General features: G+C 43.8%; 2 protein-coding genes and 1 long non-coding RNA gene across 3 annotated transcripts; 2 read left to right on the top strand and 1 right to left on the bottom strand.

Annotated features, from left to right (window-relative positions):
* Window positions 1–28,056: 28,056 nt before the first annotated feature.
* Window positions 28,057–39,088, top strand: LOC311235653 (uncharacterized protein; the record flags this gene model as incomplete). The annotated part of the gene is made up of 4 exons (XM_084323118.1): window positions 28,057–28,161; window positions 28,499–28,570; window positions 37,045–37,255; window positions 39,081–39,088. The coding sequence occupies exons 1-4, from the start codon at window positions 28,138–28,140 to the stop codon at window positions 39,086–39,088; spliced, it is 315 nt and encodes a 104-aa protein (XP_084179244.1). The 5' UTR covers window positions 28,057–28,137.
* A 2,906-nt stretch (window positions 39,089–41,994) lies between these two features.
* Window positions 41,995–67,892, top strand: LOC311235093 (urea transporter 2-like). The gene is given in 11 exon segments (XM_084322439.1): window positions 41,995–42,012; window positions 46,153–46,363; window positions 54,861–55,050; window positions 55,569–55,697; window positions 57,951–58,143; window positions 58,702–58,729; window positions 58,732–58,782; window positions 58,785–58,847; window positions 61,689–61,823; window positions 65,529–65,578; window positions 65,681–67,892. Coding segments are annotated over 10 exon segments (1,335 nt in total). The 5' UTR covers window positions 41,995–42,012; window positions 46,153–46,176; the 3' UTR covers window positions 65,990–67,892.
* On the bottom strand, window positions 42,472–43,493 carry LOC311235850. The gene is made up of 4 exons (XR_014620171.1): window positions 43,375–43,493; window positions 43,141–43,259; window positions 42,809–43,021; window positions 42,472–42,703 (listed from the first exon to the last, which is right to left on the bottom strand). It is a non-coding gene; the product is annotated as an uncharacterized lncRNA (long non-coding RNA).
* Window positions 67,893–72,089: the final 4,197 nt, after the last annotated feature.

The following is a 72,089-nucleotide window of genomic DNA, read 5'->3' as shown; positions in this document are numbered from 1 at the left end:
TTACATTTTTTTTTAGCATCACACGAGCCTACCCGAGTATACCCGAGCGCAGCCGGCGATCAGATGTGGAAAAAAGCGCCCCCTATCGTCTCCCAGATGACATAAGGGATTTTGGAATGGACTCAATGAAAATGGATGGGGAAAAAAATCCTGTACTCCACATTTTCCAGTCCACTGATGCACCCGGGGTTATCACAGTTCATTCTGGAGCCTCTGAGACCCACGGAATCATGTACTGCACTGTACACACGTTGGACCCATACACTTATCGATTTTTTCGAATGGTGATCAGGAATTGGAATATACCAGTTGGATACAGTCTGATGTCAGGTAAGGAATCTATGTTATCAGTGTTAGGATAATCAGACAAATTTTGATGAAGATATAGGCTGTTTTGTGAAATGGGCTCTTTCGGTTTTACTGTAAAAGTCCAAGAGGAAATGAACACAGCGATTATCCGTGCGCGGCTCGAATGTGCTTGCGTGCACGTATAATATTGATCATCTAGCGTTTATTTGAAAACGATTCATAAATAGGCCAACAAATATCAACGTTCTGGAATATTCCAGTAAAAGACGATTATCATAGAATGGTCTAGAATGAACTGTTTTTTACCTCAAAACGGGTGCTTTTCAAAATGCTCTCAAACGGAAATTAAGCGATAAAAAACCAATCTGCCTTGACAGCACTGACTGGAAAAGGATTCTTTGATAAGCGACGGGCAGATTAGACACATAGCCATAATTTAAAACATAGATTAGGCGATATTAAGCGTAACATTGGCGCCGATGGTGGCATTGAAGCGCTACCTCTGGCGCCACCTCGTGGCACTCAAAGTGTTAACATGTATTTACCACCTTCCTTTGCACGAGGCCACAGATGGGTTTTATGTAACACAAGGACAATGAATGAATGAATGAATGAGTGAATGAATGAATGAATGAATGAATGAAAACTTTATTTAACAGATTGCAGAATGGGTACAATACAGTACGGCTCAATACACACAATTGTTAAGGGGATGCAGACCAGAGAAAGACTTTCATCTTGTTTACATCAGGGTCCCCCATTTTCAATTCATCATAACATGACATACAGATAGACAGTACTGCTACATCTATATATGACATACAGAGATATAGACAGTACTGCTACATCCAGACATTTATGACATACCAGATCTACAAATATACATTACTGTTTAAGAGTACAACGCCTGTCATATAGACCTATAGCGTTGGAAACTCTGATTAATAAGAGGAGAGGAGAGGAGAGGAGAGGGAGAGGAGAGGAGAGGAGAGGAGGAGGAGGAGGAGAGGAGAGAGGAGAGGGAGAGGAGAGGGAGAGGAGAGGAGGGGGAGAGGAGAGGGAAAGGAGAGGAGAGGAGGAGGAGGAGGGGAGAGGAGAGGGAGAGGAGAGGAGGAGAGGAGGGGGAGAGGAGTAGGAGGAGAGGAGGAGGAGGAGGAGGGAGGGGGCCACGGCGGACCAAAATAAATCGCTCGTTACCCACAGAAAGGCAGAACGCATACCAACGCACGCAGTAAAATACAGCCAATTAAATCATAATCAACACAGACACGCTCCACACAACTACTAAATATTAAAAAAAAAAATGTCACTCACCATTGATGACGTTACTTCTTTTTTTTTTTGATCCACTTTTTCTCCCATTTTTCTATATTTTCTCCCATCCCAATTTCGTATCATCCAATTCAACCCTCCCCTGTCACGAACGCTGTTTCTTGCCTCCCACAAGCCGGCTGCAATGTGGACTAAGTCATACATAGCACAAGTCCCCTCCGGTACTTGAGGTAACAGCAGTCGCATCTTTTCACCTGCGCAGCTCGATCTCTCAGTGGCGAGGAGTAACGCGTGGGAGGCTCACGCTGCCCCCGACACTTCCTGATTCTACTGCGCAGGCGCACCAACCGACCTGTAGGAGTCGCTGTCCACAACGCCCGATCCCCACCCATCAGTTTCCCATCCCCTAATACGGCCAATGTGTATTAGTATGAACGACCAGCTAAACTGAAAGCAATGTGGAGCGCTGGGCTCGAACAGGCGAGCCCAGCGTCTCCGCATTCGTGGCGAGCGCCTTGCCCACTAGGCCACGTAGCCGCCCTATGACGTTACTTACAGGGTACTACATGGTACTACATGGTACTACATGGTACTACATGGCACTACAGGGTTCTACATGGCTCTACGTGGCACTACAGGGTACCACAGGGCACTACAGGGTAATACATGACACTTCAGGGTACTACAGGGTACTACAGGGTACTACATGGCACTACATGGCACTACAGGGTACTATAGGGTACTACATTGCACTACGGGGTACTACATGGTACAACATGGCACTACAGGGTACTACATGTCTGCTCCTTTGCAGCACCACAAACATGGGAACTCTCTAACTCTCCCCCCCCCCCCCCCCCCCCCCCCCCTTCTCTCTGAGTGCCCGTCTCCTGGCGCTGACTAAGGTGATGGATGCCTCGGGGTCTTGGCCAAGATTGTAGTGACTGCTCTACATGCACCTCCGAGGCCTTGGATCAGTTATTCACCGCCGTCTGTCCGTGGTCCTGTCAACTGATAAACAGTATTAACAGACTGTTAACAGATTAACAGTCAATGCGGTTTCATTGCTGGGTTAAGTACTTCCATTTCTATTCACATAATACGCCTACTTCATATATCTACTCCATTCACATATATGCCTACCACTTGTATCTATTGCTATGTCCGCCTACTACAATCTCATGAGCTGTCTAACGCCTGTCCCGTCTCCCTGTCTCCCTATTGACTTGCTGTCCTGGAGTGTTGACCGGAGTGTTGGACGTCCCGTGACGAAGGCCGGGAGGTTGCGACCCCCTCTGCGTGCCCCCCTGTCTCCGGAGGTCTCGTAGTGGTGACCGGAGTGCCGGATGTCCCGCGATGATGTCGGGGAGTTCGTGACCCTCTCTGCGCCGCCCCCTATCTCCCTGTCTCCGGCTGTCCCTGAGCAACGACCGGAGTGTTAAATGTCCCTTGACTAAGACGGGGAGGACGTGACCCTCTTTGCGCCGCCCCTGTGCCTCAAATAGATTGCTATCAGCTCTATCTTTAATCTTTCAAAATGTTCAGTTGCTATCGCTATTAGCTCTATCTTTAATTTTTCAAAATGTACAGTTGCTATTGCATGCACTCATCTGTGTTCCACTACACACATGAGTGCATGCTTACCAACTGTCCGTCTGCAACACTACTATCACCAACATCTAAGAAGGGAGATCCCCCCTTGAATGGCCCTTCTAAGGTTTCTCTCCTCCACACTGCCTGTGGAGCTTTTTTCCCTATTGTTAGGTTTTAGTGAGTTTTTCCTTACCTTCGCGTGGGGTATGTCTGGGAGTGCTTGCATTCTTTCATTTATTTGCATCCATCTAAAAATGTTTGCACCTTATGGTGTTCTTGTTCTGTTCTTGACTTATTGTTATGTTTTCTTCTTGACTTGTTTAAAGAAGATCTGTACGGCCCATGGGGACATTAACGTGTGTTGTCGGGCCCTATAAATAAATTTGATTTGATTTGATTTGATTTACTTCTTAGGAGGAAATAGTGTCCCTGTCGCTCCTTGTAAATGAAATCCATCCTTCGCTCTTTTCTGATGAAACGTTCAATGACCTCCTCTGCAGTTGCAAATCCAGCAATGCAACAAACAGCAGTCTTTTGTGATCTAATCGATCCTTCATTTGCGTGAGGATGCTGTCGAAATCCACTAAACATTGTTCTGTTGATGTGTGACACACGTTCCATTTTCGGGACTCCGACTCCGACAGGTGGTCACTCAGACAGTCAGTCACCCAAGCGATTCACCCAAATAAAGTTTTCATTCATTCATTCATTTGCTGTCTAGTTATAACACAAACAGCTCACCATGAACCATGACCAGCTTAATTATGTTAGTTAGCATCCAAGCTAGCGTGATAACGTTAGTAGTTATTAGCATCTAAGCTAGAAACTGCTAGGCTGCCTGCTTACAGTACCTGCAATAATGTTGTCATCCTCCTGGACAGATAGACTTGTTAAATCATAATATCCACAGGTGTGTTGTGCTGGTCCTCAGTAAATGTCCCGCCGGCGAAAAATAAGTTGCTATTAAAGTGCTAAATGTTAGATACACTAATATAGAGGTTTCGAACGTTGCCGCTCTGTTAATAAAATGTTCAATCAATCAATCAATCAATCCCGTGAGGGGAGAAAGAGCTGTGTAGCTACAGAGCTGCAGAGTAGGAACCATTCTCTGATTGGAACTTAAGGCTGTCAATCATTGTGTAGCTGCAGAGCAGCAGAGTGGGCAAAATACTCTGATTGGATGTAAAGGCTGTCAATCATTCAATCCCCCATTCAATGGCAAGAGTTTAAATGCACGGACCGTGCTTAGATGACGTTAATAGCCTATTTTGATTGGCTATTATTTATTATTTATTTAATCCTGGGTCAACCTGTGCAGTTATTCTGCACGAATATTTACTGCAGTCATTACTGCAGTGCAGGCCTGCTCAGAGCTGGCAATTTTGGCAATTTTTGAAGAAAGAAAAAAATTCACTGGCATTTTTTTACAGAGGAAAACATTTATAATAATAATAAAAAAAAAAAAAAACAATAAAAAAAAAAAAAAAACAATAATAATAATAATAATAATAATAATAATAATAATAATAATAATAATAATAATAATAATAATAATAATAATAATAATAATAATAATAATAATAATAATAATAATAATAATAATAATAATAATAATAATAATAATAATAATAATAATAATAATAATAAAAAATATATATATATAAATGTACATTAATAATAATTATGAATTATGAGTGAATTTGTGTTTCACGTGTTGTCATAGAGAAACCTCCACTGCTGCATACCTTTTTTGCAAACCAAAATACTATACTTTATCCTTATAGCACATGCATAAGCCTGGTCTCTTTTGAAATATAACATTCTGAAGTTTCAGATACAATAAAGAAAGATCACTTTTAGTGCTAAAGAAATAGAGTAACATAAGTCTGAACTTGAGTTGTATAAAAACTCTTACTCACTTACTAAGCTATGCCGTGTATTTTGGCGCACTTCTCACATATCGGAATGTAACTCGAGAACCGCTGAACGGATTTTGTCGCCTGAAACGGCAATCGACTTATATATATTGTATAAAAAAATGCGCACACCCGAGCCGCTAGAGATCGCCAAAGTAGCGTGTCACGCCGGTGGGAAAATCATCCTCAAGAGGGCCCACACGTGGGCTGAAAAAAAGTCGCTAAGTAAGCAATCAACACTGCGAATTAAACCTTCTGTAAATGGTAAATGGCTGCATTTATATAGCGCTTTTATCCAAAGCACTTTACAATTTGTTCCTCACATTTTACCCATTCACTCACACATTCACACACAGATGGCAGAGGCAATCATTTAAGGTGCCCACCTGCACATCGGGAGCAATTAGGGGTTAAGTGTCTTGCTCAGGGACACTTCTACAAGCTGCCTGGGAGGAGTGGGAATCAAACCGGGAACCTCCGGATTACCAGATGACTGCTCTACCTCCTGAGCCACAGTTCTGTATATTTGTTGAGACAATGCAAGTATAAATACAGAACTTCTGCTCCCAACTACGGCCAACATTTCCCTAAAAACATACAAAAGCGTAAACAATTTGAAAACCCTTTAATTTCTGCATCAAACGCCTCCTAAAACAACATCTGAAAGGTAAAGAAAGATTTGCTAACCTTTTTCTATAGTAGTAATGTTTTTGTAGAATGCTAATAAGAGGTTCCTCTTGGCCGCTCTCAGGTTCTGTCTTTCTTCTCTCACTGCATCTGACAGCCATGGTCTTGGTGGGGAACGGCTGGCAGGCTTCTTGGCGAGGGGACAGAGCTTGTCGAAGGAGGTTGAGAGGGCTGAAAGGAGGGTGGAGGGTAATAAATGGCCGTTAACACTTTCCGTGCCGGCCTCCGTTTCCTATTTACCCCCTTGTGTTACACTCCCAGACCTGCCCAAGGCTGGGAGAGTCAACACCACAGTGACAGTAGAAACAATAGGAGTTACTGGCCCATTGATGGTGGTGTCATGGCGCCATCTGGTGCTCACCTGCAGATTATGCAGTCAGTGAAGATCCTCTCTGATTGCATTAAGAATATGCTGTTGTTACAATTAGTCTATTTGTAACAAGTGTTATCTGTTTAGGTTGTTCTTTGTGTTGGTATTCTTATCCTGTGTTTTGTATTGCCTAGTTCCTCTTCCTGTTGTTTTGCTTATTGTTTTGTTCTAAGTGCCTGTCTCTCCCCAGCTGTTTTTGATTGTTAATTAGTTTCAGTATTTATTGCTTGTTGGTTGGTTGGGTTATTGTGGCGTCATTGTCTCTGCGTTGTCCCCGTGTCGTGCTCGTGTTCCCTGGTGTTTGTCAAGTGAGTTCATGCCTGTCTACTCCTGTCGTTTTCTTGTTTTCACTCATGGTTTGTTAGTGACCAGTGCCAGTGCCTTTCGTTTGTTTTGTATTATGTTTTGATTCAGTAAAGATCCCTTCATTCAAGTATCACCCTTCGTCTCTGTCTCGGTTCTCTCACCCTTGTCTGCAAACTGTGTTCTCCTCACCTTCATCGTCACTCCCGATCGTAACACCCTTGAATGCCGCCACCCACTTCAATGATAGAGCTCTCATATTTGCGAACGCATAAACTACATCTTAAATTATGGCTATGTGTCTAATGTGGCCGTCACTTATCAATGACTTGTTTGCAGTCAACATTGTCGAAACGGATTGTTTTTTAATCGGTTCATTTCCGTCTTATACCATTTTGAAAAACGCTAGTTTCTTGAAACTTCCAGAAGATTTCAGAAGATTCTGTGATAAACGCCCTTTACTGTAATACACAAAACACGTTGTCATTTTTCTGGCTATTTATGAATCGTTTTCAAATAAACGCTAGATTATCGATAGTATATGTATACTTATGCACGCTATAGAAGCGGGCTGAAAAATGTATTCTCTTATTTCCTGATCGCACGCACACACACACACACACACACACACACACACACACACACACACACACACACACACACACACACACACATACACACACATACACACATATGGCACACGCTGATATATAGGTGAAAATAGCTCTGATTATCCCAATACTGGTAAAAATAGATTCCTTACCTCAGATCAGATGTTCTCCAAAAGGATTATTCCAATTCCTGATCGCCATTCCAAATATCGATCGCGTTTATTGATCCAACGCTGGGTGCTCGAACACATTATTCCACGCTGTTCTGCGGGACCACAAAGACTGCAATCGGCTCGGGTTACTTGCCTGAGAAGTAAAATGTGGATTCCGGACTATTTTTTTTCCCATGCGTTTCATTCAATCCATTCCAAAGGGGTGCAGTACCATCCGGGAGACGATATGGGGCGGTATTTTCCCAATGGAGCTCAGAGAGAGTTTGCAGTGGTAACGTGAGGCTAGATTGATGAAATATGAATGGAAATCGCTAATAAAAAAAATAACGATTAAAAAACGGCATATCTCGTTCCTGGCACTCAACGGTTGGCATGAAATAACGAGATATCTCATCCGTGGCACTCAAAGTGTTAATGCCGAAACCAGTCCGGTCTCCTCTCCTGTGATGCATGACGTCACGCCCATTGGGGCCTCAGAACACAACGCAGAGCAGAACGGTTGTTAGACAAGACCAACAGACTACCCATTGTAATGGTCTACCCATTACACTTCCAAACTGGCGTGGACGGCCTGAAGTTGGTATCAAGGAGGATATCGAAGTAGGGATAGGTAGAAAGCACATGGTGAGGGGGATAGGGGTAGATGTAGGAGGTAGGTTCTCAGATGAAGAGGGGAGGAAGAAAGGGAAAAGATTATAGGCAAGGTAGATTACTATAGATATAATTTAAAAAGTACAGGCAAAGATTAATTAATTGGATAAATAATGGTATACTTCGCACTCTGTTGGGTGATTTCTTAGGTCAGGTCTTTCCTCCGAGAACTCCCGCAAGAGAACTCTCTTGTCTTTGTTTGTCTTTGTTCATGTCCTCTCCTGCACTTATATCCTTAGCTTTAAATATTAATGTCAGACACACTTGCGGCCAGGCTTTGGCTTTGGCAGTAGTAGTGTTTTTGGAGAATGCCAATATGAGGTTCCTGGGTGCGATCCAGGAGGGGAGCCCGGGGAGCTATAGCTCCCCTAGATCAGACATCAGCTCCCCTGCAAACTTGATTTGCGATTTTTTGGGGGGTCTCTAAATTACTATTATATATTATTCACTGACAGTGAAGCTGACAGAGCAGCAGGAGGCGGGAATCGGATCATCTACAGGCGCGCCGCGCAATTACACCTGCGGCTGGTGCTGCTCCGGTGGCCGTGGGGACTATTATTAGTTAAATATAAATCATTGTTTTGAGATTCACGTCACTCACAGTGGTGACTGTGGTGGGCGTCAGCGTCACTGCAGGCAGCCAATGTATCGATTCGTCGCAGCCAATGTAAATGCAGCAAGCAAATAAATGTAGCCTATTAGGGTCTTCAAATATGATATGAAATATGGGCGCGTTTCCTAGTGGTCGAAGCAAGCTCAGTGACTCGTCAGTCGAGAAAATAATGCTTGGGACCAGGAGTATTTCATATTGTTAGTAAGTCAGGAGTCTGAGAGATAATCATCTCTATCTAACTAAATAGATATATTTTTTTATCATGGAATGTGCTGTGGAAGCCCCGTCCAGACGGCCGGACGGTAAGTGAGTTGTCCTGAGCACTCCTCGCTGAGAGGCGCGCTGCTCTTTCTAAGGATGTGTCTTTATTAAAACACACGGAGCAGCGATAATCCATGAAAGACGCCGGGTGTCAACAGAGCAAACTGAGCAAAAGTAACATAAGTGCACAGCGAGTGGCTCAGCTCTGACCAGCTCCTTCCCACACGAACAGATTTCTGAAGCCTCGACAACAAGATAAGGGAACAGAGAATGAATAAGTAGTCACAAACCCAACATTCCAATCAATTAGCAGTGACAGCAAATTGACAGCACAGTGACAGCAACCAGTGGAGAGTACCAATCAGTGACACAACAGGAATATGGGCGTGACAACCAAAATGCAAATACCAACCACCAGGTGAAAACATTCCAGACTGACAGCCGGGTTCCCGGGAGAGGGAACCCAGAACGTTACAGTACCTCCCCCCAACGAAAGGCACCAGACGTTCACCTAGGGGCCTAGGGATGCAGCCGCCGGAAATCATCGATCAGGCTGGGGTCTAAAATATCCCTTTGAGGCACCCAAGAACGCTCTTCTACCCCGTACCCCTCCCAATCCACCAAGAACTGAAACCTCCTACCTCTCCGCCTACATCTCAGGATCCTCCGCACCGTATAGACAGGCTGACCATCAATAATGCGAGGCGGAGGAACCGCGGGGAGTGGCGGGGACAAGGGCGATGAGAGGAATGGCTTCAACAGGGACACATGAAACGTCGGATGAACCCTCATAGAGGTCGGGAGCCACAGCCTGTAAGCCACAGGGTTCACCTGACGCACCACTTTAAAGGGGCCTATGAAGCGAGGAGCCAGCTTCCTGGACTCCAACCGGAGAGGGAGATCACGGGTATAAAGCCAAACCCGCTGCCCAGGACGGAAAACCGGAGCCGGACGACGCTTACGGTTAGCCTGCCGCTGAGCCTTAACAGAAGCCTTCTGCAGCGCCGTCCGCACCCTGTTCCACGTCCTGCGACAGCGAGCCACATGTGCCTGGGCCGATGGCACCTCAGCCTCCTGCTCCTGTTCGGGAAAAAGAGGAGGTTGAAAACCATATTGACACTGAAAGGGAGACATACCAGTAGAGGAGGAGAGAAGGGTATTATGCGCATACTCAGCCCAGGCCAACCTCCTACTCCACGTCGCCGGACAACCGGTGATGTAGCACCTCAGGACACCCTCCAGATCCTGGTTGACGCGCTCCGTCTGCCCATTCGACTGCGGATGGAACCCAGACGACAGGCTGACGGAGGCGCTGAGGCCGGCGGCGAACGCCTTCCAAAACCTGGAGGCGAACTGAGGGCCCCGGTCGGACACAATATCCACTGGAAGCCCGTGGACCCGAAAGACGTGCTGCACCACCAGGTCAGCCGTCTCCCGAGCCGAGGGGAGCTTGGGAAGGGGAATGAAATGCGCCGCCTTGGAGAATCGGTCCACTACCACCAAGATGGCAGTGAACCCATCCGACAGAGGAAGGCCAGAAATAAAATCCAGGGATATGTGCGACCAGGGACGTTTGGGAATAGGAAGCGGCTGAAGAAGACCCGCTGCATTGGCCCGACACGTCCCCCCCCATCCCATGAGGGAGGCGTCGGTGAAGACCGTGACGTGTGACAGCCTGCTGCCCATGGGGACCCCACTGGTGAGTACTGGCATGGGAACCTTCAGCCGCTTCCACTTGTCTCTCACCGGGTCCATTTCCATACTGGAAAAAACCACCTCTGTATTCTCCTCATGAAGAGGAGGCCAAGAGGGACCACAGAGTGAGTAGATGCCATCATACCGAGCAGGCGCATCACGGACAGCGCCGTAACCGTCCTAGGACGGAACCTCCCGAGCGCGCTGAGAACATTCACTTGCCGCCGCTCTGAGAGGGATGCCTATATAGACCTTGAGCTTAGAAATAAGCCCAAGTACTCTACCCGTTGACTGGGAAGAGGAGTACTCTACTTCCAGTCTACAGCAAAACCCAGGCTGGTGAGGAATTCCACCACCTGCCTGGTATGAGACCTGGCGATCTTCCCTGACCGGCCGAGGACCAGAACGTCGTCTAGGGTAGAATAAAATCCGTATCCCCCGACGACGCAGAGGCCCCAGCGAGTAGCCGAACGGCAGCCTCTGGTACTCGTACGCTAAGCCCTGCAAAGGAAGCGTAGGTATGTCCTAGGATGGAAGATCGGGATGCGAATACGCATCCTACAGGTCTATGGAGGTGAACCAGTCCCCCACCTGACAGCGCCTAACAGGTGGGTGACGGTCAACATTCTGAACCTTCCATGGGACAGGTCCAGTATGGGTCTGACACCCCCCCCCCCCCTCCCCGATTTCTCGGGCACCAGAGAATATCGGGAGGAACGCCGCTCACTGCGTCCTCTCATGGGACCACAACGATGGCCTGCTTCGCCGCCAGAGAACAAATCTCCTCGGCCAGGGCTGTCACTGCCGCGGACTCTGATAATAGAGTCTGTACCAAACCCAAAAACGGAGGGCGGGGGTGTGTAAATTGTAACACAAGCGCCGCCCTCAGCATTCTCTCCATCCACACCGACATATGGCTACCACTGCAGCCATACGTGGTAAAATTCCAATATGCCCCCGCCGCCAACTGCTGCTGGTCCGCTAGGAACCATAGACAGGTGGCCCGGTCCCTCCCACTGTGCGTTGTCAACCCTGGTCTTGCCAACCACGCGAGCAGGGTGTCTCGTGGACCTAGGATATCGCACCCTGACTCTACCAACGAGGCAATCGCATCCAAGGGGGGACCCCGACAGAAAGGGCCGGTCTGATACGGAGAGAGCGGCCATCACACTTGGTGACATAAGCTCCCCCACTGAGCATCTTCCCGGCATGGACTGCTGAGGATAGCCTGCTCTGCAGCTGGACATGCAAGGCGTGTGGCCCCCACACTGCCCGATAGGCGACGGCGAAGTTTTTTTAGGGCGTGCTCATCTAATGTAGCTGATCCCTCGGCCGCCGAGGCTGTCGGCCTTGTGATCACCTGTTTTCTTTGTGTCCAGGGTATCTCAGGCGGGGGAAACATGGCTGCTGGCCGGGGGCCTCGCCGCAGCCGCTGGCGAGGCCGTGCTCTCACCTCTGGCTGCGCGGTGTGGGGCAGTGTGGAGCCCAGGTCAAATACCGCCCACGCCTCCGTGGACAGACCAAGGTCCACCCGCGGAGGGGGGAGTCCTGAGGAGGAGACCCCTCAAGGGGAGATTGCTCCAACCAAAAAAGCCTGTGAACAACCGTTGACAGCATCCTAGCCCTCCCTGCGGTTATAGCTTGTGGCTAGGTCAAAAGCTGAATAACCTCAAAACCTTGCGCAATGTTTTGACGCCCTAAGGCCCCACCACCCGACACCATTTTTGACAAAAAATAATAAAAAATAAATAAATTGAGCAATGTTGCCAGTCGCTGCTAATTCTGTACCGCGGCGGTATAGGCTTCATCAGCCCACCAGCCACCTGCCGGGCCGACTCGCCTCATGGCGTCGGCCGGGCGGGACACCGTTCCACAATGTCAGGGCAAAGGACTGATGCCACCTGCTTCACTAAGCACGGAACACCAGTGGTGGCTGCAGACCAAAGTCTCCTACTAGTGAAGCACTGCCTCACTAGTAGGCATGCAACAACCTCCACTGCGGTGTGCACCAATGAAGGGATCAATTAATGAATGAACGAAAACTCTATTAACATATTGCAGAATGGGCTAGCCCAATACACACAATTGTTAAGGGGATGCAGACCAGAGAAAACGTTACTCCTGTCCACACCAGGGACCCCCATTTTCAATTCATAGATTCACAAAAAGCACACCTGCCCTGAGCCTCAGCCCTATGCAGTCCTCAAAAACTAAAACTGACAGTTTTTGGGGCAACTGTTAAGAGGTTAATAATAATAATTAAAAAAGGAAAAAGAAAAACTGAATTTCATCTTAGTCCCAGTTGATAAATAATTACTAAATTAAGACACAGCACATAGGCCCCGTAGCAATTCTCCATAACTCTGCAGGAGACACATAGATACATTCCTCTACACAACACATCCCTCCCCCCTCACTCTTGCTCTCTCACTCCACACACACACACATTGACATTGACTTCACGCTGGACACTGCCACATCTGGCAAAAGCTCCAGACCAGATCCACCATTTGCATCCACTTAAGTCCATTAGAACCTTTGGTGATGGATCTCACCAGATTAGCCCAGATCAAATAATTCAACTCATTGTCACAAAATGCCACAAGTCACTAATATACGACTAGCCAAGGGATTATAAAAACCCCGGTCAGGTACTGGTCAAATACCACACTCTCCATCAATCACAGATCGTTATCAATAAAGACACACAGACACTGTGATATTTAAACATGGTCCCCAAAATGAATGGAAGCGAATGAGGAGCCTGACACCTGGGAGGAATGGGGGTGTTGCAGCGTTGGGGATGTTTAAAAAATATAATTTAATATATAATATAATATAATAATTTGTGCTTCACCTAAAAATTTGGTCAGCAGCCTCCACTGCCATCCACCCATGTAAATGGTAAACAAGCCCCTGTTAAACCCCCAACATTAGACACCAATTGACCGTCAGCATGAATGGTTAAGAGGAGGGAAGACAGTAAAGACAGCCCTCGGAACAAGGGGAACGGCGCCCCAACATTGTAGCGTTAGCATTAGCTGCGCGCTAGGATACTCGGAAAACATCCAAAAGAGAGTCATGTTTTCCCAAATATCCCGCCCCCCACGCCAATACATCACTCGGTCGTCTCACGAGACAACAAGCAGTATTACCCATGCTAGTATCAAGGCAGAGGCCCTACCTGTGCACGACTTAGCTCGACTGCTAACCGTCGCGCGACGTCCCTCAGTCCGCTGTCACGAGACGAGGAAACCGTTGCGCTGTTAGGATGTGCCAAGAAGGTTCCGGGGGCTGGTGAACTTCTGGCGAATACCCAACATTGTGTAATTTCTCCCTACGTTTTCATAACAACTAGTTCACGGAGTGCACTGCTACTTCCGTGTTGGAAACGAAATGAGGAAGGTGGAGCGTGACCATTTCCGGCGTCATATAGGGAGACGCATGGGAGTGGCTTGGTCACATGCAAGTGGGTGCATTTGTTTGTTTCGTGTGCACAATATGTGCAAGGAGATAAGAGGTGTTCTCATTGGCAGAGCGAGACGCAATAGCCAAGTATGCTATATAACAGGGGTGGTACTACCTGCCCCTTGGCACAAATTACCCCACTCTTCCCTATGTTTTGTAGTTGTGTAATTGTTAGTTTAAATCACAAAAATTTGTACCTATGGAGGGCTGGGTTGGTGGCAATTTTGTGGGAATCATTCCAATTAATGAATGTTTGGGTGTACTGTGTAACTAGATAGGAGGGGATGCCAATTGGCAAGTTGTTTTGTGTACTTTGGGTTGGATCTGGTCCATTGTGATCAAGTAACAATTGTTTGGTTAAATGAAATTCAAACATAATTGATTTGGTCTGTTTAAATTTAAAGTAAAATGTATTTGGAAGGTTGGTCAACTAATTTGGTTAAATTGAAATTCAAACTAATTTATTTGGTCTGTTTAAATTTAAATTAAAATGTATTTGGAAGGTTGGTAAATTAATTTGGTTAAATTGAAATTCAAACTAATTGATTTGGCCTGTAAAATAGCCTAAAACATATAAAATGTGTTTGGAAGGAAAAATAATCATATACTGAAAATACTACAATTGAAGGAAATGTATTTGATTATTTGGCATGCACTTGTTATTTGTGGAGTGGCACACTTTTGTGTTTTTTTTTAAAAGGTTTTCAACCTACTTTCGATGATGCTACTTTCGATGATGCTACTTTTGATGATGCTAGCTTCAATGATGCTACCTTCAACAACATGATTTCAATGACAACATGTTTGGAATGATGATGTGTTGGAAGAAATGAAAAGTCATTAAAACCTGCAAATTGGAGTTGAGTTGTCCCAGCGTCCTCTGTTGGGGTTCAAGCTGTTTTTCAAGTTTGGGCAGCACTGGTACCAAGAAAAAACCACATAACTTGACAGGTATACACATACTACGCCCACAATCTAATATATATATATATATATTTTTTAACAAGTCGATTATTAATTTGAATATAGAATATTTATTGACAACCCTAACAGTTACTGCATCACCCCTGAGTGGAACATGGAAAGCCAAATAAATAAACTTAAACTTTCCCCCGTACCGAACCGTGACTTCAAAACCGAGGTACGTACCGAACTGTGGTTTTTGTGTACGGTTACTGTCAGAGTGGGTACATTTAGACAGCATGGTGGTGTTATAGGATGTAGAACCCAAACGCAGACAGGTGGAGGATAGACAGGAGGCAGGTGTTGGTTCTCAAAAAATGGACTGTTCATTTATTGTTTGAGGGCAAAAGGCATAAACGCCGATAGCGACGCACAAGGAAAACGGAAGTCTCCAAAATAGGGAAAACAAAGGGAAGACAACAACACAGTCTTCAAAACACGTTATCGCATAAACGCATTAACTGAACTATACAGTAAAACAGGAAAAGCAAAGAGAAGACACACTGTCTCCAAAAACGAGGCACAAAAGAAAAAAAAGGTCAGACGACGGTGCTACATAAGCACATAACGAAAGGTTATCCTATAACCTAGTTATATGAATACTGGCTGAGCGTCTCGCTCTTTGCCATTATGAGATATATCTTATCTCCTAGCACCTACTGTGCTCACGAACAAAGAATTGCACTCACATGCACGTGACCAGGCCACGCCCCTGCATCCTGCTATAAGACGCCGGACATGGTCACACTCTACCCTCCTCGGAAAAAGTTTCCAAAACTGAAAACCCAACCAAGGGACCTCAGGGCGCTAAGAGCGAGACGCTCAGCCAGTATTCATATAACTAGGTTATAGGATAACCTTTCGTTATATTATCATACTGGCCATCGCGTCTCGTTCTTTGCCATTATGAGATATGGGACAGAGCAGACGCGTGGCCCGACAAGTGTACCCCCTGAGGGCCCGTAAGCCCCAACCAGGGAGGAGGGGAGTCCCGTCCACCCGCCCGTCCTAACGAAGGGGAGGAGTTAGTCAACTCCACCAAAGTGCGAAAAAAGGGGGAACCAGAGACCCCTGAAAACGCACAGCACAGGCGGGACCACGTGTGACACAGCACCCCGTGGCACACACCCACACACCCCTGCTAGCCCACCAAATGGCGGGACGCAGGAGAGGTCCCAGACCTCAGAACCGCCTGGGAGACAGAACCCCCAGTCATGTCCATGATGTAAAACTTAACGAAGGGACCCAGGGAGGACCAGGAGGCCGCAGCACAGATGTCCTCCACGAGGCCCCCCCTAACAGGGCAGCAGCCCGAGGGGGGACCTGTCCAGCCAACGTGCAACAAAAGGTAATGGCCCCACACAACCAATGTGACAGGTGCTGCTTGGAAAGCGCCTCACCCGCGCAAGGGCCACCGTAACAAACAAACAGTTGAACGGAAGCCCTGAGAGCCAGAGTCCTGAGGTAACCCCCAGTGCACGGACAGGACACGACAGGTGAAGGCCCGCCTCCAACCCACTAGCGCGAGGAGGCGGACGAACGCCTGAACCACAATATCCCTGGAGCGAAAGAGCTCCGGATATTCTTCGGCACAAAGACTGGATTAGGCCTCAGAGTCGCACCGCTATCGGCCGAATAGACAGGCACTCAGGCCGCACCGAGAGAGCACACAGCTCATCCACATGTTTAGCGGAGGTGATGGCCAAAAAGAACGCGGGCTTCAAAGACAGCAGATCCAATGGCGCCTCCTCATGAGGCTCAAACGGTGCCTCCGACAACCGGCCCAGGACCAGTTGGAGGCCTGGGCCGAGCCGAGCACCAAGCAGGAATGTTCCACGAGAGGGTGGCTGAACAATGTTCCGCCCCCACACTCGACCATACGCCACTCCCCAGCGTAAGCCGCGGTAGAGGACGGAGCGTGCACGTACGGGATAGCGTTAACCACAGAATAGTCAAGACGCATCCCCTCCAGATTCAGCAGTCAGCAGCCAAGCCTAGAGGCTGCCCCAGAACAGGAGGCAGAACAGAGTTCCGCGTGCCTGAGAGAGGGCCCGCGGTGACCACGGAACAGGCCACAGCGGGGCCACCAAGAGCTGAATCAGGGCCGGAGACCACACAGCTGAGCCCCGGCCAGCTTGGACCAGGACCAAGTCCCGCGCTCCAGACGTACCCGCCCCAACAGCTGAGCTATCAGGGGGGGGGGATGCATACAGAATCCCGGACGGCCACGGAATCGGTCCCAGACCTGCCCGACTATGTCTGGATGTAGTCCCCACTCGTCAGGGTGAGGACCGCCCCGCGACATCACACCTGCACCCACATTCTCCCTGCCGGGGATGTGGAGAGCCCTCAGACAGAGCAGATGGAGAACGCCCATAGCCAGAGCCCGACCACCGCCCGGTGCAGACGGGGGGCGCACTCCTCCCTGTCTGACAACATACGACGCTGACGTCGTGTTGTCCGTCCTGACCAAAACATGCTTGCCGACCACAAGGTGGTCGAGCCGTTTGAGGACCAGAAGGACTGCCTTCAATTCCAACACATTGAATGTAGCGCAGACCGGGCAGCATGGCCTTGCCAGCTGCAGGGCTACGGTGTTTAGGAACCCACCCTATCGGGCAGTGTGGGGACCTCACGCCTTGCATGTCCAGCTGTAGAACAGTTCCTCAGCAATCCATGCCGGGGAGGTGTTCAGTGGGGGAGCTTTTGTCACCCAGTGTGATGTCAGCTTCCCCCGTATCAAACCGGCCCTTTCTGTCGGGGTCCCCCCTTGGGTGCGATTGCCTCGTTGGTAGTGTCAGGGTGCGATATCCCAGCTCATACTGGACCTGTCCCATGGAAGGTTGAGAATGTTGACCATCTCCCACCTGTTAGACGCTGTCAGGTGGGGGACTGGTTCACCTCCATAGACCTGTAGGATGCGTATTCGCTGTCAGGGCAGCTAACAGGGCAGCAGCCCGAGGGGGGACCTGTCCAGCCAACGTGCAACAAAAGGTAATGGCCCCACACAACCAATGTGACAGGTGCTGCTTGGAAAGCGCCTCACCCGCGCAAGGGCCACCGTAACAAACAAACAGTTGAACGGAAGCCCTGAGAGCCAGAGTCCTGAGGTAACCCCCAGTGCACGGACAGGACACGACAGGTGAAGGCCCGCCTCCAACCCACTAGCGTGAGGAGGCGGACGAACGCCTGAACCACAATATCCCTGGAGCGAAAGAGCTCCGGATATTCTTCGGCACAAAGACTGGATTAGGCCTCAGAGTCGCACCGCTATCGGCCGAATAGACAGGCACTCAGGCCGCACCGAGAGAGCACACAGCTCATCCACATGTTTAGCGGAGGTGATGGCCAAAAAGAACACGGGCTTCAAAGACAGCAGATCCAATGGCGCCTCCTCATGAGGCTCAAACGGTGCCTCCGACAACCGGCCCAGGACCAGTTGGAGCCCTGGGCCGAGCCGAGCACCAAGCAGGAATGTTCCACGAGAGGGTGGCTGAACAATGTTCCGCCCCCACACTCGACCATACGCCACTCCCCAGCGTAAGCCGCGGTAGAGGACGGAGCGTGCACGTACCGGATAGCGTTAACCACAGAATAGTCAAGACGCATCCCCTCCAGATTCAGCAGTCAGCAGCCAAGCCTAGAGGCTGCCCCAGAACAGGAGGCAGAACAGAGTTCCGCGTGCCTGAGAGAGGGCCCGCGGTGACCACGGAACAGGCCACAGCGGGGCCACCAAGAGCTGAATCAGGGCCGGAGACCACACAGCTGAGCCCCGGCCAGCTTGGACCAGGACCAAGTCCCGCGCTCCAGACGTACCCGCCCCAACAGCTGAGCTATCAGGGGGGGGGGATGCATACAGAATCCCGGACGGCCACGGAATCGGTCCCAGACCTGCCCGACTATGTCTGGATGTAGTCCCCACTCGTCAGGGTGAGGACCGCCCCGCGACATCACACCTGCACCCACATTCTCCCTGCCGGGGATGTGGAGAGCCCTCAGACAGAGCAGATGGAGAACGCCCATAGCCAGAGCCCGACCACCGCCCGGTGCAGACGGGGGGCGCACTCCTCCCTGTCTAACAACATACGACGCTGACGTCGTGTTGTCCGTCCTGACCAAAACATGCTTGCCGACCACAAGGTGGTCGAGCCGTTTGAGGACCAGAAGGACTGCCTTCAATTCCAACACATTGAATGTAGCGCAGACCGGGCAGCATGGCCTTGCCAGCTGCCCCCTACTGCGTTGGCCCGACACGTCCCCCCCCATCCCATGAGGGAGGCGTTGGTGAAGACCGTGACGTGTGACAGCCTGCTGTCCACGGGGACCCCGCAGGTGAAGGCACCAGACCCTCCCCAGAAGATGAGGTCCCCCAGTACTGACATGGGAATCTTCAGCCACTTCCACATGTCTCACACCGGGTCCATTTCCATACTGGGAAAAAACCACCTCTGTATTCTCCTCATGGAGAGGAGACCAAGAGGGACCCCAGCTGCAGGCGCATCACGGACAGCGCCGTAACCGTCCTAGGACGGAACCTCCCGAGCGCGCCGAGAACCAACCACTAGGCGCCGCTCCGAGAGGGATGCCCATATAGACCTTGAGCTTAGAAAAAGCCCAAGTACTCCACCCGTTGACTGGGAAGAGGAGAACTCTACTTCCAGTCTACAGCAAAACCCAGGCAGGTGAGACACCACCTGCCTGGTATGAGACCTGGCGATCTACCCTGACGGGCCAAGGACCAGAACGTCGTCCAGGGCAGAATACAATTCATAACCCCCAACGACGCAGAGGCCCCAGCGCGGTCTCCACGCACTTGGTGAAGATGCGGGGAGCCAGAGAGTAGCCGAACGGCAGCCTCTGGAACCTGTACGCTAAGCCCTGCAAAGGAAGCGTAGGTAAGCCCTAGGATGGAAGATCAGGATGCGAATACGCATCCTACAGGTCTATGGAGGTGAACCAGTCCCCCACCTGACAGCGTCTAACAGGTGGGAGATGGTCAACATTCTCAACCTTCCATGGGACAGGTCCAGTATGAGCTGGGATATCGCACCCTGACACTACCAACGAGGCAATCGCACCCAAGGGGGGACCCCGACAGAAAGGGCCGGTTTGATACGGGGGAAGCTGACATCACACTGGGTGACAAAAGCTCCCCCACTGAACACCTCCCCGGCATGGATTGCTGAGGAACTGTTCTACAGCTGGACATGCAAGGCGTGAGGTCCCCACACTGCCCGATAGGGTGGGTTCCTAAACACCGTAGCCCTGCAGTGATATTACTACCACCCAAATCACGCGCGCCTGACTGACCACCGCCGGTCTTCCGGCCGTGGGAGGCACTAACGTGATACCCGGCCTGGCGAGGGCGGGCTGGGGGAACTCGCGCTGCGACCCCCTGGGCCTCGAGTTCCCCCGCTGACAACCTTCGTCGTTGACAGACACAACACCAGGCTCACCAAACACAGACGCAGAACGTGTGGCGTGGGAGCCGCTTGACAGCACAGCATTCTCACGGACAGACCCAGGCCTAGCCCGCAACTGGGTGTCAGCCCCTGTCCCCATGAGAAGCGAAACGTGGGGCCGCCCGTGCTTCACTGAAGGCACACGGCCCGCAGCCAAAGGGAACAAATCAGAGCCTGTATCCCACTGGTGTTGGGGGGGGAGTGACCGGAGAGCGAGCTAGACACAGCTAGACGGCAACGTTTTTTTAGGGCATGTTCATCTAATGTAGCCGACCCCTCGGCCGCCAAGGCTGTCGGCCTTGTGATCACCTGTTGTCTTTGTGTCCAGGGTACCTCAGGCGGGGAAAACATGGCCGCTGGTTGGGGGCCTCGCCACAGCCGCTGGCGAGGCCGCGCCCTCACCTCTGGTGCGCGGTGTGAGGGTGTGGGGCCTAGGTCAAATACCGCCTGCGCTCCTGCGGAAAGACCAAAAGTCCCTCTGCGGAGAGGGGAGCCCTGAGGAGGGAAAAACGTTCTCTCCTCCTCAAGGGGAGACTGATCCAACCAAAGATGTCTGTAAACAAGCATTGACAGCATCCTAGCCCTCCCTGCGGTTACAGCTTGCGGCTAGGTCAAAAGCTGATAACCTCAAAACCTTGCGCGATGTTTCGACATCGGCTGGCAATTCGAACAATGTTGCTAGTCGCTGCTAATTCTAGAATCTGACAAATGCAGTCCAATAAAACAAAGTGATTGAAGGCGGTTTTGCAGGTTGTGTGAGGCACCAGACCTATAAACACATTTATGAGTTGTGGAACTCTTTGCCTCCACATATTTTGGAATTTTCTTTTCTGAAATTCAAAAGAGCACTGAAATCTCATCTCCTAGATCACCAATACTTCCCATATGGACTTCCTTTACAAACTGTGGTCTGATGGCTTGTTGTATTTTGTTATTGCATTTTCGTTTTATTATATATTCTTCCTGTCATTAATTGTTTTCTCTACCAGAAATCGTATGGCATGGGTGCCTGCTTCGGTGTCTATGTAGGCCTGCTTGTGTGTGTTTGGGGGGGGATTTTATATTTTATCTTGATATAATGTAATTTTGCTTCCTGGTGAATGCCACATGCAAGCCCCTTGAGGGTTTTTAGGCAATTCTCCTACACATCCCTTGTGGATTATATTGTATTATATATGTAATTGTTTTTATATGTGTAAATAAACAAACAAACAAACAAGGATTCCCAATAGACTATGAATTGACTATGTAAATGTGGTCTTTAAAAAAGGAAGAGTGATGTTATCATTTCGCAACCCGGGGCCTCACAGGGTTCTGTATCGTATGGCTCTCGCTCGGCGTCACTCTCTGCACTGTCCTCGCACACGTGCACGCGCACTGAATAAAGACCACAATGTACCTTTAATCCCAATATTTGTCTGACCACACCCCTATCAGCTTACCCATATAAGCAGGGGTGGGGCCACCCACTCGCCTCCTTTCTCGCTTTCACCACAAGGAAGTGCCTCAGCAGATCCCCACTTGAAGTGATGTGATGGTAGGAGAAGAGTTGGAAAACAAGGATACGTTGACATCATATCTTTATTTTCTCTCTCACTATTTTCGAGAAAATACGGCGATATTGTCTTCGTACTGGAGTGTCTGGAAGATGATGATCATTCTAAAAATCCTCCACCGGTTTTCGTATTGGGAGTTCGCGCCGCTACATGCTTTTCCAACTGCAGTCCTTGCTGTGTGCTGGTTGCGGTAAAGACACAGCTGGGCTGTAGGACGCGCCGCTGTTGTGAGGAGCGGTGGGTTCCAGGTTTGGTGAGTTATGTTTTGCTGGCAAGCTCCACTTGTCTGTTAGTGCTATGGGGGCTAGTTGACAATGTTTATGAAAACCGGCCCCAGACTAGGGTCCTTTGTTCAGCCTCTTAGGCGACAGAAGACCTTGGTCTGAAGCCCATTATAGTTTAACTAGTGGGCCACGACCATTAACACTGGTGATCCCTGTGTTTTCTGGACGAGTGGATGTTTTCTCTGTCACCGTGAGCCCCATCTTTCATATCCAAATGAGAGTATTCCTCACGAGGAAATATGGGCATAGATGTTCGGTAGCGGAAGATCTGTGTTCAAGTCAGCTACAGGCCATTTGGGTATTGTGCTGGCTCCGTCGGGTGTTGGTAAAATCACCGTTGTAAAACTGTGTTAACATCTTGTTTCTCCTATCACACCTCTCACACCTATCACACCTCTCACACCTATCACACCTCTCACACCTCTCACACCTATCACACCTCTCACACCGATCCCACCTATCACACCTATCACACCTATCACACCTCTCACACCTATCACACCTCTCACACCTATCACTCCTCTCACACCTATCACACCTCTCACACCTATCACACCTCTCACACCTATCACACCTATCACACCTCTCACACCTATCACACCTATCACACCTCTCACACTGATCCCACCTATCACACCTATCACACCTATCACACCTCTCACACCTCTCACACCTATCACACCTCTCACACCTATCACACCTATCACACCTATCACACCTATCACACCTCTCACACCTCTCACACCTCTCACACCTATCACACCTCTCACACCTATCACACCTATCACACCTCTCACACCTATCACACCTCTCACACCTCTCACACCTCTCACACCTATCACACCTCTCACACCTATCACACCTATCACACCTATCACACCTATCACACATCTCACACCTATCACACCTCTCACACCTATCACTCCTCTCACACCTATCACACCTCTCACACCTATCACACCTCTCACACCTATCACACCTATCACACCTCTCACACCTCTCACACCTATCACACCTCTCACACCTCTCACACCGATCCCACCTATCACACCTATCACACCTCTCACACCGATCCCACCTCTCACACCTATCACACCTATCACACCTATCACACCTCTCACACCTATCACACCTATCACACCTCTCACACCTATCACACCTATCACACCTATCACACCTATCACACCTATCACACCTATTACACCTATCACACCTATCACACCTATCACACCTCTCACACCTATCACACCTCTCACACCGATCCAACATATCACACCTATCACACCTATCACACCTCTCACACCTATCACACCTATCACACCTATCACACCTCTCACACCTCTCACACTTATCACTCCTCTCACACCTATCACACCAATCACACCTATCACACCTCTCACACCTATCACACCTCTCACACCTATCACACCTCTCACACCTATCACACCTCTCACACCTCTCACACCTATCACACACATCACACCTATCATACCTCTCACACCTATCACACCTATCACACCTCTCACACCTATCACACCTATCACACCTATCACACCTCTCACACCTCTCACACCTATCACACCTCTCACACCTCTCACACCTCTCACACCTATCACACCTCTCACACCTCTCACACCTATCACACCTCTCACACCTCTCACACCTATCACACCTATCACACCTATCACACCTATCACACATCTCACACCTATCACACCTCTCACACCTATCACTCCTCTCACACCTATCACACCTCTCACACCTATCAGACCTCTCACACCTATCACACCTATCACACCTCTCACACCTCTCACACCTCTCACACCGATCCCACCTATCACACCTATCACACCTATCACACATCTCACACCTCTCACACCTCTCACACCTCTCACACCTATCACACCTATCACACCTCTCACACCTATCACACCTCTCACACCTCTCACACCTATCACACCTCTCACACCTCTCACACCGATCCCACCTATCACACCTATCACACCTATCACACCTATCACACCTCTCACACCTATCACACCTCTCACACCTATCACTCCTCTCACACCTATCACACCTCTCACACCTATCACACCTCTCACACCTATCACACCTATCATACCGGCCGCGTCCTAAAAGTCTGTGCCGACCAACTGGCCCCGGTATTCACTGACATATTTAACCTGTCCTTAGAACAGGCTGTCATCCCCACCTGCCTGAAGAAGTCCACTATTATCCCTGTACCCAAAAAATCCAAGCCTGCTTGCCTCAACGACTACCGCCCTGTAGCTCTCACCTCCATAGCCATGAAGTGCTTTGAGAAGCTAGTAAAGGGCTACATCTGCTCCTCCCTCCCCATCAACATGGACCCCCTGCAATTTGCATACCGCCCCAACAGGTCCACGGAGGACGCCATAGCCCATGTGCTGCACACAGCAGCATCACACCTGGACAAGAGGCAGGGGAACTATGTGAGAATGCTATTCATCGACTACAGCTCGGCATTCAATACCATAGTCCCCTCCATACTCATAGCCAAGCTCAGGGACATGGGCTTGAACTATGACCTCTGCCAGTGGGTCTTGGACTTCCTGACGGGCAGACCCCAGGTGGTGAGAGCAGGCAACTGCACCTCCTCATCCATCACCCTCAACATAGGGGCCCCCCAGGGCTGTGTTCTGAGTCCCCTCCTCTACTCCCTGTACACACACGACTGTGTGGCTCAGCGGAGTAGCAATACAATCATCAAATTTGCTGACGACACAGTGGTGGTGGGCCTGATCTCTGCCAACGACGAGAGGGCCTACCTGGAAGAGGTCAAGGTCCTGGCGGGATGGTGCCAGGAAAACAGCCTCTCCCTGAACGTCAGCAAAACAAAGGAGATGATTGTGGACTTCAGGAGGTCGGGGGTCAAGGACTACAGCCCCCTCAGCATCGACGGGGCACCGGTTGAGAGAGTCAACAGCTTTAAGTACCTCGGAGCCTACATATCCTAGGACTTGACATGGACCACACACATTGACAGTGTTGTGAAGAAGGCACGACAACGCCTCTACTTCCTCAGGCGCCTAAGGAAGTTCCAAGTCAGTCAGAAGATCCTTAAGAACTTCTACTCATGTACAATAGAGAGCATCCTGACTGGCAACATCACCTCCTGGTTTGGGAATAGCACTGCACAAGATCGAAGCAGACTACAAAGAGTGACACGTTCAGCCGAACGCACAATTGGAGGGGGGCTCCCCACCCTCCAGAACATTTACAACAAGCGTTGCAGGGGCAAGGCTAAGAGAATCATTAAAGACTCCAGTCACCCGAACAACTGCCTCTTTGAACTGCTGCGGTCAGGCAAGCGATACCGGAGTCTCAAGGCGAGCACAGAAAGACTCAGAAGAAGCTTCTATCCCCAGGCCATCAGGCTGCTAAACGAACAATGAACACTACACAACAACAACCATCAAACGCACATAGCACACACATCCACACGCACACACTCACTTTAAACAAACACACTGTAGCACCCACTCCACACACTTTATAGCACACACTCACTTTAAACAAACACACTGTAGCACCCACTCCCCACACTTTATATTTATTGATGAAGGATTGCACTACAACTCGTACACCTTACTGTAAATTGTACCTAAATTGTACCTCATCCCATTTCTGCTTTGCACTATATAGTACTGTACATTAGTACACTGCATAGTATTGTATATTATATGGTAACTCAGTTACGTCTATTCTGCACCGAACATTGTACATATGTCTATACTGAACACTGTGACCTCATTTTCTACTTCTAAATTACATGCTATACTATGTTATTTGATACGATCTTGTCTAGCACAGTCTCTGGAGCGTAACAGTAAGAAGCATTTTGTATGAAAGTATTCTGTACTTCTGTATGACAACTATTAAAGAAACTTGAAACTTGAAACCTATCACACCTCTCACACCTCTCACACCTATCACACCTATCACACCTCTCACACCGATCCCACCTATCACACCTATCACACCTCTCACACCTCTCACACCTATCTCACCTCTCACACCTCTCACACCTATCACACCTATCACACCTCTCACACCTATCACACCTATCACACCTCTCACACCTATCACACCTATCACACCTATCACACCTATCACACCTATCACACCTCTCACACCGATCCCACCTATCACACCTATCACACCTATCACACCTCTCACACCTATCACACCTATCACACCTATCACACCTCTCACACCTCTCACACCTATTACTCCTCTCACACCTATCACACCTCTCACACCTATCACACCTCTCACACCTATCACACCTCTCACACCTATCACACCTCTCACACCTATCACACCTCTCACACCTATCACACCTATCACACCTCTCACACCTATCACACCTATCACACCTCTCACACCTATCACACCTATCACACCTATCCCACCTATCACACCTATCACACCTCTCACACCTATCACACCTATCACACCTCTCACACCTCTCACACCTCTCACACCTATCACACCTCTCACACCAATCCCACCTATCACACCTCTCAGACCTATCACACCTACCACACCTCTATACCCATTCTGCAATCTGTTAATAAAGTTGTACTTAAGTTATGCTTTTACATTATACTTACTTAATAAGTGAATAGTTCCAAGTCAATAAAAAACTATGAGTTTTATTTACTCAAAACATAATGCAGTTTACAGTCTGTATCTACTTAATTATCTTAAGTTGTACTTAAGTTATGCTTTTACATTATACTTACTTAATAAGTGAATAATTCCAAGTCAATCAAAAACTATGAGTTTTATTTACTCAAAACATAATGCGGTTTACAGTCTGTATCTACTTAATTATCTTAAGTTGTACTTAAGTTATGCTTTTACATTATACTTACTTAATAAGTGAATAGTTCCAAGTCAATCAAAAACTATGAGTTTTATTTACTCAAAACATAATGCGGTTTACAGTCTGTATCTACTTAATTATCTTAAGTTGTACTTAAGTTATGCTTTTACATTATACTTACTTAATAAGTGAATAATTCCAAGTCAATCAAAAACTATGAGTTTTATTTACTCAAAACATAATGCGGTTTACAGTCTGTATCTACTTAATTATCTTAAGTTGTACTTAAGTTATGCTTTTACATTATACTTACTTAATAAGTGAATAGTTCCAAGTCAATAAAAAACTATGAGTTTTATTTACTCAAAACATAATGCGGTTTACAGTCTGTATCTACTTAATTATCTTAAGTTGTACTTAAGTTATGCGTTTACATTATACTTACTTAATAAGTGAATAATTCCAAGTCAATCAAAAACTGTGAGTTTTATTTACTCAAAACATAATGCGGTTTACAGTCTGTATCTACTTAATTATCTTAAGTTGTACTTAAGTTATGCTTTTACATTATACTTACTTAATAAGTGAATAGTTCCAAATCAATCAAAAACTATGAGTTTTATTTACTCAAAACATAAGAACACGTCACACAAACTCAAGACATTCAAGTTAGTAGAACTTTCATAGAATATTGAGTATACCCTACTCAAACTAATTGATTATTTTGAACATGCGGGTTTACAGTGTACATGTGCTTCCTCCCAACCCTGCACGAGATCTGCATGGTTATGCTGCAGCAGTCAGACAGAATGGAATGTTGTATGGTGTGTGTATGTGTGTGTGCATGTGTGTGTTGTGTGTTTGAGAGAAATACTGCTTTATCACTGCTGAGCATCACTCTGTTTAGAGGAGGAGGAGATAAGAGGAAGATATGGAGGGAAAGTGAGGAGGCAGAGGGGAGACGTGGACGGTGACGTGGACGGTGGCGTCTGCAGCTATATAACGTCTGGGTTGGAGGTCTTCTGAGTACAGCTTGAGACCAACTGGGGAAATCAACACCTAACATCAAACCTGGAACATATGCCTGGACCACACTGCACACAGGTAGGAGCACTTCATGGAAACGCTACTCTTCACCTTAAATTAGGTTTAATTAAACCCCAAGAATGCAGCTGAGCTTTAATTATATGAAGATTATTAGTTTTATGTATTTATGTATGTATTATTATTATTATTATCATTATAATCATCATTACTATTATTACTTTACATTTGACCTCTTATACATGCAGGATTGCAACTGACTGAGGTCATTAATTATATGATATAATTCAAAGAGTTTGAAAGTGGGATTTATAACTCTTCTTATGGCTTTACCCTGTAAAAGCTATGAAGAATGAGTGAATATGCTTCTTACTGACACCCTGACGTCTCTCTCCAGGATATTCCAGAGAATATCTTCTGCTCCAGTGCTCGTTTGCTGCCAGAGCACTCTGTCATCACTCCCATCACAGTAAGACAATATATTAGATGTTAAAGAAAATGGTTAATAATAGTTGAACTATACTGCCCTGTCAAGGCAGACCGCAGTAACTTCAAAAAAGTAAAACTGAGAAAAATGGCTTTAAAGTTTTTTGACTTGCCATCCAAAATGTGTTATAGGTAGATAGATGATAGTACCCAGATTTAACATGTATTAATGAAGTAATCTTTAGGCATACAAAAATATGACATAATTATTTTAATTAACCCCAAAAAAGCAGATACTGCACTCTGCTGCACAGTTCCCTTAAATAAGTATACAGGTAATGTACAGGCAAAGTGCAGTAACTTCAAATACAATGTTGTTTTCCCTCCAGCTTTCATAACTTAACCTAGCCATTTTATTTGGATCATCATCATTCCAATATATTCAAGTGTTAAATTTCATTTTCAAAATGGCTAGGTTAAGTTATGAAAGCTGGAGGGAAAACAACATTGTATTTGAAGTTACTGCACTTTGCCTGTACATTACCTGTATAATTATTTAAGGGAACTGTGCAGCAGAGTGCAGTATCTGCTTTTTGGGGGTTAATTAAAATAATTATGTCATATTTTTGTATGCCTAAAGATTACTTCATTAATACATGTTAAATCTGGGTACTATCATCTATCTACCTATAACACATTTTGGATGGCAAGTCAAAACACTTTAAAGCCATTTTTCACTGTTTGGAAGTTACTGCGGTCTGCCTGGTTTTGAGTGTGATTTTGTAGTTACTGCAGTTTTTAAAACCCCATATCTCCAAAACTGAGCGACATTAACATCTGAAACTTGGTCACAAGATAAAACATTTATTGACAAGTTCAATTTCACTCATAACTCAATTTTGACTTTTTTTTAGTTACTGCGGTCTGCCTTGACAGGGCAGTATAGCTTTTGAACTTTTTGAATAGGTACATGAGATTTGTTTTTACTGTGACGCCAACGCTGGATTAAATCAAACTGATATTCTGAACAGCGTAGACTTTCATGGAACCACCTTTATACTGAGGGATGCATTTTGGAGCACACGGTCAATTTGGTGAATAACAATCTCCTTTTTAGAGAAGCTGAGTGGCCTCGTGGTTAGAGTGTCCGCCCTGACTTCGGGAGGCTGGGAGTTCAAGCCCCGGCCGAGTCATACCAAAGACTATTTAAAATGGTACCCATAGCCTCCCTGCTTGACACTCAGCATCAAGGGTTGGTTTGGGGGGAAGTTCTTGCGACATACTAGCGTCATGTCCAGGGGGTGTACTTGTACATCAAGCTGCCTCACGCTACGGAAACAGGAGATAGGCTCCTGCCCCATGTGCCGTTACGAAGGCAAACTTCTTGTAGAGAAGCTTAACACCATCGATTTTGGATTACCTTAATTCTGAAATGTATAAAATATATTAAAACAAAGTGTTTTAGTTTGTTCCACAGATTTGAACTGCAATATTATCATTATCACATTAATCATCATTATATATCTCACAATGACGTAAAACTAAATAAAATAAAACAGATAGAACAATGGCCCTCTATCATGTTCATTGAAACATGCTTTGAAAATACACCATTCTACTGACGGCTACTTAAGCATTATATCACGCGCAGGAGTGGTTTGTGAACAATAAACCATGCCTAGGGGTGGTCGTTAGACCCCCCTAGAAATGGTTTATTGTTCACAAATCACGACTGCAAGTGGTGTAATGCTTTTATACAACTGCCACATTCATGCAACCTTATTGCTATACAATAAACACACATTCATCGAAGATTTTTTGAAAAAACCATCCGCCAGAAAAAATAGTTCCCACAACAACAAAAAATACAATTTGCCTCCATGTGGAAGCAGCTCGGAAGTGCATCCAACCAACTAACACATCCAACTGTGTGTTATTGGAATGATTGAGAGAAGTTGCCTCATGTGGAAGCAGCTCGGAAGTGCATCCAACCAACTAACACATCCAACTGTGTGTTATTGGAATGATTGAGAGAAGTTGCCTCATGTGGAAGCAGCTCGGAAGTGCATCCAACGGATCCAACAAACTAACACATCCAACTGTGTGTTATTGGAATGATTGATTGAACATTTTATTACCAGATGCAGAATGGGTACAATACAGTACGGCTCAATACACACAATTGTTAAGGGTATGCAGACCTACTTTCTATAGAACTTCATTCTTATATGCTTCTATAGAAAGTAGGTAAAACAAATTAAAAAGTTTTCTTTGCCCTATAGGAAAAAAAAGTTTTCTTCGCCCTATTTTTTTATTTATTTTTTTAAACCTACTTTAGAGGGCCTAAACTTAACCAGTTGGAAACCAGGCGTACAGTAATAAAATTAGCAATCAACCAATCAATCAATTCAATAGACCATGCTCACTTAAAACAGCGCAGCACTCAGCTGCTTCTCTCTCAGTCTGACTCTCCCCCGCCGTTGCAGACAGGAGTGTGTGTGTGTGTGTGTGTGTGTGTGTGTGTGTGTGTGTGTGTGTGTGTGTGTGTGTGTGTGTGTGTGTGTGTGTGTGTGTGTGTGTGTGTGTGTGTGTGTGTGTATGTGAATGTGTATGTGTGTGTGTGTGTGTGTGTGTGTGTGTGTGTGTGTGTGTGTGGGTGTGTGTGTGTGTGTGTGTGTGTGTGTGTGTGTGTGTGTGGAGGGGGGTGGGTGGGTACGCCAGCGTCAGACAGTGTGAGAGTGAGCGCTGCAGTCAGGGGGAAGGAAGAAGAAATTAAAAATAAAATTGCAAATAATCAATCCGCGATTTTTCTTTTGTTCTACAATGACTCATGACCCATCAATTACATCATCCAACATTGTTTAAAGGACTAAGACATTCGCCGTGACAGAATCGCTTTATATTTAGTCGTTATGACGCTATCAACATATGATTATTATTATTGTCCGCCATCTTGTTTTCTCCGAAGAATCCGCACGGCGGAGACGCGGAGTGATGTGATTCGGTTGTGGGCGGGTCCTGGGACCAGGAGCGTGGATTGTTCCCTATACATACGTGTAAATGGACTGTTTCAGCCAATCAGAATAGAGAAATGTGCATGCCGTTGTATAAAATGTAATAAGAGACAGACAACATTGTAACATATCATTGTTTGATAGTAGATTGAGTAAATGTCATGTGTTCGAGTAAATCCTTAACGATCAATCAATCCATCATCGAATAATTGTTCACATCCCTAGTAGAGAAACAAACAAACACATACAAACCTACCTCGGTCACTGCTTGTCCCTGTCTGAGCACTTTCTGACTGACTCTTTTTTTTACAGAGAGAGAGAGAGAGAGAGAGAGAGAGAGAGAGAGAGGAGAGAGAGAGAGAGAGAGAGAGAGAGAGAGAGAGAGAAGAGAGAGAGAGAGAGAGAGAGAGAGAGAGAGAGAGAGAGAGAGAGAGAGAGATTGATTGATTGATTGAAAAGTTTATTAACAGATTGCAGAATGGGTACAGTACAGTACAGCTCAATACATACAATTGTTAAGAGGATGCAGACCTGAGAAAGACTTTCGTCTTGTTTCCATCAGGGTCCCCCATTTTCAATTCATCATAGAGAGAGAGAGAGAGAGAGAGAGAGAGAGAGAGAGAGAGAGAGAGAGAGAGAGAGAGAGAGAGAGAGAGAGAGAGAGAGAGACAGAGAGAGACAGAGACAGAGACAGAGAGAGAGTCACAGAGATGGGGAACGAGAGAGAAAGAGAAAAGAGTCACAGGGAGATAGAGAATGAGAGAGGGGAGAGAGAGAGAGAGAGAGAGAGAGAGAGAGAGAGAGAGAGAGAGAGAGAGAGAGAGAGAGAGAGAGAGCATTTGTAAAACGTCTGCATATTATCTTGCTTCTCTGTGGATGCCCCTAACTTGTTACTCATCTATGTATGTGTATTTTTATTTGTATTCTGTAATGGGAAATCTCTAAAGATTTAAACGATGAGCCGTTTACAAATCATTCTGAGTCATTATTAATAATAATAGAAAGGTTTATTAACAAATAATAATAAAGGTTATTTCAGCGTGGCCACGTTGAAAGGGCAGTCACCAGCCAGAGACAGATATGTTAACACTAGCGTCTGGCCAAGGACTGACCTCGAGCCTTGGTCAGACATACAATTAAATACATGACATGACGTAGAAGAAAACAAAATGGCTGGTTAGATAAATTAATAATACGACTTATGTTATGGCTATAGCCTGGAAGGAAAACAGCTCCGTCTTACAGTTCCCATAACCTTGGGTTATGGCTCTATGGCCTATATGGCAGAACATACAGCAGATATGATGACGAAGGCAAACAAAATAGTTTCTCAGTAACTGGAAGCAAACAACAACTCTGTTATGACTGGGGAGATGTCAGTCCCTTGGAGTCTTCTTAAAGAGACATACACACATCAACCAGTCAACCCGGTCATACCGAGAGTCAAGCTGTATGACATGATAAAACAACACAGATCCATAATGACATGATAATATATTCCACGACAATTCCTATCCTTATTTCTTTTGACTAACTGAATGTTCATTGTGAGCAGTCTGTGGGTCTTAATTTCCCTTGGGATCAATAAAGTACTTCTATTTTATCTATCTCAGTATCTATCTCAGAACAAGCTGGTGAGGAAAGCTAGCTCCGTGGTGGGAGTCGAGCTGGTCAGAATAGAGGTGGTGGCAGAGAGGGGGATGAGAAGGAAGCTGGCTGCTATCCTGGAGAATCCCTCCTGTCCCACCCCCTCTATGATGAGCTAGTCAAGATGAGAAGCACGTTCAGTCACAGACTCATATGCCTTACTGTATGTATTGAAAAGTGCAGGTATGGCGATTTATGGTGAAATACTCCAGGGTGACGCCAACAATCAACAATGCTTAGAAAGTGTTCTATTTTCATTCTTAAGCACAGAATTTAGAATGTCTCTACACACAGAAAAATCGGGATTTATCGACACTCTGTGTTGATAAATACCATTAGTTCTTACCGTCAATGCTCGTGCATGATTATCCATATATGGTAATGAAACACCCCCATGGGATGTGAAATAATGGACTAACCCGAGCGAACTCTGAGAAACTTCACAAGCGAGATTGTTCACGGAGGTCTAAGGCTTAAGCAACTAATTTAACGCACTGTCGAACCAAGAAGACAATGCGCGTGTTATGGGAGAAATACGTGACAGGCTGGCTGACTTGTACACAGTGATGTCAGATATCAACGACTCCCTAAGACCATTGCTGCAATTCTGCCTGGACAGCGCAAAATACTAATAAAGACCGTTGACTTTTTGGCATTGGTGTCATTGGTCATTATAACCATGCTGGAATATGAATGCCTTTATTCGTTTCGTTTGATTGGCTACCGGGTATAATATGATTTGTAGAGGCATACAATCTATTTTGTTGTCGGTATTAGGTAGCCTATATAAATTAGATATAATAGCATAGCCTACATTATGCAACAGTAACTTGCGCATATACATGGCACAGCCCTGCGAAGCCTGCATACAGTAAACTAACTTGATCGTTAATCTAGCTGTTGTATCTTTACGCTTTACATTAAATAATATGTATAGGCTATAGGCCGTCGTTTTGCCTTAATAGCCTATATTCTCAAATGGCATTTAATGGCTATCCGCTGTGGGCTATCTCCTCGCTGACGGACCAGTATACCTTATATCATATATCATATTCCTATGTCTCCAAGGAATCGTGGGGCTCTGGGGAAGAAAGTTTGGGAACCCCTGCTATTATAGCCTATCCTTTATAATGTGGCTATTTTATTTACAGTTTACTCTATCAGCCTACCCAGCATGTAATACGTTCTTTGTTAGAACTCAACTCGTTATTATTATGCGCATAGATTGCAGAAATACGGGAACGTTTTGATTATATTTAAAAGGCTTTGACATTGTAAAACGAAATAAGTGGAATTTCGAAGTTGTAAGCAGAATACAAGTCATATCACCCACACGATATATGCTAGCTGTATCCAGAGCATGTATGCTTTTCATTCATTTAAGACACATTTATTGCAAGGGTTTTGTAATACACATAAACTCAACAAATAACCTCTGTTCTCGTTGCAATGCGTTTTTAATTATTTCTTATACAGTAGGAAGGGGGAAGAACACTATATCGTGGGTGTTCATATGACTTGTATTCTGCTTACAGCTTCGAAAATCCACTTATTTCGTTTTACAATGTCAAAGCCTTTTAAATATAATCAAAACGTTCCCGTATTTCTGCAATCTATGCGCAAAATAATAACAAGTTGAGTTCTAACAAAGAACGTATTACATGCTGGGTAGGCTGATAGAATGTATGCGTGTATCAGGCAAATGCGCATCGCAACATTGACTGAGTGGAACCCCTTTCTATTCACATAAGTGAATTTGTGATGGAGCTTTGACAGCTACATGGGTGGGACAGTAACAGTCCATTGCTTAATCCATCTCCAATATCACGATGGACCGTGCCGGTGGCCAAAGACCTGAGGGTGGAGGTGACTTGAATGTGCACAGGGATGGCATTTGTGCGTTTTGTTCCACGCTCCAATTTGGGTGCCAAATTGCGGTACAAATGAAGGAGGTGTCTCGGGTATAGCGGACTCTAGTTAATATTATGTTCTCTCGGCAATTAGACTGGCCCTCATTCATTACTTCATTCCTATCTGCTATCTCTGAAAACAGTTCCCCGCGGAGCACAGTCAGCGCACACCCTGTAGTATTCCGATAACGCTATATATAAACCATGCTGCATTCGGAAAGAAAGACCTATTCCAAATGCTATATTTATAGGGTTTGTTTTGTTTGTTTGTTTATTAACACAGTTAAACAGAAGTAAAAACAATACATAATAAGTTATAACGATTGTGAAGGAGAAGTTAGAAGCCTAGAGGCTTATCAAGAACTTCCCCTGTTTTATAAAATCAAACATACAAAAATACAAAAATGTAGGGTTTGACAATAATTACACTAATGTCGCTATTTTACAATGAACTATGAACTATAATGAATTACGCATCATATGAACCTGTCAGTGTTGAAACTGAAAGTAAACTAATGCATGAAAGTCTGTCTCATGGTGCGTGCAGTCTTCATATTCTACCGCTGGGCGCCAGGTACGCATGCTCTGAGCTGTGCGTACTGTATATACAGTGTTGCGTTCCTCATATCAACACTGGTTGCACGAACGCTAAGGACGCCACGTGCACGCGCGCTCCAGGCGTGTGCGCACGCTCCCGTGCATGCGCATAAATGTTCCCTCGCTTAAGCACAGACTAAAGACACTGCCTAATTGCCTCTACGAATCTGAGAACGTATTTAACACACCTGAGGACCGGCGCTATTGATATGCAAAGTAGCCCAGGTGGGTACTTGTCGAGTGCAGCGCATTCCTGTGTGCACGCACGTGCCGTGCACATCCATGCGTGTGTGTGCACGCGCTTCTGTTCACAAATCTTGGTTGCACGGCGTGCAATGAGGAACGCATCACTGCGTATATATACGCACAAAGTCAAGCACACGTTCAAATTGATAAGTCCCACACTTTGCTTAGAAATTATCGTATGCACGGGTTACGCACATATCTGTGCGTACGCACCATTGATAAATGAGGGCCCTGGGCTTTTGCTCCCAGGTGAGGGCAAAAAGCCCAAACGTCACACTTATGACCTTTTGTTTTATTTTCTATTGATTATGTATGTGATATATGACTGATTTACACTGAATGTTTCATATTTGTATGTGTATATCTGTGAGGACCCCAGGAAGAATAGTCAACACATTGATGATGACTAATGGGGATCCTAATAAGCATAAACATAAACATAAACATAAACACTGCCTATTTTTATTTAAACTTTTCTACTTTACTATAATTTTATGACCTGCATCGTGTCTTCTACTATTACCACATAGCTGTACCTCGCCTCCCCCCTCCTGCTATGATGCCTGAATTTCCCCAAGGTGATCAATAAAGGAATATCTTATCTTAGTCTCATGTATAAAAAAAATTTAAAGATAGATCTCTGCTTAAGATTACAATGTATTTGACCCCTTTTCGTCGGACATGACATATGGCTAGCAGCATAGCCAAACTATTTGACATTATCTTGGTGCGAGTGGGGAGAGATAATGGACAACGATTAGAGGCTAGCCGTACTTGAAAACACAGTCGCCCACAACACAATCCAAGATTCACGCTTCTTACTGGTGCATACATTTATATCAAATCGTTTTTAGATGACTAAATATAGATACATACTCGTGAAATTTTATATATAGATTCTAAAATAACTATAATTTCACATCACCTACCTTCCGATGGTAAACAGCAGTAGGCTTTGAGTAAAAGCCCCAGATGTTGCGTAAAATGGGGAGTGGCCAAATTTGGCCATGGCGTTTCCCAGACAAACAGAGTGGCAGAGACTGGCCTACATTCCGTATATATAACATAATTCAAACAGTATATTCTCCCTTACGTATATACAGCAGCTGCAGGAACTGCAGCCCCTGATGGCCAACCCTGTTCTGCAGTCAACGGAGGAGTCGGGGTCTAAGAAGGTCCAGGAGGAGAAAACAGATGCAGGGAAGACTGCAGGGCAGACTGTAGGCCAGAGGCTCCAGAAGGCCAAAGCTGGCTTCCTCAAGGGAATCTCCTTCTTCTATGGTGACATGGAAGTGTTTGGCGGGTGGATGAAAAGTAAGACAAACTCTTTTTTAGAACGATTACTATCTACTTTGATCGAATACGATTATTTAGTAGGCTAATGCTACAAAGTTAAGTTGTAAGCCTCCATATACCATGTTTAAATATGACAATTACAATGAATGTGCTGTTTCCTATCTTGTTTTTTTTTATTTTTATTATGTACAATTTGGTCTGGTTAAGTCTGGTTGTGACACAAGTAAGATGTCCAAAAGAAAGAAATGTATGCTAGGTATATACTGTATACTCCTGCTGTTGCCCTTGACCAAGGTATTGGCATTACAAGTGGAGTTGGTCCCCAGGCGCTGCACTGTCTGGCTGCCCACTGCACTTAAATTAGTTAGGACGGGTCAAATGCAGAGGACGAATTTGCACAAGGCGATAAAGTATAACTTAACTTAAAGTAGTGTTCCCCTCGGCCATTGGCGACCTCTGTTAATGTGTCATAGCACTGAATCCATGGGATTTGGTTTCAATGAGCAACACAAAGGTGTACATGTGACTAGAGCTGTCCCTGAAGCCTGTTTTTGGGATTCGAACATCACCAGGGTTTTTCGAACAGACGTTCGAACCATAGTTTTTAATCATGCAAAAAATGAGCTCCTAAATAATTGTTCTGGTTCAGTACTGTCGAGTCTTGACTTTAGGCACATAGCGCACATTTACGCATATAACGTAGCGCATATAACCTAGCGCATATAACGTAGCGCATATAACGTAGCGCATAACATAGCGCATAACATAGCGCATAACATAGCGCATAACATAGCGCATAACATAGCGCATAACATAGCGCATAACATAGCGCATAACATAGCGCATAACATAGCGCATAACATAGCGCATAACATAGCACATAACATAGCGCATAACATAGCGCATAACATAGCGCATAACATAGCGCATAACATAGCGCATAACATAGCGCATAACATAGCGCATAACATAGCGCATAACATAGCGCATAACATAGCGCATAACATAGCGCATAACATAGCGCATAACATAGCGCATAACATAGCGCATAACATAGCGCATAACGTAGCGCATAAGGTAGCGCATAACGTAGCGCATAACGTATCGCGTTATGCACATATTGCTGCAGTTATTAAGAGTAGTAGTACCTACTTACTGGTCATGGGATGCTTCAATAACGTTTGGATGGTAATCCATTTTGTGAATACATTTGTTGAAACAACATCTTTGTTGGCCGACGGCTCCTGCTATCTTAGCGCTAGCAAGCTAAACATGCATAGCTTAATTAACGTGCATAACATACCTGTGTAATGTTAAGTAACTTGTGTTCCACTGGAAAAGTTCAGCATCACTGCACAGTGCATAAAAACTTGAACTTGAGGACTGCATACTTTTTTTGCAAACCAAAATACTATACTTTATACTTATAGCACAAAGAGCCTGGGACCTCATTTATCAATGGTGCATATGCACAGATATGTGCGTAACCCGTGTGTACGATCATTTCTAAGCAAAGTGTGGGACTTATCAATTTGAACGCGTGCTTGACTTTGTGCGTATATTTACGCACAGCTCAGGCCGTGCGTACCTGGCGCCCAGCGGTAGAATATGAAGACTGCAGACGGACGGCATTATGCTTTCATCAGTTTCATGCATTAGTTTCAACAATGACGTGTTCTGTATGACCCGTAATTCACTATAGTGCATTGTAAAATAGCGACATTAGTGTAATTATTGTCAAACCCTAAATAGTATTTGGAATAGGTATTTCCGAATGAATTCAGCCTGGTTCATATCGTTATTATAGGAATACTTCTCGCGGTGTGCACTCCGATGTTTTCAGAGATATAGGGCATGTCTATTTGCAGAGAGAGAACATAATAATATTAACACTTTGATCGCCATGGGTTAAATTCATAATTTACCATCCCACGCCAGCTCTATTTGTCTATGGAGAAGTTCCCCTTCTTTGCAGGGCTATAACTTTTTAAATTCTATTGCTAAATTGCCATTATTATGGCCCATTCAATGTCCTATATGTATTGTTCAGGGTGTAGCAACGTTAAACTTTTTCATTCACATATTCATACTAAAATATGGTCTAAAGTATAAGTATGTTTTTATCGTTTTCTGCAGCTTTCTTCAGAACGTGATTTATAGCCCTAAATGCATTATATTGATGATCAAATACAGTTTGGTAGGAATCTGTGCGAGATAAAAAAAATTCAACTGGATGTGCTTCTAGGAGTTACTACTTATCATCTGATGATGACCGGATGGGCGGGGGATCGTTTATAATTCCGTGGGCAGCGTTAGATGATTCATCCAGAGTGGGTCATATGTTCATCATAGCAGTTTATATGGAACACGTTAAAATATAACGCTGAATCTTACCGTGGCTTCCTCGCGCCGCTGGCAGATGAGCGTGGAACAGAATTTTTTCTATTATGGGATGGAGAAATGCCCGATCCATTTCCAGGTTGTATAATAGTATATACGTCCAAATCATGTTGTTTTTTCGAGTTATTTGCACCGATCGATGTTCACTGTGTCAAGACGGAATCTCTCTAACGATAGCGAGTGCCCGGACCACATATGGGTGAGCACTTCCGGTTCAAAGGGTCATTTCCGGTTGGCGATCTGCCGATCGGCCACCATATGGCGCTCTTGAACCGCTAGAGAGTTGAGTGGAGCTTTGCAGTGTGTCTCAGGGCTCCGGAGGGGAAATATGATTTCGATCACAGATTTTTGAAATATTGACATCAAAGACGAGTTACGGCGTCTTCGGCAGAATGAGCATGGCTAGGAATGACGTCTTAACTCGTCATCGGCAATCATAGTGTTAAGTAGAGTTCGCTAACCGAGACACATTCTCCTTGATTTGTACCGCAATTTGAGACCCACATTGGAGCGTGGAGCAAATTTGGCTGATAATGTCGTTGCCGGTGGCTGGGAGGAACACGACTCATTCAGGCCTAATCGTATTTAATTCAATTGTAATGTTATTACTGGGGAATCTATAATTAAAACATCACCCCCTACCCAAACCCCCCCCCCCCGCCACCCCACCTACCCAACCTCCTCCAATGTACAGTTTCTACGTCAAAATGTATATACTCTCTTTTCTGGACTCCTTTTGTATCACAAACAGTACTGTATTTGCAAATCTGGTATGTCATAAATGTATAGATGTAGCAGTACTGTCTATCTGTCTGTCGTGTGTGTCATATATGTTATGATGAATTGAAAATGGGGGACCCTGATGTAAACAAGACAAAAGTCTTTCTCTGGTCTGCACCCCCTTAACAATTGTATGTATTGAGCTGTACTGTACTGTACCCATTCTGCAATCTGTTAATAAAGTTTTCAATCAATCAATCAATCAATCAATCAAGCCCAGGTATGGACTTCAGGGTCATGTTGAGGGATATTCATTTTTTTTTTTTTTACATATTATGAAAGTACAGATTCATACCTTCAAAATAAGCCATCACTTGAACATTTTGGTGGGATACTTTGCAAGCTACTTCCTATGATTCATGGTGATTATCACAAAACGTATTCAGAGATAATAGCCTTCAAGAGACGAGCAGGCTATTCAGTGACAATAGTGAAACAACTACAACACTACCCAGAAGTCATTGTAATCCATGGCCCCCCTCTCTCTAGGGCAATTAACACCTGGCAGCTTTCCAGTCTGAGGCTCTTTGTTATTAAAATGAGTCTGGTGACTGGTAGTGGTAGTGAAAGGGACCCTGATAATAAACAAGAAACTTAATCAAGTTTCAAGATTTTATTAGCATTTAAAATAACACGAGATAAAAATAGACATGCTAAAGTCAATGTTCAATGTTCTGATGGCCTCTCCAGAAGCATTTAGATGTAAATACATGTAGTGTGGTAGTGAAAGACACAACAACTAGGTTAACCTTCTGTAGTCTGGTAGTGAAAGGTTAACCTTCTGTAGTGTGGTAGTGAAAGGGTTAACCTTCTGTAGTGTGGTAGTGAAAGGTTAACCTTCTGTAGTGTGGTAGTGAAAGGTTAACCTTCTGTAGTGTGGTAGTGAAAGGGTTAACCTTCTGTAGTGTGGTAGTGAAAGGGACCCTGATAATAAACAAGAGACAAAATCAAGTTTCAAGATTTTATTAGCATTTAAAATAACACGAGATAAAAATAGACATGCTAAAGTCAATGTTAACCTTCTGTAGTCTGGTAGTGAAAGGTTAACCTTCTGTAGTGTGGTAGTGAAAGGGTTAACCTTCTGTAGTGTGGTAGTGAAAGGTTAACCTTCTGTAGTGTGGTAGTGAAAGGTTAACCTTCTGTAGTGTGGTAGTGAAAGGGTTAACCTTCTGTAGTGTGGTAGTGAAAGGGACCCTGATAATAAACAAGAGACAAAATCAAGTTTCAAGATTTTATTAGCATTTAAAATAACACGAGATAAAAATAGACATGCTAAAGTCAATGTTCAATGTTCTGATGGCCTCTCCAGATGATCACCGTGGTCTTTTTGAACCGCCGCTGGATATTTTGGCTGGTGGTGCCGGGCATGTTACGTCCTGGGCTTCCTCATCACAGAACTCTCTGATCTTGTGGAACAGATAGTGTTGTCTTGCAGAGTCCAGTCCCGGTGGTGGCAGCACAGGAAGTCCATCTATAGGCGGCAGGACACGGACGTCACGGAGCAGCTGGAATCTGGTTTCAGCGCCATCAATAGACATCTTTGCCACAACCACACCAGGTTCCTTGGAATCAAAGCTGCAATAATAAAGTGAAACGTTAGTACAGGGCACATAACAATATCAATGCATTTGTATCATTTACCAATGACATTCTTTGCACTAAAGTGTGAATAATTAATTACAGTAAATACACAACACACAGTGACCACACCCACCTAAAGTGCTGGTACTGCTTGATCTGTGGCAGTGGCTTGAAGTAAGGCCCCAGATGTTCCTGCCAGTTGTAGGACTGCACGATTACAGTGCCATCTTCCTTTCCCACTAGCTGTGGTATGTTGATTCCAGCCACTGAGCTGTCCCTTACGACTGCTGCAATCTCATCAAGAGTGTTCACCTTGGTCTTTCTGAAACGCTGCTTGAGAAGCCCAAAGAAACTGTCCGGGGAAAACTTTGTGTGGCCTACAATCAGCAGGTGGAGATTGACACGATGGTGAAGACCATGTAGCGCTCGCCACGCTAAGTACCACAACATGTACTTGTTCTTGTTTTGGCCACTGCAGTTGTCACAGTGAAGGTCAACATCTGTCTCCCCAAGACCATGGTCTTTGAAGAAGTGGTGCAGGTAGCTTATGACGGCGTTGCTACCTTTGCTGGACTCCATCCCCTCATCCACCAAATAGTTGACTTGCCGTGGAATCGCCTCACAGCAAACACCGAATATGCTGCACTTGCGTGGAGCCAAGAAGTACATGGGCCCTGGTTGAAGGGGGTCTGATGGGTAGTGCACCTGCAATAAATGAATAAGGATTTTAGAAAGAAAAAAAAGGGAGCAATGCAGTAGTTATAACAATTATAACATGATGTTGTGAAAGAGGGCTTGGTATGTAGTCACCTTTTGAGCGTAGTCGAAACTGTAATGCATTGTCAAGGGCTTGCTTGCCGGTGGCACATGACCACCCAGAGAAAGACCATCACCGATCTCCTTGGCGGCTTTAAGCATGCCCTTGTAGGCAGCCCGCTCTGAGGTTACATGCGCCAGATGTTGTTCCTGCTGCTTCAGCTTTGCAGACTTCTCAGCCTCTGGCAGATTGGCACTTTTGAAAATCTGAAAAAAAAAAGTTAAGTAAATGATGATTAATATTAATAATAATAAACTGTATTTGTATAACACTTTTCATACAGAAGTTGCAGTTCAAAGTTCATAACACTGTGATGTTCACTAACCAGATAATTGTTCTTCTGACACACCCAGCAAAGATCAGACATTGGTTTGATTGCTCTGATATGACTCAGTAATTGCCTCCAGAGGGACTTAAATGTGGACAGGCCCACTGCTCGCTGGTCTGAAAGATTAATAAGAACACATGTTAGCACAATGTCATTCATTTTCAAGCTTTGTTTTTATTTGACAAAGACCTATTTGACCTATTTCTTTGACAAAGATTTGCTTACACCTACCAACTGGCATTGCCTTGGTATATAAACGCCACACAGATGCCTTCGTGACGCAAGATGGTAACAGCTGACCGGTAAAGTTCTTTTGGTGTGCCTGGCGTCCAGGGAGGTGAACAGCATGATCTTCTGCATAATTCAACACAAATTGAACTACTTTTTCGATATCTTCATATTTTATGCAATGCTTGTTGTTGTGTGGTGATCGCTTTTTTGTGCGAAGACACATGCCATTTTCTGACATGTGTTTGCTTATTGCAATCAAGCGATCCTTACCTATTCTTGGGAGAGAAGAGGGGGGGGGGGGGAGACAGAGAGAGAGATAGTTAGATCATCATCATCACAAGTACCGGTACCTGTCTGTACCACACCCAGTCTACATGATTGTGGAGACAGAGACAGAGAAGTTAGATCATCATCATCATCAATCATCATCATCACAAGTACCGGTACCTGTCTGTACCACACCCAGTCTACATGATTGTGGAGACAGAGAGAGATAGTTAGATCATCATCATCAATCATCATCATCATCACAAGTACCGGTACCTGTCTGTACCACACCCAGTCTACATGATTGTGGAGACAGAGAGAGATAGTTAGATCATCATCATCAATCATCATCATCATCACAAGTACCGGTACCTGTCAAGTACCGGTACTTTATACTATACTATGCTACTATACTCTACTATAATGTACTATAATTAGTTTTAATAAAATGGGGGACCCTGATAATAAACAAGACTAATCAAGTTTCAAGATTTTATTATCATTTAAAAAAAAATAGGCACGATGTACTATATTAGTTTTAAATAGACAATAATAATAACTTACCCGTGGATGAAGAGGAAAGCTTCACGGCAGATTTGTATCGCCCCGAAGAAATAGTTTGTGTAAGCACGTTGTCTTTTTTTGGAAAACGATTTATTTCCGATAGTCCATTCTGACTTTCGACCAAAAGCCTGGAGCTGCGCCATAATAATCAAGTCTTTATGATCCTCTTCGAGAGCCGCTATCTCAAAACGCCTTGTGTAAACTTCATCACGGTCCAATTTTGTGATACATGACCGCCGATTAAGAATGTCATTTTCTTTATCAACCTGGACGCATTTACAAGTAAATCGCAAAAGTCTTTCCATTTGGCGTTCGTGGTTCTCGTCAGATTCAACTTCCACAACGCACATTACGTGTTCTACCTTGTCTCCAAATCCGTTAGGTGTGTTGTCACCATCATCAGATTCTGGCTCTGCCTCGTCTTCAAATCCGTTAGTTTTGTCACCATCACCACCATCACCATCATTTTCTGGCTCTGCCTCGTCTTCAATAGTGTTGTCACCATCATCATCATCTGCCTCTAACTCGTCACAACTGTCTTCTTCTTCTGAACCAGAATCTGAGTTTCTTTTTGGATTTTTCTTCTGCGGAAAGAAATCCGTGATGAATGTTCCTAAAGCGCGTTCGTCTTCAACACAGTGTGCTCCGAAGTGAGCAAACCGGTTTAATGCCTCGGCAAGTGCCCTCGCTGTGGGTTGCTGACTGGGTTCCATGGTGACTGGCAAACATGCACTGCCCTGCTCTCTGTTTAATACTCACCGATCAATGGCATCAACTTAATGACGTCACCGCCTGACCAATAAGCATTTAGATGTAAATACATGTAGTGTGGTAGTGAAAGACACAACAACTAGGTTAACCTTCTGTAGTGTGGTAGTGAAAGGTTAACCTTCTGTAGTGTGGTAGTGACGGATAAAAAAACGGATAAATAGTTTTTTTCACCATATTTCTAATATTTATTTTGGCTAAATACCAATTATAAATATCTCGACGAATTACCTCTGAATATGAATCAAAAAAAAATATTAAAGATTCGCTCACTAGTTCTACCAGAAACGGAGTTGAGGCGAAGCATTACTAAGCTTCTGTAGTGTGGCAGTGAAAGGGTTAACGCGCCCTCATCGCGCAGTTTACATCAGGGCCCCCACAATAATGAAAAAGCCGATGAAAAAGCCATTTTTTATCACTCCGTTTCCGTATTAAATTAATTTACTTTTAGCCATTAGGTTGGAAAAAATGCACCCTACCGAAATTCGTTCGCTCATAAAATTCGAACTGTGTTTTAATGGTTTTTAATTAAGTTAAAACACACGTTTTATAAAGGCCGTAAAGGCCTCTTTTTTTTAATCTTTTTTTTAGACACTGCGTTACGTTGCTTATAAATCATCTGAACTTATAACATTAAGATAGTGTATTAATAGTGTGTTATTCTAAAGCTAATGACGTCTGTGTGTTAACACCTATTAAGTACAGTACTTAACCCCTGTGGACAGGCCCCACAGCCCGCGCGTGTAGTTTTTTCTCCTCACTTGGAAGAAAATTTGTGGAACTATTATAACAATAATTACCTCATTTACAAGTTGTATTTAAGTTTGCAACTAAGGGCAAATAAGGGAACACATCAATGACAATTCAAATATGTAAAAAAAATCAAGATATCGATTTTTAGGATTTTCTAAACAGCAAGACATTTTCTTCATTTCAGAGCACCTCCCCCTTTGCGGATCAAATCGGGTTTGGTCACGGCGAGTCACATAATTTCACATCACCTACCTTCCGATGGTAAACAGCAGTAGGCTTTGAGTAAAAGCCCCAGATGTTGCGTAAAATGGGGAGTGGCCAAATTTGGCCATGGCGTTTCCCAGACAAACAGAGTGGCAGAGACTGGCCTACATTCCGTATATATAACATAATTCAAACAGTATATTCTCCCTTACGTATATACAGCAGCTGCAGGAACTGCAGCCCCTGATGGCCAACCCTGTTCTGCAGTCAACGGAGGAGTCGGGGTCTAAGAAGGTCCAGGAGGAGAAAACAGATGCAGGGAAGACTGCAGGGCAGACTGTAGGCCAGAGGCTCCAGAAGGCCAAAGCTGGCTTCCTCAAGGGAATCTCCTTCTTCTATGGTGACATGGAAGTGTTTGGCGGGTGGATGAAAAGTAAGACAAACTCTTTTTTAGAACGATTACTATCTACTTTGATCGAATACGATTATTTAGTAGGCTAATGCTACAAAGTTAAGTTGTAAGCCTCCATATACCATGTTTAAATATGACAATTACAATGAATGTGCTGTTTCCTATCTTGTTTTTTTTTATTTTTATTATGTACAATTTGGTCTGGTTAAGTCTGGTTGTGACACAAGTAAGATGTCCAAAAGAAAGAAATGTATGCTAGGTATATACTGTATACTCCTGCTGTTGCCCTTGACCAAGGTATTGGCATTACAAGTGGAGTTGGTCCCCAGGCGCTGCACTGTCTGGCTGCCCACTGCACTTAAATTAGTTAGGACGGGTCAAATGCAGAGGACGAATTTGCACAAGGCGATAAAGTATAACTTAACTTAAAGTAGTGTTCCCCTCGGCCATTGGCGACCTCTGTTAATGTGTCATAGCACTGAATCCATGGGATTTGGTTTCAATGAGCAACACAAAGGTGTACATGTGACTAGAGCTGTCCCTGAAGCCTGTTTTTGGGATTCGAACATCACCAGGGTTTTTCGAACAGACGTTCGAACCATAGTTTTTAATCATGCAAAAAATGAGCTCCTAAATAATTGTTCTGGTTCAGTACTGTCGAGTCTTGACTTTAGGCACATAGCGCACATTTACGCATATAACGTAGCGCATATAACCTAGCGCATATAACGTAGCGCATATAACGTAGCGCATAACATAGCGCATAACATAGCGCATAACATAGCGCATAACATAGCGCATAACATAGCGCATAACATAGCGCATAACATAGCGCATAACATAGCGCATAACATAGCGCATAACATAGCGCATAACATAGCACATAACATAGCGCATAACATAGCGCATAACATAGCGCATAACATAGCGCATAACATAGCGCATAACATAGCGCATAACATAGCGCATAACATAGCGCATAACATAGCGCATAACATAGCGCATAACATAGCGCATAACATAGCGCATAACATAGCGCATAACATAGCGCATAACATAGCGCATAACGTAGCGCATAAGGTAGCGCATAACGTAGCGCATAACGTATCGCGTTATGCACATATTGCTGCAGTTATTAAGAGTAGTAGTACCTACTTACTGGTCATGGGATGCTTCAATAACGTTTGGATGGTAATCCATTTTGTGAATACATTTGTTGAAACAACATCTTTGTTGGCCGACGGCTCCTGCTATCTTAGCGCTAGCAAGCTAAACATGCATAGCTTAATTAACGTGCATAACATACCTGTGTAATGTTAAGTAACTTGTGTTCCACTGGAAAAGTTCAGCATCACTGCACAGTGCATAAAAACTTGAACTTGAGGACTGCATACTTTTTTTGCAAACCAAAATACTATACTTTATACTTATAGCACAAAGAGCCTGGGACCTCATTTATCAATGGTGCATATGCACAGATATGTGCGTAACCCGTGTGTACGATCATTTCTAAGCAAAGTGTGGGACTTATCAATTTGAACGCGTGCTTGACTTTGTGCGTATATTTACGCACAGCTCAGGCCGTGCGTACCTGGCGCCCAGCGGTAGAATATGAAGACTGCAGACGGACGGCATTATGCTTTCATCAGTTTCATGCATTAGTTTCAACAATGACGTGTTCTGTATGACCCGTAATTCACTATAGTGCATTGTAAAATAGCGACATTAGTGTAATTATTGTCAAACCCTAAATAGTATTTGGAATAGGTATTTCCGAATGAATTCAGCCTGGTTCATATCGTTATTATAGGAATACTTCTCGCGGTGTGCACTCCGATGTTTTCAGAGATATAGGGCATGTCTATTTGCAGAGAGAGAACATAATAATATTAACACTTTGATCGCCATGGGTTAAATTCATAATTTACCATCCCACGCCAGCTCTATTTGTCTATGGAGAAGTTCCCCTTCTTTGCAGGGCTATAACTTTTTAAATTCTATTGCTAAATTGCCATTATTATGGCCCATTCAATGTCCTATATGTATTGTTCAGGGTGTAGCAACGTTAAACTTTTTCATTCACATATTCATACTAAAATATGGTCTAAAGTATAAGTATGTTTTTATCGTTTTCTGCAGCTTTCTTCAGAACGTGATTTATAGCCCTAAATGCATTATATTGATGATCAAATACAGTTTGGTAGGAATCTGTGCGAGATAAAAAAAATTCAACTGGATGTGCTTCTAGGAGTTACTACTTATCATCTGATGATGACCGGATGGGCGGGGGATCGTTTATAATTCCGTGGGCAGCGTTAGATGATTCATCCAGAGTGGGTCATATGTTCATCATAGCAGTTTATATGGAACACGTTAAAATATAACGCTGAATCTTACCGTGGCTTCCTCGCGCCGCTGGCAGATGAGCGTGGAACAGAATTTTTTCTATTATGGGATGGAGAAATGCCCGATCCATTTCCAGGTTGTATAATAGTATATACGTCCAAATCATGTTGTTTTTTCGAGTTATTTGCACCGATCGATGTTCACTGTGTCAAGACGGAATCTCTCTAACGATAGCGAGTGCCCGGACCACATATGGGTGAGCACTTCCGGTTCAAAGGGTCATTTCCGGTTGGCGATCTGCCGATCGGCCACCATATGGCGCTCTTGAACCGCTAGAGAGTTGAGTGGAGCTTTGCAGTGTGTCTCAGGGCTCCGGAGGGGAAATATGATTTCGATCACAGATTTTTGAAATATTGACATCAAAGACGAGTTACGGCGTCTTCGGCAGAATGAGCATGGCTAGGAATGACGTCTTAACTCGTCATCGGCAATCATAGTGTTAAGTAGAGTTCGCTAACCGAGACACATTCTCCTTGATTTGTACCGCAATTTGAGACCCACATTGGAGCGTGGAGCAAATTTGGCTGATAATGTCGTTGCCGGTGGCTGGGAGGAACACGACTCATTCAGGCCTAATCGTATTTAATTCAATTGTAATGTTATTACTGGGGAATCTATAATTAAAACATCACCCCCTACCCAAACCCCCCCCCCCCGCCACCCCACCTACCCAACCTCCTCCAATGTACAGTTTCTACGTCAAAATGTATATACTCTCTTTTCTGGACTCCTTTTGTATCACAAACAGTACTGTATTTGCAAATCTGGTATGTCATAAATGTATAGATGTAGCAGTACTGTCTATCTGTCTGTCGTGTGTGTCATATATGTTATGATGAATTGAAAATGGGGGACCCTGATGTAAACAAGACAAAAGTCTTTCTCTGGTCTGCACCCCCTTAACAATTGTATGTATTGAGCTGTACTGTACTGTACCCATTCTGCAATCTGTTAATAAAGTTTTCAATCAATCAATCAATCAATCAATCAATCAATCAATCAATCAATCAATCAAACTTAAATGCAGATCAGGGTTATCCACTGACTGAAGCCATAATGACTCTGACCAGAACCACAGGCTCACGAGCGCACAATCGGCATTGTAGAGCGCAGAGTTGGCCTGCTGAAATTGATTTCATTTCAGTCATTCACATTGGTCACCAAAATCGTTTTCCAGCGTTATTGCCTGCCATGCGTTGACCGCCAACATCGCTGTACAGCGTTTTTGAGATCAATATTTCATTTTTTCGCCATGGCATTCAGAATTCATCCACCCAACCCCCGGTGCCCTAGCGGGACCCTAAATGGGACTGCAATGGCTCAATACCGCCGCCTGGTGGATGGTCGGGCGAGTTACACACTCAAAAACCGGAAAGTGTCATCGGTGCGTCAAGGAAATTCCTCCAGCAGTCACATCTCGCTACGGGACTACAGAAAAACAATATAGTGCATATGGATCGCTGCCATAACGCAATAATCTATATGATTTCGGCGTTTATTGCGCCATACAAACCGGAAATGGATCTAGGTGATCAGCGTCGAATAATTGGGATCTTTCTCCGCATGGTAAGGGGGCAGTAACGTTATTTTCAACCTGATTGTGCATATCCTCGTTTGCAAACAGTCTGATCAATATATCCACCCATACTACATAAAGCTGTTACTGACAATCAAGGAATTATAAACGACCCCCCCCCCTTTCCTCCACGCATGATGAAGCATAATGTTACCGATCCCCGTATATTGAGTGGCTTATAAACGTACTGATGGTATAATCACTGTTTTATTTATCCTTTTACATCGTATTACATTTCCTTTTAAAACAATAACATTCCCACCGTAAGAGATATGGCCTCATACGGGTCCATTAAAACTTGTTGCGTATTCCTTCACTCGCAATGTACTGTCAAACTGTCAACAAAAGCCTGTGACAGCGACCGGAAAACACTGCCTCGCGACATGGATTTACATAAATTAAAGTCACACACACACAGGCTTCTATCAATTCTAATAACAAAAAGGTCCTGGATATTCATATTATATATAAATGTAAATGTAAATATTCCTAAACACAAATATTACACAGGTAATTACTAAAAAAATAATAAACCATTCTTGGGGTTATTTACACCGATCATATACATTTGAATTTTTTAATATAGCGTGTATGGGAAAGAAACACCAATCGATAATCTATATATGCTTCAGGGCCTATAACTACTGTTTTTGGAATTACAGCAGAAAAGATTAAAAACATATAGGGATGTCCGATATTGTGATATCGGAAAATATCGGTATCGGTTTAAAAAAAGAAAAAAACAAGAACAATATTTGTTATATATATATCCAGTGAAATGATTAGTTACCTGAAATTATTCCGTTTTTTGGGGTGGGAAACCCTGCATATATCGGTATCGGTTGATATCGGTTGATATCGGTATCGGAAATTAAGAGTTGGACAATATCGGAATATCGGTATCGGTATCTATAATCATACGATTAAATATTGTATACGTTGAATTAGTTGGTTAGACCTCGGTTATCAATCTCGCTCTCAGTGAAGTTTCTCAGAGTTCGCTCGGCTTAGTCCATTATTTCCATTGTTTCATGACCATATATGGATAATTGTGCACGAGCATAGACGTTAAGAACAAATGGTATTTATCAACACAGAGTGTGCGTGGGACACGTCTACGCACGTGTGATAAATCCCGATTTTTCTGTACGTACACACATTCTAAATTCTGTGCATGAAAATAGAACACTTTCTAAGAATTGTTGATAAATGAGGGCCCTGGTCTCTTTTGAAAGATAACATTCTGAAGTTTCTGATACAATAAAGAAAATTCACTTTTAGTGCTAATGAAATAGACTATTTTTGGACTACTAACAACTACTACAGAAAAACGTGAGTAACAAGTTTTTCTACAACTCAAGTTCAGACCTATGTTACTCTATTTAATAGAGTAACATAGGTCTGAACTTGAGTTGTAGAAAAACTTGTTACACACGTTTTTCTGTAGTAGTTGTTAGTAGTCCAAAAATTGGTATGGCTGAAAAAACACCCTGGGTCCATAGCCTGAAGTCTTGTCAGAAATGTGTGATTAGGAGCGAGTTTGGTAAACTGTAAAAAAAAAAGCTCTGCAAGCTCAATTTTCTCATTGACTTTAATGCATTCTGCAGAAATATCTCTTCCTGTTTTCGCTCGTGACTTTTCACCTAGATCCCTGATTCGCTCATCCCCACGTGGGGTACCATTGGAAAGCCTCATTGGTTACAACCCTGTCCAATAAAGCGTCGGGAGTCAGGAGTGGAAAAAATAAAAAGTCTGCTAAAGACGTTGGTGCATGCCTCACATATCGGCATGTAACTCGAGAAACGCTGAACGGCTTTTGTCGCCTGAAATGGCAATCGACAGGCAACAAATAGGGCTTTAATTAGATCTATATATTGTATTAAAAAATATAGAGGTTGCCAAAGTGGCGTATCGTGCCGGTGGGGAAATCGTCCTCATGAGGGCCCACATGTGGTAGTCATTGACTGCCACACTGTTTTCCCATCTTTACTCCCTGGCGCCAGCGTTATTGACCATTTTCACCATGTTTGCGGACCCATCGTATATTCTATATTATAGCTATGGAGACAATAGTATTTGACAGGCACTATTTATAGTCCAACAGGGACAAACCAGTTCATTTCTACATACAGTACTTTCGTTTGTGCGCTATTCCACGCTAAACATCGCCCTGTTTCAAAATAATCCAGTCTCGTTTTCTAGATTGTGAGATATGACGTGTTATATGCATATGCGCAAATCATTCGGGTTGCTTGCTTGAAACCTATATTATTTCCAAATCAAAGGTATATACCATATAGATGTGTCTTCACAAAGTCATCATCAGCATTTTACGAAGCTGCGATCGTTACCAAAAGCATGTTTTAGGTTCGGTAAAATACGACTCTGTGATCGATACAAAAGCATGTTTTAGGTTTGGTAAAATAGACCTAAAATAGACCTTACCTTTGTCAGAAGGTACTCAAAAATGTATAATCCCAGTAGTTCCATCACGATCGCCATTACCGGTGTGCATTGGGCCTGGCTAGAATATGGAAAACAATAGGTTTCAGGCGAGCAAATCGGCTGCTCACTTTGAGGGGGAGGGGATTCCTGCAGTCCGAGGCACTGAAAGACAACTGAGAAACCCAGTTCAAAAGGTTGGCGATACTGCCACCTGTCGGGATTCGATTGTCATTGCAATTATAACGTAGGCAGCGGTGCCAGGGAGACACAGACAGGTCTGCGCGAGTGTTTAGAATGGTAAAATAAAAATAAATAAAAAAGGATCTAAAAACGAGATATCTCGTGTTTGGTGCCCAGCGGTTGGATTTGTAACACGATAAATCTCGTCTTTGGCGTATCGGAAATTATCGGTATTTAAAAAAAGAATTTACCTTTATTTACCCAGGCAAGCAAGTATTCTTACTTTATTTATTGTCAAAAGTATGCATAATGTTGTGTTAATTCCACGACAAGATATATGTAATGTTAATTACTAGGGCTGTCTTAAATAGTTCGATGGGCATGGGATTCGAATATGAAAATAAAATTTGAATATATATAAAAAAAAATATTTTATTTTGAATTTTTTTGTGTGCAAAATCAACTCTGCCTCTCTTTGTTAATTACAAGCAATGTTGTTTGTTATTTAAGATGAGGTCGGACTCTGCACTGACAGATTTGTGTTCATTGTGCTGCTTTTATAAAACCTCAAATGACGGCTTACAATATTTCATGAAAGCGAAGTGTTTCGTTTGTCTAAGATTGAAAACAGCCCTGACAAAGTTGAACAAAGTGCTGTACAAGTCCCACAACATAAAAAAAAAAATATATATATATATATATATATATATAAATTACCTTCGAATTTTTTTTGGAATTCGAAGCTTCGGGGCAGAGATTCTATTTTAATTCGAAGCTTAAAAAAAAACATATTTATATATATATATTTATATATAGATGTTTTTTTTAAGCTTCGAATTAAAATAGAATCTCTGCCCCGAAGCTTCGAATTCCAAAAAAAATTCGAAGGTAATTTAGTGTTTTGAGTGAGTTATGCTAATACAATGTATAGTATGTCTACTACTAACCATTGACCAGCACATGAAACAAGTGGAGCAATCTGCCCCCCCCCCCCAGCACTGTATATTGTATATACTGTACCACAAAGCAAAAACCTAAAGCAATAGTATTGCTTTCTGAATATTATTATTTTCTAATTACCTTTATTTACCCAGGGTAGGTTCTGAGCACAAATGCTCTTTTTCAGTAACACCCTGCTTCACATTCACACTGTTTAATTTACACCTATAGGAGCTGCCCAGTACAACCACAGTTGGCCACTGAGCAACTCCACTGGAGCAGTTGGCAAGGCCAGATTAAGAATTCAGAGGACTCTGGGCCAGACTCTTGTGGAGGCCCCCACACACACATACACGTGTACGCACACACAGTGGCGTTTTTATATGTAAAACATTGGTGGGGCAGCCACTAACCTAGGCTACATACCAGGCAAACTACAGTAATCAAAATGACTAATCGTTGTTCGCAAATTTCGCACCACATAGCAGGCATAGGTTACAGGTAAGCCTGCATTGTTAGTCGTGAAAGCAAATTAATCTGTCCACGCTGAATTAAACCCTCTATTTTCCTCAGAATTTCCTTTTTTTGGATTTATCCATGGTTAGCTTACTGGGGGGTCTGAAACTCAAGATTAGCCACTTGCAGACGGCAGGGAGAGGCACGGGGTATGACGTACTGTATATTTTAGTTGATGAAATATTTTTGTTGACTAAATATTTTAGTTGATGAAATATTTTTTCATTTCAGTGTCACAGTATGACATCGATTTCCAAAATAATAATAATAAAAAAAAAAAATTGGAGGCCCCTCGTCACTAGAGGCCCACGGGCCGCGGCCCAAACAGCCCAAACGGCCCGGTCGTTAATCCGGCCCTGGCAGTTGGGGGTTAAGTGCCTTGCTCAAGGGCACTTCAGCATTTGATGGCTTTCTTTTTCTCTCTCTCTGCTGCTGCTCTCCTTGTCCGTCCTCCAGAGCAGTGCATCTTACTGCAGATTCTGGACTGGGTTCTGCGCGGAGCGGCCCAGGTGATGTTCGTCAACAACCCACTGAGCGGTCTGGTCATCTTCGCCGGTCTGATCCTGCAGAACTACTGGTGGGCCCTCAACGGCTTCGTTGGCACGCTCTTCGCCACCCTCTCTGCTCTCCTCATACGGCAGAACAGGTATACATCCCTTTTAACTAATATATTGTGGTATAATATAATGTCCCCATATAAAGATATTCCCCTCCCCTGTATCCCCTTACCTGTGCCCACCTGTGTTCTCAGTCAACCGAGGTTTGGATAATAACAAGGTTTATTAACCAAACATATAGATTACATAGAGAGAATGGCCGAGGCTCTCGCCCCAGGTGATCAGCTGAAATGACCCAGGTAAAGAGACCTGGATTTATCTCGGGAGGAGATTTATATAGTTAACAAGGGGGGGATGTGGTCCCATTTGATAGGTCAAATGGGGGGGGGGGGATACAGGTTTGGGGAGAAAGGGGAGGGGAATGTCTTATTCCACAGAGAGGGGGGGGGCACAGGTAAGGGGATACAGGGGAGGGGAATATCTTTATATGGGGACATTATATTATACCACAATATCATGCAAAACCACGAATACTGTACAGCCACTCGTAAACTAGATGCCTAAAACACGGTGAACCATTTTCACTAGATCTCTGTGTTTCTATCAGGGGTGCGATTGCCGCGGGCCTGTATGGGTACAATGGTATCCTGGTTGGCCTACTGATGGCTGTGTTCTCCAACGCAGGAGACTGGTATTGGTGGCTCTTATTGCCCAACATCTTCTTGTCTATGATGTGGTGAGTATCTGTGTGTGTGTGTGTGTGTGTGTGTGTGTGTGTGTGTGTGTGTGTGTGTGTGTGTGTGTGTGTGTGTGTGTGTGTGTGTGTGTGTGTGTGTTGGGGGGCGGTTATTGGGTTATTGGTGGTAAAGAAAACATGTCTAAGACATGAGGGTTAGATGTAGGATAGTCTGGATCGGCGCCACGAGACTGTGAGTATAAGCGATGCCATTGGCCAACTATTTCAGTCGGAATTCTCATCTGCGACACTATTTTGCAAGGGCACTGTCGCTGCATGCGTGATTGGTTATTAAAGGAATGCAAACAAGCCAGGGCATTTCTCCCCCCCCCCCCCCCCCCCTATACCCGAATGATAATACGTTCAGCCAATGATGTAACACAGTGGAGAGGTATGGCTATGTGTGTGATTGACATCAAAGCATGTGAAGCCTCTCAGTAGAAGTACTATTCTAGGATCACGCGTTTAAGTCATGTGACCGTTTGAAGCGGCTAACCGGTTTCTACCGCAACATATTTCATGGATACGGGTTTCATAATTCATACCCATCTGACATCAGTTTTCGCTGGAACCAAATCAACCAGTATGCCATACTTTGGGTAAATAGAGTGGGGTGGCACTAGAGTTCACCTCCGCCTCACATTTCATAGTGGCTTGGCTTGTTGCATCATCTATCCATGCACAAATGCCTTCCAAGTTTCAAGTTTTTCAAGTTTCTTTAATAGTTGTCATACAGAAGTACAGAATACTTTCATACAAAATGCTTCTTACTGTTACGCTCCAGAGACTGTGCTAGACAAGATAGTATCAAATAACATAGTATAGCATGTAGTTTAGAAGAAGAAAATGAGGTCACAGTGTTCGGTATAGACATATGTACAATGTTCTGAGTTACCATATATAATATACAATACTATGCAGTGTACTAATGTACAGTACTTATAGTGCAAAGCAGAAATGGGATGAGGTACAATTTAGGTACAATTTACAGTAAGGTGTACGAGTTGTAGTGCAATCCTTCATCAATAAATATAAAGTGTGGGGAGTGGGTGCTACAGTGTGTTTGTTTAAAGTGGGTGTGTGCTATAAAGTGTGTGGAGTGGGTGCTACAGTGTGTTTGTTTAGGCGTTGACAATGACTTTATTTAGTTTGTGCTCTTTGAAAGAAATTATCCTTGGTGTCTTGACCAAAACGCCACATCTCGACAAACTCTCAAATTTCTCCCCCCTACCTGAACAATTCCTATTCTGATACTAATAGCTCCCCATCCTCTCAACTAGTTCATATGTTTTGCTATACTCCAACCAATCAATAATCATTTTGTTGTGTCTCTTATTGTCTTTGGTGTGTGTGTGTGTGTGTGTGTGTGTGTGTGTGTGTGTGTGTGTGTGTGTGTGTGTGTGTGTGTGTGTGTGTGTGTGTGTGTGTGTGTGTGTGTTGTGTGTGTGTGTGTGGTGTGTGTGTGTGTGTGTGTGTGTGTGTGTGTGTGTGTGTGTGTGTGTGTGTGTGTGTGTGTGTGTGTGTGTAATGTGTGTGTGTGTGTGTATGTGTGTGTGTAGAAGAATAAGTCTTTAATTGTCATGCAGATTAACACACACATGCGAGAGTTTTATATGTCCGTTTTATATGTCTGCACTTTATGCATTTGCTCATTTTATGCCTATCTTTTTTACTGTTGTGAAGCATTTTGAGCTGCAATTTGTGTATGAAAGGTGCTTATTATTATTATTATTATAATAATAAACGCTAACCTTATTTGTGGCGCTCATCCATCTTATATAATAATAATAATAATACATTTAATTTGTAACACACTTTACATTTGGAACAAATCTCAAAGTGCTACATGAAAGGAGATAAGATAATAAAATAGAAATGAATAAAACAACCACGAAATGAAAGAAACATTCAGATCCACAGTTTTAAAAAAAATATCACGTTTTATAAATTTTTAACACACAAGGCATCAGTAGGTAAATTTTTTAGGCAAATGCCTTGTTAAAAATAAATGTTTTTAGTCCCCTTTTGAATGCCTCAACGGACTGTGGTTTTCTCAGATGGTCGGGGAGGGTATTCCACAGCGAGGAGCAGCTGAGCAGAAAACCCGGTCGCCCATGGTGCCCACCGTCCACCCCCCACGGCTGAAGCCCCCAATGTTTTCTAACAGTAAAAACGCCCCTGGTGCGGAGGTTTGTCTTGTGTTTGGGTTTGAGTGTATTTTGAGTCTTGCACCTCTCTCTCCTTGTATCCCAGCCCCATACTGTCCAGTGCGATAGCGTCCATTAACAGTCGATGGGACCTGCCAGTGTTCACACTTCCCTTCAACATCCTGGTGTGTCTTCACATGGTGGCCACCGGCCACTTCAACCACCACTTCCCCCAGGTTCTCATCCAGCCCCGCACGGAACTGCCAAACATCACCTGGGCCCACATCGACTTACCCAAGGTACCGGTAGGACAGATCACAGGCTTTCTGAATGAATGAATTTATTTCGGTCTTCTTTTACAAAGCAATGTACAGTAGTAGGAAATGTATTAAAAAAAGAAAGAAAATGACCGAAAGGGTGTAGGCTGAAGCCGAGGCTTATATTGCCTACCGTTTTTACATTACATTATTAATAATAAAAAACTAAAAACATAATGCAGTACATCATTTTGCAAAACAAAAACAAAAGGTTACGAAGGTTTCATAGTTTTAGTGTACAGTTTATACAGTAATATACAAAACGTATACACAATTCTTAAACTTTTTTCCCCCATGATTTTAATACAGATTTTAATATTATGTTATAATAAAATATAATTATTTTATATTATTATAATAAGGTTTTATATTTATGTATCACCTTATATTTGAATAATTTCTAAATGTATGTATCGATCTGCACATTTTGTATTCGTTGTTATTCCATTGTTATTCCATAGTTTATATTTCAGTAGGTGTGGGGGCTATAATATGTGTATATGTCATTTCATAACCCTTCTTTCTGTATTATGGCTCCAGCTGTTCATGTCTGTGCCTGTGGGAGTTGGCAGGTATATGGGTGTGACAACCCCTGGACAGGAGGAATCTTCATCTTCGCACTCTCATCTCCTCCCCTATCACATGTGCCCATGCTGTTCTGGGGTCTGCAGCAGGCATGGCCACAGGTAACAAAGAGAGAAAGAGAGAGAGAGAGAGAGAGAGAGAGAGAGAGAGAGATGAGAGAGAGAGAGTGAGAGAGAGAGAGAGAGAGAGAGAGAGAGAGAGAGAGAGAGAGAGAGAGAGAGAGAGAAAGGGAGAGAGAGAGAGAGAGAGAGAGGGAGAGAGAGAGAGAGAGAGAGAGAGAGAGAGAGTGAGGAGAGAGAGAGAGAGAGAGAGAGAGGAGAGAGAGAGAGATTTTTTTAAATTTAGAAAAACATTTATTTACATAATTCTCATTACAATGTACAATGTGTATGTCAATACAATTAAACAACTAACTACACATTATATCGGGCAACATGTGTCCCCATCACACTTAAAAACCACATGAGATCTCACAATAAAAAAAATGCTAAAATACACCTGTCCTTCTGCAACACAACAAAAAAACATTGAAGCTCCACCCAAACAAAAAAAGTATCCATACTTCCATTCAACACATAACACATATGAGCAACCCAAAAGGGTACCGTCAGTCCATTTGTGTCAGTTTTTATATCCAGCTCATGAAAAAAAAGATCCCCTTCATCAGGACCTTCCGTTCCACCGAAATAATCTGCAACAGGTATTGTTCCCCGACGCTCCGCGCTTCAGTCCAATCGTCCAGACAGACCCTGTTGTGACAGGCCGTCCTCAGCCCCAATAAAGAAGCCACTTCCTCTGACCCGGCCTACATTCACAACATCTTTCAGTGTCATTGTCCCAACTGCTTGCAGACACTGTCCAAGCCCAGGTCTACTCCCTTCCTGAATGTCCAGCCGGGCTCCACACATCAGAAGCTCCATTATCATGGTAACATTATATTATCCAGTTTTCTGAGCTTCTGCACAATTTTTCTCAGTCTAAAAACTTCCTGGGAAGTGTACCCCCCATTGTTCTTCGACCTCATTTGAGTCCTTGCTGAAAAAATAAACATCTCCAAATCTTCAAAAAATCGTCCACTTTGACACTTCTCAAATTTTTTGTTGTGTGCAGGAACTTCTGTATCTGCCTGACTGCATAAAATTTTTTCCGTTGTGAATCAGACACTTGAGAAGCATTTGGGAACTCATCTTCCTCAACACTTGAGATGTCATCCCCCCATTGTTTTTCAATCTCACCCCATTGTTTTTCAACCTCATCCTCGTCCATGCTGGACTGAGAGGAACCTGTGTCTTCTACACCCTCCTGACTCTCTTGACCAAACTTGTCACTCCTTCCTTATCCTGAGAGCCCACCCCTCCATCACTTCCCACCACGCAATCCACTGTCTGACTGTGTACATTGTCCACCACATTCAACTTTTCCCCTATTACTTCACTTGTCATATTTTTTTTATTCCTTTTTTTACCCTGACGCTGTGTTGGGCTTGGGGGGACAAAAAAAACCTCTGCTCTCCCCTGTTACCTCGCCACTTGTTGAAAGGGGGGCAGCATCTCTGATTCCCACCTCCTTACCTACACAACCACTGGTTGAGGGGGGAACAGTGTCTCCCACCCCTCCCTCCTCTGTACCTGCACCACCCGCACCACCCCCTGTTACCCCACAGTCGCCACTAGTTGAGGGGGGGGCAGCTTCCTCACTCCTCCCTCCTCTGTACCAAGGCTCTGCTCTGTACCTGCTACACCGGTTCTGTGGCCCTGCAGCTGGATACTATCTGCTGCGCTACTGACGGTCTGCAAAGGGACACTGTTTACATTGCTGACGGTCTGCAGCGGGACACTGTTGTTGTCTCTGCTCTCAGCTCTGCGCTGCAACACTCCTCCCTCCTCTGTACCACTACCTGCGCTGAGCCCAGCCCCGCGCTCCTCCTGGGGCTGAGGCGGAGGTCGCCTTGCCCCTCTCCCCGCACAGTCTCGGGAGATATGACCCACTTCCCCGCATCCGAAACACTTTCCCGAATTACCAGAACTCACAAAAACCACATAATCAAACTCATCAACCTTTATCTTAAAAAACAACTCAAGCTCCTCTCCGCTGTTGTTTAGAATCATTAAAACCTGTCGCCTGTGTGAGACAACATGCTTTAAAAGCGGAGATTTACATCCCGACGACATTTTTCTTATAGGGGAAATTATCCTCCCATGTCGTGCTAGTTGACTTCTCAATAGTTCGTCACTGATGAACGGCGGAACGTTGGAAATAAAGACATTTCTGCCTGGTGTGGACTGTGGAGAGAGGCTCAACAGAAAGAAAAGCCCCATCAACACTGATCCCTGATTGAACCAGTGTTTGCACCTTGTCCAATGAATCAAGAAAAATCACTACTCCTCCGTTCATTCTCGCAGCTGATTTAATATTTCTATGTCCGACAATATTTCCAACTGCCATACTGCAGTCCTCTACTGACACATTAGAAACAGATATCTTGATACCATGCTTTCTACCAATTTTGGAAAAGTCCATACTGGCGTTTGACGTCATCCAGCAGCACAGCCTGGCCGACTGGCGACTGCCAAACAAACAAAACACTCCCACTTAACCCTATACACACCAAAAACACACAGCAAACCAACACTACACTATAATACAATATCCCATAAACAAATTAACAAAATAGACAGATAAAGATAGAAAAAAAACTCACTACACCTCCAATCTCCAACCTCTCCAATCTCTCCAATCTCATTCCCAGCATGCACTGAGAGAGAGAGAGAGAGAGAGAGAGAGAGAGAGAGAGAGAAGAGAGAGAGAGAGAGAGAGAGAGAGAGAGAGAGAGAGAGAGAGAGAGAGAACACAAAACAAAAATGCATGTGCATCAAAATGAAAATATATACCTACAGTATGCCCTTCCCTGAGTTAACAGGATGTGTGTCTATGTTTTAAAGGCTTAGCTCTGGCTGCTCCTTTTGAGAATATCTACTTTGGTCTCTGGGGATATAACTGTGTGTTGGCCTGCATCGCTATTGGAGGAATGTTCTACGCCCTCACCTGGCAAGTGCATCTGCTGGCCCTCACTTGTGGTGAGTAGACACTCAGTCGACAAGCTGTTCACCTGGTAACCATAAAACACATGTGATTGATACACTAAGACTAGAAAGGTACACTCAGTAGAGTGCAAATCTTCATCAGGTGGCAGCCACCCATTTCTTTTGTAGTCTGCGCATTGGGCGGGGCTTAGGTGTATGGGGTGGGGCAAACATAGACCAATGAAAGCAGATCTCTCCGGAGTATTCCTATTACACACTAGCAAACTATGATACTATTACACTATTACACACTTTTAAGCTATTACAATATTTCACTACTGCACTATTACACACTAGCACACTAGTACACTATTACAGTATTACACACTGAAACACTATTACAGTATCACACACTATTACACTACTGCACTATTACACACTAACACACTATTACACTATGACACTATTGCATACTATTACACACTATTACACTATTACACTATGACACTATTACACTACTGCACTATTACACTATGACAATATTACACTATTGCACTAGCACAATAGTACACTATTACACTATTACACACTATTACACTAGTACACTATTACACACGTTTACACTATTACAATATTACACTACTGCACTATTACATCCTAGCACACTATTGCACACTATTACACTATGACACTATTACATATTATTTTACTAGCACACTAGAACACTATTACAGTATTACACACTAATACACTATTACACAATTCCACTATGACACTATTACACACTAGTACACACTTTTAAACTATTACAATGTTTCACTACTGCACTATTACACTACTGCACTAGAACACTAGCACACTATTGCAGTCACTACTGCAGTATTACACACTATTAAGTTTATTAGGATCCCCATTAGCTGTTGCATGACAACAACTAGTCTTCCTGGGGTCCACACTATGACACTATTACACACTATTACACTTGTACACTATTACAGTAATACACACTAGCACACTATTACACTACTGCACTATTACACACTAGCACACTATTACACTAGCACACTAGATCCCAAGGGGATCAATAAAGGATCAATAAAGGAATATCTTATCTTATCTTATCTTAGTATAGTATTACACACTATTACAATATTACACACTATGATACTATAACACACTATTACACTACTGCACTATTACATACTAGCACACTATTACACTAGCACACTATTACACAATTACATACTATTACACTATTTAACACTATTACATGATCATACTATTACAGTATTACACACTATTACACTATTGGGTGGAATAAACCTTTAAAACTATAACGTCATGGACAATTCCTATAAGTCTCTATGGAAAACAGTTCATGAGATATGAAAAGGGGGGGGGGGGCTTATTTCTATGGATAAATTATGTAAATTAACTTCACCTCACCATGACATTTCCATGTTGTAAACAGGGACCAGAGGGCTGATTCCCGGAGGCCTTGAGCAGCTCTCATGTATTCAAAAGGTGTCACTTTTCCTGAATATGTATTTCAATGGACAATGATGGAAATTAATTCAAATAAAATATTTGCCATTGGCCAATGTGAAAAAGATTCCAGAATTCACCTCCCTGGCCAAGTGGCCATGTGACAAGTTTTATCCACTGCGGCCTTAAAGGTTGAGTCAAGGGTTCCTTTATTAATCCCCTTGGGGAAATGTAGGCGTCATAGCAACATGGGGTACAGGTGAGGGGTGTCCAGCCTGGTGATATACAGTGGTGCAGTGGTCATGGGACGGGGTGTGCAGCCTGGTGATATACAGTGGTGCAGTGGTCATGGGACGGGGTTGCACGCCGTTCCGTCTGCTTTTTGAGCAGGAGCACGTGCACGCACATGCACGGATGTGCACGCGCATGCACACAAGAATGTCCACTCGACTCTGCGCCAAGTACCCACCTGGCTACTTTGCATAACAATAGCTCAGGTCGTCGGGTGTGTTCAAATACTACTGTTGGACCCAGTGGCGGCTGGTGAATTCTTCACGGGGGGGGGGGCGGAATTAATTAGTATCCCCCTCTATTTCTCCTTCTCTCTCTTTCTCTCTCTCTCTCTCTCTCACTCACACACAGCGCGACGTGGAATTGATTCATTGCACAATCAGACCTAGTATGTGTAGTATATACCAAGAATAACTTCAGTATGAGTACAGGGCTGTACACATTTTGCATATTGTTAAACGAGCCAAGGCTAGCTAGTAAACTATCGATAAGAATCGAAAATGGGGGACCCTGATGTAAACAAGACAAACATCTTTCTCTGGTCTGCATCCCCTTAACAATTGTATGTATTGAGCCGTACTGTATTGTACCCATTCTGCAATCTGTTAAATAAAGTTTTCATTCATTCATTCATTCATTCAAACATAGACGATAAGCCATAATCCACTTATTTTAAATCCAAAAGAAACTCCACTCTCTCTCTGATCAATACAATAATGAACACATTTGTATATCTTGTCATTTTAAACAAGTTACCATTCATTGTCTGGTTGATTATGATCCACCCACGACGAAATTAATGAGTTAGTTCAACAACAACACAGCATAGCGAGAGAGAGAGAGAGAGAGAGAGAGAGAGAGAGAGAGAGAGAGAGAGAGAGAGAGAGAGAGAGAGAGAGAGAGAGAGAGAGAGAGAGAGCGAGAGAGACCGCAACTCACTTTGTTTAGTTTAAACACGGTCCAGGAGGGCTTGATATGTCCAGGCTGTTGATGTATATGTCCACTGTCCAGACTGTTGATGTATATATCCACTGTCCAGACTGTTGATGTATATGTCCACTGTCCAGACTGTTGATGTATATTTCCACTGTCCAGACTGCATCCAGCTAGCCATTATACTAGCGTGTTGTTGTTTGTTGTCGAACCAGCTAAGACAGAGTATAGCCTACCCTAGTTCGAGAAGCTGGTCCAGACTCCAGGCTTGAACTTTCCATAAAAGTGTCCATATAAATCTATTTAGTTAGATCCAACACTGTCTGAATGTACAGTATCTTGTGATTATTATCAATTTCCGACAACTATTTCCTAGTAGCCCCTCGAATAGCATCTGCATAGCCAGAGCCCAGAGCACAACGTCTGGGGACGCGATGTCACGTGCCACTCTCAGCCAATAGTGACTGCATCTGGCACTCGAGCAAGCGCCCTCTGGTATCGTATTTGACAGCGCTATGTTGTACGTACGTATTTATTTATACGTATTTGCATTTTGCCCTGTGAGTTGCGCAATTACGGCGGAGCAGAAATGAGCGCTCATGAAAACGGAGTGGAGGGGGCTAGGCGCCGGCTCGGCTGGGGGATGAATAGGCTGCTGCCTCCTCATGCAAATAATTCTTTCTTCTTCTTCTTTTAACCAGGGAGGGCGGCGCTCTAGCGCCCACTATCGGCCAGACGCCACTGGTTGGACCATTCACACAAATCCTGTGAATGAAATGTGTTACATTCCATTCCTAGAGGCAATTAGGCATCGTCTTTATTCGCGAGGGAACATTTATGTGCATGCACATGACGTCATTAAAACACAGTGCAACTCCTTATGAAATCACCACTGCACCACTGGTGATATAGAAAGATAAATGTTATCATCCCTGGGGGAAATGTCATTTATAAGATTTTGTAACTGTTATGAACAACTAGTTATCTTCAAGTCCAGTGTAATGTCCATCATCACAACACATTGCTCACTGTGTACCCTCTCTTCCTCAGCTTTCTTCTGTGCATATCTTGGCTCAGCTATTGCCAACATAATGTCCACAGTAAGTACTCAAATTCTATCAAACTTGTTCATTTCAGCCCATGATACTAAACACATACTGTTGATAACTATGATATAATATACTGTATGTTTGTATTTACAGTTTGGCCTGCCTGCCTGCACCTGGCCGTTCTGCCTATCTGCTCTCACTTTCCTCCAACTCACCACGGAGACAAAGAAGATCTTCAAGTTGCCATTGGCCAAGGTCACCTATCCAGAGAGGAACCTGGGCTTCTACTGGAAGCTCAAGAAGCAGGAGAAAAAGGAAAAAGCGGAAAAAGAGAAAGAGGAGCAGCAAAAAGCCATAGAATTGGAGGTGAAGGTAAACGAGAAAGAAGAACTGAAGCTTGAGATGGAAAGAATGGAGGAGCGGATTGAGAACAGTTTGACCATTAATATTGAGACTGAGTGACGATGTGAGGACACAGACACCGGACAATATCAGAGTGACATGACAGAGGAACACATTTACTTGTTGGTATTTCAGAAAATGCTTAATTTCAATATCAAATGTCCTTGTCCCACCTCAAGGTCTTTCTTTCTCTCTCTATATCTCTCTGGTTTCTGCACTTTCCCCCTCCCCTTTCTCATGGAGGTCCTACGAGTAGGCTCTATCATTATTAATGGGGCCAGAGATGGGGTGAAAAGAGGGTTGTAAAACAGACAAATGTAAATGTTATATGTGTACAAGAGACCCATAATGATATTGGTAATGAAGTTGACTGGGGACTAATGTTAGTGCAGGGGTGGCTGTCCTGTTTTATCCAGGGTTGGGGGTTAATATCATCTCAACAGAAGGAGGTGGATAAAGGCAGGCCGCTATTGGTGAGGGTTAGCATTCAAAATAGAGAGTTCACTGGCATATACGCTCCCAATACAGGAGGTGTCCGCTCCAAATCCCGACACAGTGCTAGTGCTGGAACTGTACCATGGATTCTACCATGGATGTGGGGTGGAACCTCATGTTGGGTTGGCAGCTGTGTTGAAGGATGTGATTAGGACTAATGTGATCTAGTGATCTAGTGATCTAGTGGACATGTGGAGGCCCAATAATCCACAGGGGGGGGGAAAGTGAATTGGTCCGTTTTTCAGATCAAGTTCATGTTTGTTTTTATTTGTCACGTATAAAGTACATTTATACATGGTATCATCCTTTGGTAGTAGCACGTTTAGCTGTTTCATCATGGCCCCATTGCTCAGCCTATTGGAAATTGAATGTGAAGCTTTTACAAGATGCCACCTTTTGCTCTTTGTTCTAGACCCAATATGTACAGAGACGTTGCAGAGACGTCCTGCCTGAAACTGTCATCCGTGTTTTTCTACAATGTCAAAGAATCAGCTGTGTGTGTAAAGCTGGGGCAGACTTTCTGTGTGGGGAGTTTCATCCTTGGTCCTATGTATTCCGTATGTAAGAAGGCTGTAAGTGTGCTACTGAATTTTCTATATGGTCAGGCTAAGTTGGCCATTTGGCTGCTGACCCACAGGAATAAGATCAGGGGTGTTGGTCGTATAGATTCAGTGGCAATTTTCTTTTCTTTTTATAAAAAAAAATTATTTTCAATTTTCATTTGACAACACGATACAACAATAATAATAATAATGACAAGATAATAAGAAATAAGAAATAGAGACCAAAACGTAACTAATAAATACAACAATAACAACAATAATAATAATAATAATAATAATAATAATAATAATAATAATAATAATAATAATAATAATAATGACAAGATAATAAGAAATAATAAATAGAGACCAAAACTTAACTAATAAATACAAAATACATTCAGTGGCAATGTTGAGGGGATGATGAGGTGCCAGGCAGGGTTTTGTCTAGCATTTTTTAGTTGAGATGTTTTAAAGTCTCTCTCTCTCTCTCTCTCTCTCTCTCTCTCTCTCTCTCTCTCTCTCTCTCTCTCTCTCTCTCTCTCTCTCTCTCTCGCTCTCTCTCGCTCTCTCTCGCTCTCTCTCTCTCATAATGATTTATGGGTCTGGATGTATGATGAACACAAGTTGTGTATCAGTAAGAATTATTTTGCACTAGACTGATGTATGCATGATGCACATAAGCTGAGTATCAGTAATTTTTGGAAAGTTTAAGAGAATTTTTTTATACCATGTCACTAAAAGCTCAGGTTACAACTGTTTGTTAACTCGGGTGTTTCATATTATTGTACTTAAAGTGTAACATTGTGTTGCATGTTTCATTATTCGTGACTTGTTTTGTCTACCTAAATGTTTACTGTTTACTGTGAGCGATTTGTAGTGCCAAATGTCCCTCGGGATGAATAAAGTATTTCTATTCTATTATATTCTATTCTATGTGAATTCTATGAAATGTATATATTTTCAAATAAATAGCAAACGTTCAGTCTGTTCTGTATTTGCCTCTGGGGCTACACTGACCTCTATTATACTGGTACGTCACAGACACATTCTGTTACATAATACCTTGAGGGACCAAACACTTCCCTGAAACTGTATGTACTGTATGTACTCACATGTCAAGAAGGTATTTTTCGGTCCCAATTTAGGGGCTTGAGTCATTGTTCTAGAGATAGCAGTAGCTAGTAGTAGTAACTTCATTTGTGCCCATGGGGAAATTGTTGTTGCATTGTACCACATTTACATAGTAAAAAAACAACACAAAGTTATAACAATATAGGATAAATAACATAAATAACCAGACAGTACTACAAACCACCAGAAAACGTACCTGGTCAACAGTACAATATACATCCAATACACCATGTAGGCATTAAAGTGGGTCAGGTAACTCATTCTTATAGACATGCTACAATATATAGAACTAAGAATGTGAGCGACCCTCCTGAACACTCTAACCCACTTAGGGATTGTATTTTGAATATACTTTATATATGGCATATGCAGGGAACAAAATAACCACCCGCCAAGCGCCAATGGCCTGTAGATTTAAGGTTTGGCGAGTAAAAATGATAGGTCTGCCCGCCATCTGGCGTGTAGTTCATATCGATACTCTTATTTTGAAAATCCTGTGCGGGTCTCATTTCCGCCCCAAGCACAGCTCCAGTCATAATATCTGGGCTCCAGCAGCTAGCAACGTTCAGGTTCATATGATACTCTTATTTTGAAAAACCCTGTAGCAACTCCACGAGTCATAATATCCGCCCAGTCCGTGCTTCTGAAAGCAGAGCAGCGCTCTACACAGCAGTGCGCCTACACAACCCGAAATAAGGCTGTGGTGTTTTTTTTCTTCTCACAACGGGTCGAATGCATCTACATGCTTTGCACCGTCGCCATTCCTTTATGCCCACATCGCCCAAAATTAACGTTTATGTACCATTACAATCACCACAACGTTAGTGTAAGCTAACAAGCTAATCCTGATCAGAGGCAGAGGCGCAGAGCCATAGAGAACAGCAGACAGTGTGGACTGGGGAAAGGGAAATGGGGGGGCACTCTCCCCTTCCCTGTGTGTGTGCGTGCGTGCGTTTGGAAAGACGACGAAGTCACTAGTCAGGACTCAGGACAGGAGTATATTATAGTAAACTGAGGATTACTGAGGATGGACAGATAATGTTGATATTCAAATATAAAAAAGTTTCGAGAGGAGTGGAAGTTTGAAGACTACAGACTACAATATGATGTGGGGGTGGTGAGTTGAAACAGTGTGTGTGTGTGTGTGTCCCGACCCCACTTCTAGGTTTCAATAAATTATTTGCATTTAAAACTATTAACGCTGACTCATTCCTTCAGTCCACTCAAAATTATGCTAATATTCCTTATGTTGTTTATGATATTAATTGAAAATAGCATATGATAGTATTATATAGTAATAATAACACATGGCGATATACTAAAAAGCTATTTATAATTTTTGGCTGGTAAAAAATCTGCCCGGATGGTAGTTTTTAAAATCTACCAGCCAAATGGCTGGTAAGTCAAAAAGTTAAGTTTGTTCCCTGGGCAATATGCAACCTAGAAAATCCTATGTAAATAACCTTTATGGGGAAATACTGACAGCACATAGTGCTGTAGCATACAGGTGTGTACTGTGTACAGGGAGAAAACAGATAAATATTGTAAACTATAAGAATGATAATTCAACTAAGGAGTTTATTGATACAATGTATTCCCATTACTTTCATCCTATGATTGCAGTACCAACCAGAGTGACGTCTGCCACTCTGATTGACAATATCTTTACTAATGTGTTGGATAAGAGCATGAAATCAGGAGTTCTGTGTATGGATATTGCTGGTCATTGTCCAATCTTTCTCATATTATATACGGAACATGATGAGTCCCCATCTATACTCCTATAGGAGATACTTTAATTAAGCTAATTTGACCAGGTTTGGACTAATGGTCGGTGAGTATCCATGGACAGATATCCTCCACTCTGTTGATGCAAAGAAGGCTTTTACTTTGCTTTCCGAACGTATCTCCCAGGCCTATGACCTGTGTTTTCCCCTTGTACAGGCATCTCCCAAACCTCATCATAAACTGATCAAACCATGGATAACCCCAGCTATTATCAAATCCCTAAATACTAAACATAGATTGTATAAAAAATATCTTCTCAGTTCCACTCCATTTACTTGCTCAATTTAGGAACTATAGAAATTAATGAAACAACATTATCAGAGAAGCTAAAAAGCATTACTACAATATGGAATTATCTAAAAACAAAAACAACATGACTCTCTTATGGAGAACAATTAACTCTATCCTCAACAAAAAAAAATAAACATAATCAGTTGCCTAATGAATTTATGGTTGATGGGGAAATTATCACTAATCCGCAATTAATTGCCAATAATTTTTATCGTTTTTTCTCAGAAGTTGGTCCAACTCTGGATTCAAAGATTTCATTTAGTAATCATAGTCCCCTTCAGTTTATGAATCCTCCAATCAATGACAGTTTTCATTTCTTGCCGGTTACAGAGGATGAGGTTCGGGAGATCTTGATCAACCTGGGGGACTCTTCTCCGGGTTATGATGGTATTGGAGGTAGATAAGATAAGATAGATAAGATATTCCTTTATTGATCCCCTTGGGAAAAAATTAAAAATAAAAATGTATTACTGATATCCATTCAAGAATCCATTGTGAAGCCCTTATCTGTCATAATCATGGCGAGAGCCGCCATTTCTCTACCTACTTCCACGCCTTTATATGGGCAGCTTCCAACGCCATCTATCAGCCCAGCTGAGAGTCATCAGCCCATCAGCCCAGCTGAGAGCCGTCAGCTCATCAACGGTCTGGATATCAACCCTGCGGATCCTGTTCCTGATCGTCTCAGTGTTATCCTATCTAGAGGACGTACTGTACTTAGCCTTGCCTGCTCTGTCTGTACTGCCTGCCATGTCCTAACCTCTGTTCTCCCTGTGGCCAGGAGTCAGGACCACCACTCCCGACCGACGCTGTCTCCTGACGTACTACCTGCCTGGACATTCCTGAGAAACTCAACAAGAGTCACTACTCATCTAATGTCGCTCATTCTTGTATATTCTCTATTGCATTGTCTGCTCGGAACCCAAAGGAATTAAAACCTACTTAAAATGCTCCATTCTCTCTCTCCCTGTGTTCTGCTATTGGGCTCCGCCACCGCTGCCATAACATTATCTCATATTTTTTTATATATCACTGGAGAAGGGAATCGTCCCACATGAACTTAAAATAGCTAAGATCATCCCTATTTATAAAGATGATGACCCAGCCGTCTTCAATCATTACAGACCTATATCCACCCTGCCTGCCTTGTCAAAAATACTCAAAAAGCTTGTCTATAAAAGATTAATTGAACATCTCAACAAGCACAATATTATTTACACTCGCCATTACGGGTTTAGAAAGAAACATTCAACATACATGGCAATCACACATCTAATTAATGAAATATACAAAGCTAAATACAAAAAGGAAAACACTATAGATATTTTTTTAGACTTACAGTATCAAAGGTCAATCACCATATCCTCCTCCAGAAGGTCACATCTTGGAATAAAAAACAATGCACTGCTTTGGTTCACGACCCCCCCTAACCTCTCAGACAGGCTGTCTAGATACCATCCTGATACCATAATTAAGGTCTTAAATGAAGAACTTAACAAACTATCAATTTGGTTTAAAATACATGCAACAAATTATCACTAGTTGTCATGGTTCCGGCCAGGGATCCTGTCCGAACAATATGAACAGTGGTTCTGTGTCGTATGGCTCTGCTCGGCGTCACTACTGCACTGTACCTCGCTCGTGCACGCGCACTGAATAAAAAATTCCACAATGTACCTTTACATCCCAACATCCGTCTGACCACACCCCTATCAGCTTACCTTCATAAGCAGTTGTGTGGCCACCTACTCACCTCCTTCTTCGCTTTCACCACAAGGAAGTGCCTTCGGTAGATCCCCACTTGACGAGGTTGTTAGTAGAAGATAGTTGGAAAACAAGAGATACGTTGACATCATATCTTTATTTTCTCTCTCACTATTTTCGAGAAAATACTGCGATATTGTCTTCGT

The sequence above is a fragment of the Notolepis coatsorum genome, assembly GCF_963971535.1.
Source record: "Notolepis coatsorum genome assembly, chromosome: 10".
NCBI classification, from domain to species: Eukaryota; Metazoa; Chordata; class Actinopteri; order Aulopiformes; family Paralepididae; genus Notolepis; species Notolepis coatsorum.
Note: the sequence above shows the minus strand (reverse complement) of the source record. Positions and strands in the feature narration are given on the sequence as shown.